This window comes from Ylistrum balloti, unplaced genomic scaffold (assembly GCF_031769215.1).
Source record: "Ylistrum balloti isolate Yb309-2 unplaced genomic scaffold, AGI_CSIRO_Ybal_v1 Utg370434, whole genome shotgun sequence".
Lineage (NCBI taxonomy): Eukaryota > Metazoa > Mollusca > Bivalvia > Pectinida > Pectinidae > Ylistrum > Ylistrum balloti.
Genome location: NW_026782291.1, coordinates 127,498 through 199,586, shown reverse-complemented (window position 1 = coordinate 199,586; position 72,089 = coordinate 127,498). Strand labels below are relative to the sequence as shown.

At 36.0% G+C, this 72,089-nt stretch overlaps 2 protein-coding genes across 2 annotated transcripts in view; one reads left to right on the top strand and one right to left on the bottom strand.

Moving 5' to 3' along the window:
- The first annotated feature begins 16,422 nt into the window (after positions 1-16,422).
- On the top strand, positions 16,423-64,267 carry LOC132554721 (mucin-5AC-like). Its single transcript, XM_060219033.1, has 17 exons — positions 16,423-17,073; positions 23,838-24,042; positions 24,317-24,337; positions 28,398-28,501; positions 32,437-32,510; positions 32,940-34,843; positions 39,936-40,322; positions 40,662-40,988; positions 41,179-41,514; positions 42,219-42,557; positions 42,849-43,199; positions 43,622-43,810; positions 44,015-44,065; positions 46,052-46,351; positions 61,689-62,027; positions 63,656-63,844; positions 64,180-64,267. Exons 1-17 carry the CDS (start codon positions 16,423-16,425, stop codon positions 64,197-64,199), a joined length of 5,787 nt encoding a protein of 1,928 aa, XP_060075016.1. The 3' UTR covers positions 64,200-64,267.
- Positions 64,268-69,571: 5,304 nt separating this feature from the next.
- LOC132554720 (solute carrier family 23 member 1-like) overlaps positions 69,572-72,089 on the bottom strand; it is a 22,090-nt gene continuing 19,572 nt past the window's right edge. The window contains exons 12-15 of the mRNA XM_060219032.1: positions 71,223-71,352; positions 70,729-70,872; positions 70,139-70,234; positions 69,572-69,789 (exon numbers count right to left, since the gene is read on the bottom strand). Coding sequence (XP_060075015.1) covers positions 69,572-69,789; positions 70,139-70,234; positions 70,729-70,872; positions 71,223-71,352 — 588 coding nt within the window. The remainder of the gene's footprint in view (positions 69,790-70,138; positions 70,235-70,728; positions 70,873-71,222; positions 71,353-72,089) is intronic.

Sequence of the window (72,089 nt, the reverse complement as noted above, 5' to 3'; positions counted from 1 at the left end):
GAATGTCGACGGACATTTTGTTTTGTTTGTTTTTTTTAGCATTCTCTTACAGCATTTGTCAGGCGAACATAATTGGATGCTATCTATGCGTCAGATGAGATATGCAATTTGCGTGTCTATACAACCGAAGTCCGTTCTGTGTCTGATTTTAATCTAGATAATTGGACACGTATAGTTGTTCTGAAATAACATAGTCATACATGTATATAACTTCCTGGTTCACAATAACTGCACGACACAAACACGAAATGTAGGGAAATCCTAACGTCTCCTGTGTGTAAAAATCTTAATTATGTTTACAATCATTTATGATCTAATTTTCCAGTTTTCAGAATTGGTACAGTGGATGGAAAACAAACAAATTTCGTTTTTTAATCGCGCAATGTATACACATTTGAACGAAAATTCTCAATATTCGTTTCAATTAATGATGCTAACATAGTAAAGGATACGTAATATACGGTTGATTTTATAATAGAAAATATCTAAAGACATTTTTCAGTGTGTGAAAGTAAAGTATGAAGTCCGATAGACAATAGGTCAACGGAAATTAAAGATTGTTTATAGCTCACTAAGTTTTCACAGACCACAACATTTCTAAGATACTTAACAAACTAGGATTTTCAAGGTTTTGAATTATTATTAATTTGTTCTTTTTATAACTGTTTTGTTCTGTTATTTACTCAAATTCAACTTAACTCTCTCAAGGGAGAGGATGTAGTATACATTCTGGTCCTTCATTTTCCGGTTGACTGCTTCCTAGACCAAGACATAAGTTGTTACATCATACATGTAAAACAATCGTAAATTTATGATTTTTGAAAACAAAGTTTGACACAAAAATTAACGATTCTTTCGAACTAGTACAATACGCCTGTTTATTTTTATTATTCATTTGAAATTCACGGATCTGCTATCATTGATGAAAACCAATTATAAATATCATATATTGATAATTAATACTAATGCAAGGGAGAGGCTGAATATCATCTTTTTCACTCTTAACTACGACACTTTTGGATTGAACGACAGCTTATTGTTACGAGATTTTATGATCATCAAGTTGGCAACATTGGTACACTAGAGTCTGTAACGTTCTCTAATGTGAAATTAAGTTGACATATTCATAAAAGCGCCCTGAAAAATGACGGTGAAGATATTTCCCCTCCTCGTCCTCATAGCTTGGAACGTAAAATTCACGTATATACATACACATTTAAGAAACAAAAAAAAAAAATGATATTTAGCTAATAAAGAAATGTTATGAGTACTGCTTTGTTAAAGAAGAAATGTTATGTGTAAAGTTTTGTTAAAAATGAAATGTTATGAGTACTGTTTTGTTAAAGAAATGTTATGTGTAAAGTTTTGTTAAAAATGAAATGTTATGAGTACTGTTTTGTTAAAGAAGAAATGTTGGCCAAACAACAAAGTTTACTTTCTTTGTAGATTTGTCAGCTCATTCCCAGCTATATTCCCGTTCCTTTATGTTATTATGAATTCTCTGTGCTTGGTCAAATCTCATAGATCTTTTTTAAAATCTCGCACTAATCGATAGAAGTTGATGCGATGAAATGATATTTTCAGTTTTTCTGTAATATTTACCGTTACGCGTGTTATTAATTAACTGTTTTTTTCCAATGTCTTAGAAGAATGTATGATTTTAAACATAATGCTAACTTTCCCCAAAAAACCACCTTCCGGTTTTCTTATTTGTCAAAGTTCATAAATGCTACTTTTGAATCAATCTTCCGAAGGAGTTCTACAAGGTCTAGAGTCTCAATATTTGGTAAATAATATGCTGATGATCCACTTTCACGGTAAGACCAAGAGACACAGAAGTGAATTTTGATCAGCTGCAAACTGAAAATAATTGCTATCGATTCGTTAGGAATCAAAGTACAAAAGTTCTATTTTGGGTAACAACTTTTTTTCTTCTAAAGTTCCATAACGCCTAAGGTCTTGATATACGTTAAAATGTTTAGATGTTAGGGTATCACATTTGTGAAATAACATGATTTTGTTGTCTCCCTTTTAAGGCCTTAAAAAACTCCCAGCAGTGATATTCATCCAACAGCATAGTGCCAATATTTTTACTGTCAAACTGATTGTTCATTACCTGTAGACCTCTGAGTACTCCAAAACACTTTGAATGACCATATACTATATACATAGATATTGTATTATATTCTTTACCATGTTTTCACTGAAGAGAGATATATCCCTTTGTGCACCTAATGCAGAATCCTCAGGTACAACATGCTGCTGTTGAATATATTTTAGTAAATTGTATTATACATGGCTTATTGTGCAGTTCTACATGCACGATTCAGGAGGTTTTAAATGTATATAAATGTGTGATAAATTGGACTATGTTTCTTTTATCTCAAAACCTATTCACTTGATATTTAATTCCGTCATTTTGAAAAGTTAAAAGATAAAAGAAAATATCTAAATTCGGTGCCTAAATAATGGCAAAGACATTTAAAATATACAATGAATGTATGGTTTTAGAAAGTCCCACACTGTGAAGAGCAAATACATTTGGCGAATTGCACAATACCTAGTATTTGTATCGATTTAAATCTATCAATAAAATGAGGACTCATATGTATTAGAATCCTCAATCACCACAAAGTAACAGGTACACCATGTTTTTTTGCTTTTTTTTTTTTTTTTTTTTTTTTTTTTTTTTTTTTTTTTTTACAACACAAACAAATACATGCAAGGTAAATACATACCACGTGAACAAATAAATATAAAACAAAAATACATACACAACAAAACAGAAACCTACAACACAAACGGATACATACACCACAAAAATACATATAACACAAAAATACATACAACACAAATAAATACACATAACATAAACAATTACAACACAAAAACACATTCACCACAAACATACATACACCACAAACATTATCTCCTTGTCAATATTTCAGTATCACTTCACGTATTTGCAACTGTACAGAACATATAATGCTACAAGGTAGTTTACGGCATCGTTAACTTGTTTCTTTAATAAAAACTCTGAAATAGTTCAGGTTTTTGTTGATTAAGTACGTTGGCCATCATAAGACAACACAGATACATTTCCGGTTTATCACGAAAGACTAATATACCAATGTTTACATCAAATGTTTTCAGAAACCAATATGTGTGTAAGATGCATTTTGTATTTGATTTGAATTTAGAGTATCATTATTAAGGACATAAAAGCAAATAAAACACAGGTTCAATAAATACAAATGTATTGACAATAAACCAGCATTTAATTGAGTATTGTCTTAGTACATATACAAATATCGTGAACAGCTCCATTGCCATATGCTTCGTGGCAAATTGCGAAATATATACAGTCACACATTTCAGCTGTAGTGGTCTGGAGTAGACAGTGAATTTGGTAGCATTCAGTAGCATTAGCAGCGAGTTTAGATACAAGGCCAAATCTAAGAAGAATTATCCGATATGGACATACCTAGTTAAATGTGGATTGTTTCAAATGCAAACTGTATTTTTTGGTAGTTTAATTTAACAATAATTCCTGTTATCATGTATAGCTTCTAAAGAAAAGTTCGGAGAGACACATTCGATCCCTAGGCTTAAGAAGAAGATAACCAATACAAATCAGGGCATTGTGAAAACGAAAATTGGACAGATATACAAACAGTATCAGAGAGAGAAAACCATTGGCTTGTTTCTTCACCTGTTCGGAGCACTTTAAGAGATACGCTCTACAAAGGAAATACTGAATTTTGCCATTCATACGAGAAACAAACAGCCAAACACAATATGTCACCGACTTTGGAGTCTGAAATATACCACGATGTTGGAGTCAAACCTAGAGTTGCCGATAAACCAACAAGTTGGAAGAGAAGAAAAAACCTCGTTTGGAGCTAATGATGAATATGGAAGAAACAAGCATAGTGACAGCAACGACAAATATGGATCGTGGAATTCAGTCGACAGTGGAGACAGTTATATGTACAGTCTGCCTCCCGTTAACTGGAAAAGTCAAGAATTGTCTCCTGCAACTAGAGAATTCTTCTCGAATGTTCCGCATAAGGTAAAACCTTTTTACATTCTTTTAATCTAGGTACATGTATGCCATTATACATAGAAATCAAGTACTTCGTTTTCACTTATAGTTTTATCAATGACGTCTTATCTTAAATATCCAGAAATTTATCCACCACATCATTCTTATATACCCATCAGTAAATCAAGACAAAACATGCTTTCCCTACAACGAAATAAATATAGACTGCCTTTCACAAAACTGCATTATTAAATTTCTATTTTTATAGTGAATTTAACAGTTCTGGATAACAGCATCACTGCATCCCAAACAAATGGTGTTTTCCTCTTGCAGTTGATCCGATATTCAAATGCCTGTTCCATATATTATGGACGCTCGTAACACAGGGTGTAAGAAAACTCAGATGGATGAAGGTTGTGATGAAGTTTTATGGTCGCCATTGTGATGTCATTAAGGAAAATTCTGTTTCGTTGTTTCGTCGATATCATGCTGGATGTGTTGGATGCCTGTTACTTTGCCAATTAGTTCAGTAGTTGTTTACCTTGCTTTTATTTGAGAAAGTGACATTACTTACTTGGGTTTGCCAATATTTACATTGCATGTGCTGTCGATGAAAGAGAAGATGGTTACCCTTACGGAACACCTGGCCTCATTAGCAATCTCCATGTAACTCTTATTTTTTAATATTTTGACATTTGAGATAGGATTGTAATAATCATCCCATGTTGTTATTTTTTCAACATGGCCAGTTCTATTGTGTTATGAATACCAAATGGTTATGGTAGTCATTAACTGTATTTAGACATCAGTGTGAGTTATATGGCAGTCATTAACTGTATTTAGACATCAGTGTGAGTTATATGGTAGTCATTAACTGTATTTAGACATCAGTGTGAGTTATATGGTAGTCATTAACTGTATCTAGACATCAGTGTGAGTTATATGGTAGTCATTAACTGTATCTAGACATCAGTGTGAGTTATATGGCAGTCATTAACTGTATCTAGACATCAGTGTGAGTTATATGGTAGTCATTAACTGTATTTAGACATCAGTGTGAGTTATATGGCAGTCATTAACTGTATTTAGACATCAGTGTGAGTTATATGGCAGTCATTAACTGTATTTAGACATCAGTGTGAGTTATATTGCAGTCATTAACTGTATCTAGATATCAGTGTGAGTTATATGGCAGTCATTAACTGTATCTAGACATCAGTGTGAGTTATATGGCAGTCATTAACTGTATTTAGACATCAGTGTGAGTTATATGGCAGTCATTAACTGTATTTAGACATCAGTGTGAGTTATATGGCAGTCATTAACTGTATCTAGACATCAGTGTGAGTTATATGGCAGTCATTAACTGTATTTAGACATCAGTGTGAGTTATATGGCAGTCATTAACTGTATCTAGATATCAGTGTGAGTTATATGGCAGTCATTAACTGTATCTAGATATCAGTGTGAGTTATATGGCAGTCATTAACTGTAGATATGGCAGTCATTAACTGTGTGTGAGTTATATGGCAGTCATTAACTGTATCTAGGTGTGAGTTATATGGCAGTCATTAACTGTATTTAGACATCAGTGTGAGTTATATGGCAGTCATTAACTGTATCTAGATATCAGTGTGAGTTATATGGCAGTCATTAACTGTATCTAGACATCAGTGTGAGTTATATGGCAGTCATTAACTGTATCTAGACATCAGTGTGAGTTATATGGCAGTCATTAACTGTATTTAGACATCAGTGTGTGTTACATGGTAGTAATTAACTGTATTTAGATATCAGTGTGAGTTATATGGTAGTAATTAACAGTATTAAGATATAAATGTGATTCAGACAGCAAAATGTGATGTTGATATTCGCACGATTGGATGCCTGCTGTATCTCACTGTTTGTCCTTATTATAGACAACCCTTTCAGGTCTTCGGAAATTTCTTCGCTTAAAAAAATATGGTTCGGTGCTATTGCACTTCATGACCGAGGGTTCCTGAATAATCTGATGTCATCTACCGTGTTGGCTACCGAGGTGGCAATAAATAAACAGAAATATATATACCTCATAACAACAGTCGGGATCGTTCCTTTCCTTCCCTCTATTACTAAGAATAGAGAGCAGTGCTTAACGTTATGTAAGTGTAATACTAAGACAAGCAGAAGTTATTTATCATCTAATCGTCTACATCATTGATCGTTACTTAAACTGCTCTCGAAAGTACATTGTATGTAAGGATTGCAGTCTAACCGCTCGAGCTTCAACGTCACAGAAAAATGAAACAGTTGATATATATAGCAAATCTAAATAAAGTTGTAGTCGTCACAATAACATTGCGCCATACCTTATTTCGTCTTACTATTAAGTGAGATAAATAGATGACTTCTAGAAAGGCAACACAATATGCTTACAAGGACCACTTTGTTGGCCGACCTGCTCTCAGATCATTTAACTAACTACTGCGCCGTTTTAATTTGATATTATTAATCAATAATCTATCAAATAATCAATAAAACACAGAAAAGGTGTTTGATCCAAAACCACTCCCATGTTTAAGATATTTACCAGTAGGTTGTTTCTTTTTTTCGGGCCTTACTTCCTGAACATGTATAAGGACACGAAACATAATATGTTGAGTGACCGAATTAGGCGTCATGGTCATGCCTAAAAATGAATTATTTGAAAAGGACGTTATATACATAACAAGTTGCACACTAGATACAATGTAATAAGACAAGGCAATATATTTGTAAATTAGGTACACAGTGTTTACCTTGGATATTCATATAATGTATAAGGTGACATTGTTGTATATTTTGTCAACAACAGGGGAGGGGGGATGGAGGAGGGGGGGGGGTTAAATTTGTTACACAATGAGATTCACCCAAACCATTCTCTTACTGTTTCCTTTACAATCTAGTCTAGGAATAATGAAATACTGTTCTTGTACTCTTCTTGATCAGAAAACCCAAATACAAATGTTTTCCCGTATTACTTATTGGGGTTAATTAATCTATTGTCGTCTGAAGCACCGATTGTTTAATAAATGACATTTCTTTAGGAACAGTAACAACAAACTAGTAATGCAGCTTGGAGCTTGTTATTTGGTGTTGTGACTTTGTCAACACTTAACTGTACAGCGTCCGTTGAGTTAATCCTATTGATAGAGCGTGAACATTGCATCACGTGATGAAGAATCGCCAGAAGTGACTGTGTTTGGCATATTTTTTCCGGTTCTCGTTTTCCTAAATAACATTTTCGTTTCCGACTGATTACCAGGAAACATACCTTATTTTTAATAATAATAATAATAAAAAGTTATAGCGACCACCGAAGTCGGAAAGGTCTTGGTATTGATTTTCTTACTTAGGTAAACCATATACAATGCATATTCGGTATAAAAAAACTACAAGGTAGGGTGTTGTCAGTTCTGCTTAACCCATTCTAAGGCTAATTGAAGGGCAGAAGTGCTATCCTGCCCAGGTAACAAAACTTTAGTGCGACAGATTAAATAACTTAAATGCAGCGAGGTAGCACGACAACAATAAAACGTAATTCAGGATGTGATGTTTATCATTGTTTACTTAACTCTGTCAACCTTTCACGGAACGAAAATTCATACTGATATTTAAATAAGAAAATCTTGAATATGTTTTGCTTTGAAAATAGGAAGAGTATTTGGAGTACTACCTTCAAGTGAAGTACAATGCACATATAGTATGTTAATATTGGGGAACATATCTGGTTTATATTTATGATATAATGTTTTCATGAAGTTATAAGTATTTGCATTTACTAATTAGAGGTGATGGTATGTACGATACATATCGCAATAATTCCTTGAATTATTCAATAATGATAACAATAATATACTGTACACATGCTTATTAAGTCTATATATCCAGATAAGAGTTAAAACGAATTAGTATCCCGAATAAGGATCAATGTGTTATGGTATAGTTCATGATTATGAACACATTCAGTTTGCATCCAATATTTATTCAATCGGGATTCGAAAGTTTTGATTGTTGGTGACGTTACAACGGCATTAGGAAGTGAATTCCAGTGGTTTACCACCCGTTCACAGAAATAATTCTTCCTCAGATTTAGTTTTGCTCCTTCTATATAATAGTGGAAAGCTGTGCCATCTTGTTATCTTGTATTGTTTTATATCAGGAAATCCTCCTCCATTATAGAAACACAAATATTTGTGACGTTGTTTGAAACAGGACTTTTTTATATTTAAAGATTGAATTTATTTGTTTCTAAAACATTTAAATATTTACCATCTTGTGTGGAAAAAAGATGAAAAATTTCGGAATGTTCAACCTTTAGAATAGAATAGTGTCTAGTTGATAAAACAACAAGGACCACATCTTAAGAAATCGTTCCAAATATATATAACATATTTAAATCGGAAATTTGTAGTTGTCTTATGACAGCACCATTTTGTGTCATTCTGTGTACGTAAATGTTCTTTCAGTAAGTCATGCGATATGCAATCAATGCTTGTATAAATAAAGTGCCAGGAGGTATGTTTAAGTGTCAAATTGTCATCACGTATATAAACAGACTGGGATTTTAATTATCGCTAAGCTATTATTACATTACGTCAAGACGATTGCAATTTCTTGTAACATAAATACTCTTATATACCTTCACTTGTTTGGGTGGTCGTGGCGAACATATCTGTAACATAAATATGACATTAGGGAGATATTGGGGATACAGAAACTATATGTGTAATTGTAATTTGTATGATATTTCAGTATCTCATCTTGTATGTAGCTACAGATTCTCTTTTGTATGCAACTACAGCTGCTCTTTTGAGTGAAGTTACATTTTCTTCACTCTCGTTTATATGAAGGAGCAGCTTCTGTTATAATGAAGCGGCAGAGTTTCTCTTTTGAATGAAGAGCGATACATTGTACCATTGTGTTGACATTATGTTACGTTGTCCCTGGGTAAACCATGTTGTATGTTGCAACTTTGTGTTGTTAAGCTATGTTGTTTTTGTATTGACGATGTGATATGCCGTCCCTGTATTGACGATCTGATATATTGTCCTGTATTGTCTTTGTATTGACGATGTGATATGCTGTCCCTGTATTGACGATGTGGTGTGTTGTCTTTGTATTGACAATGTAATATGCTGTCCCTGTATTGACGATGTGGTTTTATTGTCCCGGTGTTGACGATGTGGTGTGTTGTCCCGGTGTTGACGATGTGGTGTGTTGTCTCTGTATTGACGATGTGGTGTACTGCCCCGGTGTTGACGATGTGTTGTGTTGTCTTTGTATTGACGATGTGATATGCTGTCCCTGTATTGACAATGTGGTGTGTTGTTTTTGTATTGACGATGTGATATGCCGACCCTATGTTGATGATGTGAAGTGTTGTCCTGGCGTTGACGATGTGGTGTGTTGTCCAGGTGTTGACGATGTGGTGTGTTGTCCCAGTGTTGACGATATGGTTTGTTGTCCCGGTGTTGACGATGTGGTGTGTTGTCTTTGTATTGACGATGTGATATGCTGTCCCTGTAGTGACGATGTGGTGTGTTTTCCTGGCGTTGACGATGTGGTGTGTTGTCCAGGTGTTAACGATGTGGTGTGTTGTCCCAGTGTTGACGATGTGGTGTGTTGTCTTTGTATTGACGATGTGATATGTTGTCTCTGTATTGACGATGTGGTGTGTTGTCTCTGTATTGACAATGTGGTGTGTTGTCCCGGTGTTGACGATGTGGTGTGTTGTCCCGGGTGTTGATGATGTAGTGTGTTGTCCCAGTGTTGATGATATGGTGTATTGTCATCGTATTGATGATGTGATATGCTGTCCCTGTATTGACGATGTGGTGTGTTGTCTATGTATTGACGATGCAATATGCTGTCCCTGTATTGACGATGTGGTTTTATTGTCCCGGTGTTGACGATGTGGTGTGTTGTCCCGGTGTTGACGATTTGGTGTGTTGTCCCAGTGTTGACGATGTGGTGTGTTGTCTCTGTATTGACGATGTGGTGTGTTGCCCCAATGTTGATGATGTGAAGTGTTGTCCCGGCGTTGATGATGTGGTGTGTTGTCCCCGGTGTTGACGATTTGGTGTGTTGTCCCAGTGTTGACGATGTGGTGTGTTGTCTCTGTATTGACGATGTGGTGTGTTGCCCCTATGTTGATGATGTGAAGTGTTGTCCCGGCGTTGATGATGTGTTGTGTTGTCCCCGGTGTTGACGATGTGGTGTGTTGTCCCGGTGTTGACGATGTGGTGTGTTGTCTCTGTATTGACGATGTGGTGTGTTTCCCCTGTGTTGATGATGTGAAGTGTTGTTCCGGCGTTGACGATGTGGTGTGTTGTCGCAGTGTTGACGATGTGGTTTTATTGTTCCGGTGTTGACGATGTGATGTGTTGTCCCGGTGTTGACGATGTGGTGTGTTGTCCCTTTGTTGACGATGTAATATGTTTTCTCTGTATTGACGATGTGGTGTGTTGTCCCAGGGTTGACGATGTGGTGTGTTGTCCCAGCGTTGACGGTGTGGTGTGTTGTCCCTGTATTGACGATGTGGTTTTATTGTCCCGGTGTTGATGATGTGGTGTGTTGTCCCTGTAATGACGATGTGGTGTGTTGTCCTGGTGTTGACGATGTGGGTTGGTGCCCCTGTGTTGACGATGTGGTGTGCTGTCCCCGTGTTGACGATTTGGTGTGTTGTCCCATTGTTATCGATGTGGTGTGTTGTCCGGGTGTTGATCATGTGGTGTGTTGTCCAGGTGTTGACGATGTGGTGTGTTTTCCCTGTATTGACGATGTTGTGTATTGTCCCGATATTGACGATGTGATATGTTGTCTCTGTATTGATGATGTGGTGTGTTGTCTCTGTATTGACTATGTGATATGTTGCCTCTGTATTGACAATGTGGCGTGTTGTCCCTGTATTGACGATGTGGGTTGGTGCCCCTGTGTTGACGATGTGGTGTGTTGTCCCGGTGTTGACGATGTGGTGTGTTGCCCCTGTGTTGACGATGTGGTGTGTTGTCCCAGTGTTGACGATGTTGTTTTATTGTCCCGGTGTTGACGATGTGGTGTGTTGTCCCACTGTTGACGTTGTGGTTTTATTGTACCGGTGTTGACGATGTGGTGTGTTGTCCCTGTATTGACGATGTGGTGTGTTGTCCCGGTGTTGACGATGTGGTGTGTTGTCCCGTTGTTATCGATGTGGTGTGTTGTCCGGGTGTTGATCTTGTGGTGTGTTGTCCAGGTGTTGACGATGTGGTGTGTTTTTCCTGTATTGACGATGTGGTGTGTTGTCCCGATATTGACGATGTGATATGTTGTCTCTGTATTGATGATGTGGTGTGTTGTCTCTGTATTGACTATGTGATATGTTGCCTCTGTATTGACAATGTGGCGTGTTGTCCCTGTATTGACGATGTGGGTTGGTGCCCCTGTGTTGACGATGTGGTGTGTTGTCCCGGTGTTGACGATGTGGTGTGTTGCCCCTGTGTTGACGATGTGGTGTGTTGTCCCAGTGTTGACGATGTTGTTTTATTGTCCCGGTGTTGACGATGTGGTGTGTTGTCCCACTGTTGACGTTGTGGTTTTATTGTACCGGTGTTGACGATGTGGTGTGTTGTCCCTGTATTGACGATGTGGTGTGTTGTCCCGGTGTTGACGATGTGGTGTGTTGTCCCGTTGTTATCGATGTGGTGTGTTGTCCGGGTGTTGATCTTGTGGTGTGTTGTCCAGGTGTTGACGATGTGGTGTGTTTTTCCTGTATTGACGATGTGGTGTGTTGTCCCGATATTGACGATGTGATATGTTGTCTCTGTATTGATGATGTGGTGTGTTGTCTCTGTATTGACTATGTGATATGTTGCCTCTGTATTGACAATGTGTCGTGTTGTCCCTGTATTGACGATGTGGTGTGTTGTCCCGATATTGACGATGTGATATGTTGTCTCTGTATTGATGATGTGGTGTGTTGTCTCTGTATTGACTATGTGATATGTTGTCTCTGTATTGACAATGTGGTGTGTTGTCCCTGTATTGACGATGTGATATGTTGTCCCATTGTTGACGATGTGGTGTGTTGTCTCTGTATTGACGATGTGGTGTGTTTTCCGGGTGTTGACAATGTGGTGTGTTGTCCAGGTGTTGATCATTTGGTGTGTTGTCCCGGTGTTGACGATGTGGTGTGTTGTCCCGGTGTTGACGATGTGGTGTGTTTTCCTGGTGTTGACGATGTGGTGTGTTGTCTCTGTATTGACGATGTGGTTTTATTGTCCCGGTGTTGACGATGTAGTTTTCTTGTCCTGGTGTTGACGATGTGATATGTTTTTTCTGTATTGACGATGTGGTGTGTTGTCCCGTTGTTGACGATGTGGTGTGTTGTCCCTGTATTGACGATGTGGTTTTATTGTCCCGGTGTTGACGATGCGGTGTGTTGTTCTTGTATTGAAGATGTGGTTTTATTGTTCCGGTGTTGACGATGTGGTGTTTTGTCCAGGTGTTGATCATATGGTGTGTTGTCCCGGTGTTGACGATGTAGTATGTTGTCCCAGCGTTGATGGTGTGGTGTGTTGTACCTGTATTGACGATGTGGTTTTATTGTCCCGGTGTTGACGATGTGGTGTGTTGTCCCTTTGTTGACGATTAGGTGTGTTGTCCCTTTGTTAACGATGTGGTGTGTTGTTCCTGTATTGACGATGTGGTGTGTTGTCCCAGTGTTGACGATGTTGTTTTATTGTCCCGGTGTTGACGATGTGGTGTGTTGTCCCAGTATTGACGATGTGGTGTGTTGTCCCGGTGCTGACGATGTGGTGTGTTGTCCCTTTGCTGACGATGTGGTGTGTTGTCCCTTTGTTGACGATGTGATATGTTTTCTCTGTATTGACGATGTGGTGTGTTGTCCCAGTGTTGACGATGTGGTTTTATTGTCCCGGTGTTGACAATGTGGTGTGTTGTCCCAGTGTTGACGATGTTGTGTGTTGTCCCAGTGTTGACGATGTGATATGTTGTCCCAGTGTTGACGATGTGGTTTTATTGTTCCGGTGTTGACGATGTGGTGTTTTGTCCAGGTGTTGATCATATGGTGTGTTGTCCCGGTGTTGACGATGTAGTATGTTGTCCCAGCGTTGACGGTGTGGTGTGTTGTACCTGTATTGACGATGTGGTTTTATTGTCCCGGTGTTGACGATGTGGTGTGTTGTCCCTTTGTTGACGATGTGGTGTGTTGTTCCTGTATTGACGATGTGGTGTGTTGTCCCAGTGTTGACGATGTTGTTTTATTGTCCCGGTGTTGACGATGTGGTGTGTTGTCCCAGTGTTGACGTTGTGGTTTTATTGCACCGGTGTTGACGATGTGGTGTGTTGTCCCAATATTGACGATGTGGTGTGTTGTCCCTTTGTTGACGATGTGATATGTTTTCTCTGTATTGACGATGTGGTGTGTTGTCCCAGTGTTGACGATGTGGTTTTATTGTCCCGGTGTTAACAATGTGGTGTGTTGTCCCAGTGTTGACGATGTTGTGTGTTGTCCCAGTGTTGACGATGTGATATGTTGTCCCAGTGTTGACGATGTGGTTTTATTGTCCCGGTGTTGACGATGTGGTGTGTTGTCCCTGTATTGACGTTGTGGTGTGTTGTCCCGGTGTTGACGATGTGGTGTGTTGTCCCTTTGTTGACGATGTGGTGTGTTGTCCCTTTGTTGACGATGTGATATGTTTTCTCTGTATTGACGATGTGGTGTGTTGTCCCTGTATTGACGATGTGGTGTGTTGTCCCAGTGTTGACGATGTGGTTTTATTGTCCCGGTGTTGACGATGTGGTGTGTTGTCCCAGTGTTGACGATGTTGTGTGTTGTCGCAGTGTTGACGATGTGATGTGTTGTCCCGGTGTTGACGATGTGGTGTGTTGTCCCAGTGTTGACGATGTGGTGTGTTGTCCCGTTTTGTACATGATATAACACCATGTATGTCTGGGCGTTGTTGTCATTATTCATTCCTTTGGTAGTTAAGGCTATATTTATCCTTGCATGTTGACGTTATGGTGGAGTTTGTCTTGTCCCTGGGTACTTACAGTTAATGGTTTTCAAGACAAACTTTTCTGCTATATTGACAGACTATAAACACTGTCTATACATATCTCTAAATATTTGCATAAACAAATCTTCTTCATAGCAAAGAGGATAAGTGAAAATTGACCCCACTGCACTTGTAGTTTTACTTTAAGTTTAAATGCACGCAATGTTTTACCCCTCTGATCCTGATTTTGTATTGACATGGATGTGTCTGTAAAACCATCAAGTCCGACCACAACTGTATCAATATAATCTACAGTGTCTTGTGATACACAGGTGTTGGAAACCCTCTGAGAGACTGAAATTCATATCTACAGGAAGTGGTATATGATATTTCAGAGTTGTTTAGGAAATATTGCAACAGTAGATGTCTTTTCATGACCCCACACCCTCGACTGCCCACAACGATCCTTCATCAACATCTGTCATAGTATTACCTGCCAAATATAGGAAAGCTATTTTATTTTTCATTTGAGGTTTACATTACATAAAGACCAGACAACATACACACCCGCTTTCACACACAAAATAATATCTACATACATAAGGATGTGTAGCATGTTTTATAATGACGGTGATGATTATTAAATGACTTCAAAAATATTCCACCCATAAGCAAGTCATCCAGATCATTATCATCAATCCACTCACCATACTGGTATGTAATTACCATACTGTCAATATGTCATATTACACACACATCTCACATTTACACAGCTTCAAACAAATACAAACACACATCATACAAACATGTCCTCACATTTCAGAAAAAGGAGATATGTGTAGCAAAGGCCGGAAGGGGAGGAGAAAGAAGAGACAAGATCAGAGAAGCACGGTTCCATGGTATATAGATATAAAAGTGTGCAAAACAGTGAGCTGATCGGGAGAAACCTGGGTCAAAATGATCATGAAAAAGTATTTAATGTTGTCAATTAGAGCCAAAATCATAAATGAGAAGTATTTATATAAGGATTATTAATAATGTTTATATTGATAATTATAAAAACATCGAAAATCAAACAAAAATAAACTTTTGGGATTTTATCATTATAATTCCAAAAGAGGTTTCAATTTTCTTAAAACTTTTTCAATATATCCTTTAATCAGCTCACTTTTACTATTATTAACAAAAAAATTTTAACCAGGAAATGATCTATTATAACATTGATGAGTTGTGAAATCAACGATGATTTAATCAGGTGTACTTTGCCTTTTGGAGTCAGATTCCGTAGTTTTGGCAGGTAATAGTGGCCATTATGGTTTCTACTGCCTATCCAAATAAGTTATGTTTTGCTATGGCGATGTTGATGTTTAAACCCGAAATGTTCGCATAATTATTTAATTCTATAACTGACTCCCTGAGATATATTTCTGACCAATAAATTGTTATGACGAATAGATGTAAATATCAAAACATGCGTATCTTATATTTTCTATATCTTAATGTTGAAAGACAATATGACATGTTATTGCACATGACTCTATATTTACACTGACTCAATTCTTCAATTACACATGGCTAAACTTACTGAAATACATTACGTTTATGCAAATAGTAAAGTCTCGTGTGGCTTAAATCAACATGTGCAAAGGTTGATTCTGTGTCATGCTTCCTGTCTTGTAAATTGTAATACAAAGCCGTTCGTAAATACACCATTTTAAGCAGTGTCTCAATGCCAACTCACGGTATGGGTAGCTTAATAAGTTAAGCTTAATAAAGTTGTTCACATCGAGATCGATTAATATCAATGCTAAGCTGATGTTAAGATTTATTTTGGTAAGATCTGATTTTTATGTTCATTATACTATTTCATAGGTTTTTCATTAGGAAACTATATCAATATTAGTGTATAGAGTCTCAAAGTACACACAATTAGAGACGGCTTTAACACAAGTGAGTGACAGGTGTTGTCAATGCAAGTGTATATGCATGGACTAACTAATTTAAAAAAAATCTTTGTGGCACCTTCCCAATGATATACTGACGTACCCGGTAGTAAAAATACACAGCCGAGTCCTTAGTCATTTTTAACAGGTCTTGCTACGTTACGACATGCTCACCATGGTCCAAGCATTGGTTTTAATTTAGTTTGAGTGTGTAGCAATATGTAGTATTTTTAAAGGCTCTGGATTTAAATTCATGAAGATTATTCAAATAATATAAACACATGTTCTTCAAGTTGGATATCTCTCGATACGTGTAAAAACTTTCTGTGATACCGTACGACAATTGGTTTGGTAGAAGTCTTCCTTTTCCGTGCACACTGATAAACAGTATTTACAGAAAACTGTTTTATATGCAGTCATGTCTAGATTTGACAAAAGGAATCTGAAGGACACATACTACTTTCGGGAAAAATCCAAAAAAATTGACAAATCGGGAAAATTCGAAAACGATGACTGGTCAGAAGCAGACAAATATTTCGATGATATAGGACAATCACGAACGCCAAATCGTAACCAAGATGATGATGATGATGATTTCGGCTTTGAGTGGGTGAAAGATGAAAACATCGGGCGATCGAAAGCAAAGGGAGATGACCTTCGAGGTACACGAACGGTATACACCGGTAAAGAGGAGGTAAACCCATACGGAGTTTCTTCATCTTACAGTCGTACGATTCCAGCAACCGTTGACAGATACGAAAGCAACTACGGAAGCCCTTCTGATCGCCGAACAACAAAGCGCGAACTTTCAACCATAGCGGAGTCTGGAATTTACGACGGTCTCGACGGTAAATTTAGACTAGATGATATCGGAGCAAGTCGACCAGGTGGGACTTCATCATTCGGTGCCAGTATGGATTACGGACGAAGCAAACGTGATTACTACGACAAATATGATACGTTCGATTCACGCAGAAGTGACGACACTATTTCATTACCTCCCGATAACTGGAGGAGTAAAGTGCTGTCATCTGATACTAAGGATTTCTTCTCGAATCAGTGGAGAAAGGTAAAACTGAGGCGTCGGGTGTCAAACGTAAACATGATCATGTTGTTTGTTTGCTTTCACTGTTATATGCATTTCTATATAACTTACGACAGTATATTATAAGTTTGTGGTAGTTAGATACTGATCTAATAGTAAACATAATCATTATTCCAGTCATATGCAATACAAAACTGGTATATAGTGACGATGTAGACGGAATCGGAAACGACAGAGTTGATTGCATATATATACATTTGTGTATCAAAATCTTTGAATTTAAGAAACTTATAGTAAATGTATCAAAATATTGAAATTTCATATAAAATTGTTTAAAATGATGTATGAATTTAGTATAACTTGATTGAACTGGTAACTAGGCGGTACTATTAAATACAGTTATACATAATTCAGTTAAACTCTGTTATATACCGATATTGATACTGGGACACCTAGGATAAATATTCAACCTCCCCAAGCATCAGGAATTGTCCTACAAGTAAGGGTGACCTTTTTTATATAAACTGATATAAACCACTACACAACATTTGTTCAATATGACAATATGACTGATTCTGTATTAATAAACTGAACAGAGCACAATCATTGATTCCACAGTCATAGCATATAGGTATAGGAATCGGGTATTCCTGGAAACGCAACACTGAATCCTGTTATACAGGATGTGTGTGTATGTTGTTTCAATGGACTGCTAGCAATGTATTATTTATAACCTAAAAACTAACACGTTCATTGTACTATATAGGTATCTGTAGAGACGTGACACACGTGTATCAATAATGCGCCTGACAATGATGGGATATATTAGATACAATTAATTATTTCTCGGCCCTAAAATAGTTTAAACCCCATCAACACAACCCTGATAAAATGTACTCTCTTTATGTCTACGTACTCGTATTGTGATGTCTAATTATTCTATGAAATTCTTGCTTCTGATATGATTATCAAAGTAATCTCTTATCTTCTTCATTGATTCGGTTAACTAGTCCTAACAATACCGTTCGGAGCCTATTAATCATTATCAATTTGTTTTAAAATACCTGTGTTATTACAGCAAATAATCCATTTTTCAGGTAAACACTCCTGCTGTGTGACTATTGCTGTTACATAATGTGCACTAATTCTACCGTTTAATATCCACGCCACTTCCAAAAAAAAGTGTGGAAGAAATAACGAGTTATAAGAAAGAAAACGAATGAAGGAGAGACTAAATAAACATATTATACTTACACAGAACTCTTAACATTTTAAAATCATTTAATAATCAATACTGGAAACTCTCCTTGTTTAAGATATTTACAATAATAAAATTATATAGTACACTTTGATATAAATGGATTATATCAAGTAGATAAAATAATAACGTAGGAGAAACACCTTCATCAGGTAGTAATCCAATAAAATTACGGGATATATCGTTATATCAGAACACAAGTAAATGTAAAGTATATACCTAATATATGCATATAATATATACATATTTTTATAATATAAAATTATCATAGGCCTAATATATTTTTTTCGAAAAATATATGACAGATGAAATAGTGAGTGCATCTATAAGACCAATAGTTGTGCTCTAAGTCCATGTAATGTTCTATTCGCTGGGGACGTTTGTTGTACCTATTAAGACCACGTAAGGCGGCCTATTGCGAAGGTCATGTTTAAATGTTTTCAAAGTTAGTGTCATTAAACACACGAATGCTTCCTATTTTTGTATTCCTTGTCAGCTTTTAGCTACAATACCGTCTGCTGACTCCACTGGCATAAAATGCTGTTTGATGCTATGCTATTAGACATGTTAAAGGGTGCCACATACAGTAATTGGCAGGTAACTAGACAATGTCAATAGAATATATAATGAGCGTTGATGAGCCCTGAACAATACACCGATCCGTACATACTTCCTGGTTGATTTGCATTGGTTCGCGTCAACAATGGTCGACAAGAGTGTTTACTCAATGTAAGCAGCGATTACATACACGCGAGCAGAAAACGTGTTCCCTTTTATATGGACTTATTTATTGCTTGTTTTATGGTTCAGTGACGGTTACACAAATTCACGAGAAAATATATACATGATACCTACACCAATATGTCTTCCTCAGTATTAACACCTGTACATTTTTCGATTTCTTAAATCAAATTAAACAATCCAGTCCAATATAACACCAATGATAGTTGTACTGTCCAATGTAACAGTAATGGTAGTTGTACTGTCCAATGTAACACCAATGATAGTTGTACTGTCCGATCTAACACTAGTGATAGTTGTACTGTCCAATGTAACACCAATGATAGTTGTACTGTCCAATCTAACACTAGTGATAGTTGTACTGTCCAATCTAACACCAATGATAGTTGTACTGTCCAATGTAACAGTAATGATAGGTGTACAGTCCAATCTAACACAAGTGATAGTTGTACTGTCCAATATAACACAAATTATAGTTGTACAGTCCAATGTAACAGTAATGATAGTTGTGCAGTCCAATGTTACACCAATGATAGTTGTACTGTCCAATGTTACACCAATGATAGTTGTACTGTCCAATGTAACAGTAATGATAGTTGTGCAGTCCAATGTTACACCAATGATAGTTGTACTGTCCAATGTTACACCAATGATAGTTGTACAGTCCAATATAACAGTAATGATAGTTGTACTGTCCAATGTAACAGTAATGATAGTTGTACAGTTCAATGTAACACTAATGATAGTTGTACTGTCCAATGTAACAGTAATGATAGTTGTACAGTCCAATATAACACCAATGATAGTTGTACTGTCCAATATAACACAAATTATAGTTGTACAGTCCAATGTAACAGTAATGATAGTTGTGCAGTCCAATGTTACACCAATGATAGTTGTACTGTCCAATGTTACACCAATGATAGTTGTACTGTCCAATGTAACAGTAATGATAGTTGTGCAGTCCAATGTTACACCAATGATAGTTGTACTGTCCAATGTTACACCAATGATAGTTGTACAGTCCAATATAACAGTAATGATAGTTGTACTGTCCAATATAACACCAATGATAGTTGTACAGTCCAATGTAACAGTAATGGTAGTTGTACTGTCCAATGTAACACCAATGATAGTTGTACTGTCCGATCTAACACTAGTGATAGTTGTACTGTCCAATGTAACACCAATGATAGTTGTACTGTCCAATCTAACACTAGTGATAGTTGTACTGTCCAATCTAACACCAATGCTAGTTGTACTGTCCAATGTAACAGTAATGATAGTTGTACAGTCCAATCTAACACAAGTGATAGTTGTACTGTCCAATATAACACAAATTATAGTTGTACAGTCCAATGTAACAGTAATGATAGTTGTGCAGTCCAATGTTACACCAATGATAGTTGTACTGTCCAATGTTACACCAATGATAGTTGTACAGTCCAATATAACAGTAATGATAGTTGTGCAGTCCAAATTTTACACCAATGATAGTTGTACTGTCCAATGTTACACCAATGATAGTTGTACAGTCCAATATAACAGTAATGATAGTTGTACTGTCCAATGTAACAGTAATGATAGTTGTACAGTTCAATGTAACACTAATGATAGTTGTACTGTCCAATGTAACAGTAATGATAGTTGTACAGTCCAATATAACACCAATGATAGTTGTACTGTCCAATATAACACAAATTATAGTTGTACAGTCCAATGTAACAGTAATGATAGTTGTGCAGTCCAATGTTACACCAATGATAGTTGTACTGTCCAATGTTACACCAATGATAGTTGTACTGTCCAATGTAACAGTAATGATAGTTGTGCAGTCCAATGTTACACCAATGATAGTTGTACTGTCCAATGTTACACCAATGATAGTTGTACAGTCCAATATAACAGTAATGATAGTTGTACTGTCCAATGTAACAGTAATGATAGTTGTACAGTCCAATGTAACACTAATGATAGTTGTACTGTCCAATGTAACAGTAATGATAGTTGTACAGTCCAATATAACACCAATGATAGTTGTACTGTCCAATATAACACCAATGATAGTTGTACAGTCCAGTATAACACCAATGATAGGTGTACAGTCCAATATAACACCAATGATAGTTGAACAGTCCAATATAACACTAATGATAGTTGAACAGTCCAATATAACACCAATGATAGTTGTACTGTCCAATGTAACAGTAATGATAGTTGTACAGTCCAATGTAACACTAATGATAGTTGAACAGTCCAAAATAACACCAATGATAGTTGTACTGTCCAATCTAACAGTAATGGTAGTTGTACAGTCCAATCTAACACAAGTGATAGTTGTGCAGTCAAATGTAACACTTATGGTAGTTAAACTGTTCAATGATACTGAGGTAGACATATTGTGCAGGTGTCTATACTGAGGTAGACATATTGTACAGGTGTTGATACTGAGGTACAAATATCATACAGCTGTTGATACTGAGGTAGACATATAGTACAGGTGTTGATACGGAGGTAGACATATTGTACAGGTGTTGATACTGAGGTAGACATATTGTACAGGTGTTGATACTGAGGTAGACATATTGTACAGGTGTTGATACTGAGGTAGACATATTATACAGGTGTAGATACTTAGGTAGACATATTGTACAGGTGTTGATACTGAAGTACAAATATCATACAGCTGTTGTACTGAGGTAGACATATAGTACAGGTGTTGATACGGAGGTAGACATATTGTACAGGTGTTGATACTGAGGTAGACATATTGTACAGGTGTTGATACTGAGGTAGACATATTGTACAGGTGTTGATACTGAGGAAGACATATCATGTTGGTGTAGATACGAAGGTAGACATATGGTACAGGTGTTGGTACGGAGGTAGACATATTGTACACGTGTTGATACTGAGGCAGTCATATTGTACAGTTGTACGGAGGTAGACATATTATACAGGTGTTGATACTGAGGCAGACATATTGTACAGGTGTTGATACTGAGGTAGACATATTGTACAGGTGTCGATACTGAGGTAGACATATTGTACAGGTGTAGATACTGAGGTAGACATATTGTACAGGTGTCGATACTGAGGTAGACATATTGTACAGGTGTCGATACTGAGGTAGACATATTGTACAGGTGTTGATACTGATGTAGACATATTGTACAGGTGTAGATACTGATACTATACAAATGTACAGTGAGCCCGGATATTCTAATGATGGACACATAATTTCTGGAACAGTGACGTTTTTATTAAAACATTATATGGTTACTTCGTGGTTCGCTCCTGTTTGGGACGTACGGATGAATTAGCTTTATCCTTTGTTCTGTAAAGTCTCACTCATAATGCAAGATGGCTTGGGAATTACTATCAGAGATAAAGTAAGACATTCTTTGGTTTTAAGTTATTGTGCGTTTTCTATTTATCCCGTGTATTGATTTACCTTAGGATTAGTCAGGAACGGATGAATGAAATCATTATAAATTCAAAAAAATAAATTTAGAAAAAATGAAAACACAAACCGATTTATTTCATGTTTAAGCGTTTTTATTTTCAGGTATGTTTATATATCTTATGGCACTGATTCAATCCGATACCATAAACAGATACACAACAATGCTTCAAAGCTGTTCATATGTCTTCAGGTGTTGTTTTATCTTACAGATCTGGCCCCAAGCCAAGCGTGTTCAGATTTAATTATTCCGGCTGGCATATACCGTAGTCTAGAAACTTAAGTTATTGACGCTTCAGTGACACATCGCTAACATTCTAATAGTAATGTTCATATAAGCTTTCATATAATCATCTATATACCATCGTTTCATATATATGTAATATTTCGTATTATGAAATAACTTTCTGATTGAAGTCAGACATCTTTCCCTTAATTTTTCAACAGGACATCGATTAACAAAGTGTAAGATATCTTGAAAGGCGATATCAATTTAACGATGTTAAACTGTTTTTTATAAGGCATAAGTTGCTCTTTTTTTCATAATTCGTAATGAAGATGTTATGCTCGTGTGTGTGCATATATCGGATAAAACTCAAGTTTAGTAAACTATGATTTCCTGGGTTTGATTTAAACAATGTTGTTACCAGGGAATCTGCGGGTATCAAATCAGTTCAACGATACGTCCTTTGATCTATACATATTAAGTATCTATTTAATGAGATTTGAGGATGTTGTAAAACCGCCTTTTTAAAAATTCTTCCATTGTTAACTTATTGTATTTTGTAAGGATATTTTTTTTCGGAAAATACGGATATCTAGATACGCTTTACCTTGTCCCAGAATCATGTACATGTTTTCCTAAATTTTTTTCCTCGTTATTTAAACATTTTGAAATTCATTAAGTTATGTAGTTAGTGTATCGTCCGATCTACATTTAGGTGTTCCGTTCGACTAATCTTAATTGTTTTCGTACTCGCCTCCTTGGTTTCCTTGGTGTCAGTAAAGAGTACTAAAAGTACGAAACAGCTGTATGACGAAGTGTCGACCTCTCTGTATTTAATTTTAGATTTGTATTAAGAGATGATCTTTGACACGTTTGGTTGTATTCCACTTATATCCAGAACTAATTATTTATATGATTCTAAAACTCCAAATTTATACGAGGTCCGTACTGTAAAATAAGGAAATAAACAATTGTGATATTCCGAACCAGTGATATTTAATGGCGCCAAAAGGTTACGTAACTTAACGACTATTTCCGGCTGATGTCATTTTGCTGTGGAGATATAAACCCTTTACGAATTGACGTTTTTAATGTTGCAGGTTGCTATGCGCTCAAGTTTTGGAAATGGGTCCTGTGCATTTAGTTACAAGAATCAAAATGATGGACCAAGTCCGAGGAAAAATGACAACCACCAAAGACGTCCCAACTCAAATCGACTACTTCTTATTCTGCTCGTCTTTAGCTTTCTGGCTTGTGTTGTTGTGGCTGTGGTTGTTGTCCTGGTCGTTCTCCGACCTGGTCCAGGTAATGTCATCCGCCATCTTCTGTCTTTTTTAAAAATTACTTATGACATAATAACATTAATTTCATTTCGTTTTTACATACAATTATCAGTGTTATCTCCCCTACATAGAAGCTGTAACCAGCATTCAATGGAATAAAGAAAATCACTTCGTTATGATTATTCTTATCTTGTTTTGCCTCGTTTCAATTTTCGAAGATATTTAGTTAGATCTACAAAGTTTAACATGCTTGCATTTTTGTGTCGTTTTTGATATGATGGCGTATTGTTTTCCAGAATCATCCAAACCTGTCGGTGGTAAGTAGATACATTGGACATTACATATCAAGTTAAAGAGATAACGCCATCCATGCACATTTTTCTAGACGTTGCTGAAATTTTCTTGATATTCTTGGGCGTCTCACGACAACATCATGAATTGATTAATATATATATATAGAAGGACAATTTGCAATTAAACCAATAACATTAATGATAAACTGATGTCATATCAAATTTTTATATAGAATTGAATTGTTTAGTGGGACAACGTAATTATATATTGGGAAGTAGACGCAACTTAAATAATATGTAAAGTTAAACAGGGTAGGGGGAGTGACGACCAAAGTTATATGTAAAGTGTATAAGGTAGGGGGAGTGACGACCAAAGTTATATGTAAAGTGTATAAGGTAGGGTTGGGGGAGTGACGACCAAAGTTATATGTAAAGTGTATAAGGTAGGGGGAGTGACGACCAAAGTTATATGTAAAGTGTATAAGGTAGGGGGAGTGACGACCAAAGTTATATGTAAAGTGTATAAGGTAGGGGGTTATATGTAAAGTGTAGTGACGACCAAAGTTATATGTAAAGTGTATAAGGTAGGGTAGGGGGAGTGACGACCAAAGTTATATGTAAAGTGTATAAGGTAGGGGGAGTGACGACCAAAGTTATATGTAAAGTGTATAAGGTAGGGGGAGTGGGAGTGACGACCAAAGTTATATGTAAAGTGTATAAGGTAGGGGGAGTGACGACCAAAGTTATATGTAAAGTGTATAAGGTAGGGGGAGTGACGACCAAAGTTATATGTAAAGTGTATAAGGTAGGGGGAGTGACGACCAAAGTTATATGTAAAGTGTATAAGGTAGGGGGAGTGACGACCAAAGTTATATGTAAAGTGTATAAGGTAGGGGGAGTGACGACCAAAGTTATATGTAAAGTGTATAAGGTAGGGGGAGTGACGACCAAAGTTATATGTAAAGTGTATAAGGTAGGGGGAGTGACGACCAAAGTTATATGTAAAGTGTATAAGGTAGGGTAGGGGGAGTGACGACCAAAGTTATATGTAAAGTGTATAAGGTAGGGGGAGTGACGACCAAAGTTATATGTAAAGTGTATAAGGTAGAGGGAGTGACGACCAAAGTTATATGTAAAGTGTATAAGGTAGGGGGAGTGACGACCAAAGTTATATGTAAAGTGTATAAGGTAGGGGGAGTGACGACCAAAGTTATATGTAAAGTGTATAAGGTAGGGGGGGAGTGACGACCAAAGTTATATGTAAAGTGTATAAGGTAGTGTAGGGGGAGTGACGACCAAAGTTATATGTAAAGTGTATAAGGTAGGGGGAGTGACGACCAAAGTTATATGTAAAGTGTAAAGTGTATAAAAGTGTATAAGGTAGGGGGAGTGACGACCAAAGTTATATGTAAAGTGTATAAGGTAGGGGGAGTGACGACCAAAGTTATATGTAAAGTGTATAAGGTAGGGGGAGTAACGACCAAAGTTATATGTAAAGTGTATAAGGTAGGGTAGGGGGAGTGACGACCAAAGTTATATGTAAAGTGTATAAGGTAGGGTAGGGGGAGTGACGACCAAAGTTATATGTAAAGTGTATAAGGTAGGGGGAGTGACGACCAAAGTTATATGTAAAGTGTATAAGGTAGGGGGAGTGACGACCAAAGTTATATGTAAAGTGTATAGGGTAGGGTAGGGGGAGTGACGACCAATGTTATATGTAAAGTGTATAGGATAGGGTAGGGGGAGTGACGACCAAAGTTATATGTAAAGTGTATAAGGTAGGGGGAGTGACGACCAAAGTTATATGTAAAGTGTATAAGGTAGGGTAGGGGGAGTGACGACCAAAGTTATATGTAAAGTGTATAAGGTAGGGTAGGGGGAGTGACGACCAAAGTTATATGTAAAGTGTATAAGGTAGGGGGAGTGACGACCAAAGTTATATGTAAAGTGTATAAGGTAGGGGGAGTGACGACCAAAGTTATATGTAAAGTGTATAAGGTAGGGTAGGGGGAGTGACGACCAAAGTTATATGTAAAGTGTATAAGGTAGGGTAGGGGGAGTGACGACCAAAGTTATATGTAAAGTGTATAAGGTAGGGTAGGGGGAGTGACGACCAAAGTTATATGTAAAGTGTATAAGGTAGGGTATAAGGTAGGGGGAGTGACGACCAAAGTTATATGTAAAGTGTATAAGGTAGGGGGAGTGACGACCAAAGTTATATGTAAAGTGTATAAGGTAGGGGGAGTGACGACCAAAGTTATATGTAAAGTGTATAAGGTAGGGGGAGTGACGACCAAAGTTATATGTAAAGTGTATAAGGTAGGGGGAGTGACGACCAAAGTTATATGTAAAGTGTAAAGTCTATAAGGTAGGGTAGGGGGAGTGACGACCAAAGTTATATGTAAAGTGTATAAGGTAGGGTAGGGGGAGTGACGACCAAAAGTGTATAAGTTATATGTAAAGTGTATAAGGTAGGGGGAGTGACGACCAAAGTTATATGTAAAGTGTATAAGGTAGGGGGAGTGACGACCAAAGTTATATGTAAAGTGTATTGGGTAGGGTCGGGGGAGTGACGACCAAAGTTATATGTAAAGTGTATAAGGTAGGGTAGGGGGAGTGACGACCAAAGTTATATGTAAAGTGTATAAGGTAGGGGGAGTGACGACCAAAGTTATATGTAAAGTGTATAAGGTAGGGTAGGGGGAGTGACGACCAAAGTTATATGTAAAGTGTATAAGGAGGGTAGGGGGAGTAGGGGGAGTGACGACCAAAGTTATATGTAAAGTGTATAAGGTAGGGGGAGTGACGAGGGGGGGGGAGTGACGACCAAAGTTATATGTAAAGTGTATAAGGTAGGGGGAGTGACGACCAAAGTTATATGTAAAGTGTATAAGGTAGGGGGAGTGACGACCAAAGTTATATGTAAAGTGTATAAGGTAGCGGGAGTGACGACCAAAGTTATATGTAAAGTGTATAAGGTAGGGTAGGGGGAGTGACGACCAAAGTTATATGTAAAGTGTATAAGGTAGGGGGAGTGACGACCAAAGTTATATGTAAAGTGTATAAGGTAGGGTGAGTGACGACCAAAGTTATATGTAAAGTGTATAAGGTAGGGGGAGTGACGACCAAAGTTATATGTAAAGTGTATAAGGTAGGGGGAGTGACGACCAAAGTTATATGTAAAGTGTATAAGGTAGGGTAGGGGGAGTGACGACCAAAGTTATATGTAAAGTGTATAAGGTAGGGTAGGGGGAGTGACGACCAAAGTTATATGTAAAGTGTATAAGGTGGGGGAGTGACGACCAAAGTTATATGTAAAGTGTATAAGGTAGAGTAGAGGTTACATATTGATATCTGTATATATATATGAGGTGATGTAAGATTGACATTGGTACATATCTATGAGGTGAGACAAGACTGACATTGGTTGTATCTATGAGGTGAGACAAGACTGACATTGGTTGTATCTATGAGGTGAGGCAAGACTGACAATGGTACATATGTACGAGGTGAGGCTAGATTGACAATGGTATACATCTATGCGGTGAGGAAAGATACATTTGTATATATCTATTAGGTGAGGAAAGACTGACATTGGTACATATCTATGAGGTGAAACAAGACTGACATTGGTTGTATCTATGAGGTGAGACAAGACTGTCATTGGTATACATCTTTGAGGTGAAGCAAGACTGACATTGGTATATGTCTATGAGGTGAAACAAGACTGACATTGGTACATATCTATGAGATGAGGAATTACTGACATTTGTACATATCTATGAGATGACGAAAGACTGACATTGGTATATCTATGAGGTAAGACAAGTCTGACACTGGTACATATCTATGAGGTGAAGCAAGACTGACATTGGTACGTATCTATGAGGTGAAGAAAGACTGACATTGGTACATATCTTTGAGGTGAGACCAGGGCCGAGCCGCCGCTGACACTTCACTGACATTGTGATATATATTGATGAGGTGAAGAGAGAGTCGAGCCGACATTGTTTTATATACTTAAGAGGCAAGGCCGGGTGAGTCGACATTGAACACTACATTTACATTGTGATATGTTTATGAGGTGAGGCCAAAATAGAGATGAGGTTGAATGGGACACTGACAGCAGCCGAGAAACAAAGTAATTCAACAGAGAGAAGAAACCTTGAAGAAAATATTTGCAATGAGGTAAGATCACATACTTTGTTAAAGTTAACGTAACGAATGAATAGAAATAAAGGTTTTCTTGATGCCACGCAAGGACAATACAATAATTCAAAAGTATACAAATGTCTTGTTATATGTGAAAATGTTGATATTTGGTTTGATAATTCTATATTTTGTTTTTCCTTTATTTGTGTTTGCCCTTGTCTGCGATTTTAAGTTTTTATTTTACACATTTATCAAAGCCACATCGTTTTTAAACGTTCACATTAATTGTACCAAAATGTCGTACTGTTGTGTTACTCAATTCAATAGCAACTGAATAACACAGCTGTTTCGTCCGTCTATGACTCAGTGATAATAAGTACCTAAATTTAAAAACCAAAGAAAATTGAAAGTAATTTCAAAATCTAGATGAGGAAGTGCAATAGCCCCAAGATTAGATAAATTTCGTAATTTTCATATATCAAAAACCAACAGGAAAATACTTACATGTCGACATAATTATAATCCAAGCTCATATTTAATAAAACTAGGGAAAACTATGGACAAGTATGAAAAAGTACAAGGATAATAAGATCGGGTGTTCCGGAAGAGTAAACATTCTCTGCTTCATCGACGAAACCCATCATCTCAGTAAATCCAAATTAGTAATGTCACGTTCTGAAATGAGAGCTATGTATACGTCAACGGAACCAACAGACAGACAAACTAACGAGTATCAACCGAATATCAATGATAACCTTATAACTTCCCAATGATTTTCATCAAGCTACATTGTGTTAGGAGATTGTCCGCCAGTTGACAACTTCTTGAACGTAATTCTTGATGATGTGAACAGGCCCTTGAATATCGAATCAACTGCGACATGTGAATACCATAGGTTCGGGATGCAGGAATGTTGCCATCCAAAAATGGAAATTCAGAATAAAGAAATTGTAATCATAACACTTATCATACAGCTTGGTGGAGATTTAAAATCTCATAAGCCCCAAATATTGAATTTAACTACTTCATGCCATGATTCTTGAATATTACAAGCAAAATGAAGGTTCAGCATGAAAAAAATGAAAACCGGTGAATTTGTCGTTTTACACATTTGCTTAAAAAAACCCAAGAAACACTTTTTTTCATATTCGTTAAATAGTGACAGCTTAATAAACAAAAGTATGTAGGTCTTGCTATTTGACAAGGTGGTTGTTCACGTCAATTTGTATCAGTTTGGATAACATTGTTGAACTTGACCTTTGTTCAAAATCACATAAGTGAAATTTATTAAAATAAAGACATTTTTGTGCAAGTTTCACAATTTGAAGATTTAGTTAGAAGCTTTATACAAATCTTTTGATGAAGGTCAATAAAGTGACCTTATTAGACAGATTATGTACAGTAATAGTAACGGGTTTTGCCTTTGTCAGTTCCGATCCATAATTTGTTGCACTTTGAGAAGCTAATAAGAGATAGAACAGTTCGCTTGCCCGCTGGACAGACACAGTAATAATCTTTGACATGGTCATCTTGATCATTTCTGTCAAACGCAAATCCAAATATTGCATTTTGACTGTCATTTGTGCCTTGAATGGATTTGACCTCGGAGAAGATTTTCATCATGCTGATAGACCCAAACTGCAAAGTCTCCAGCAGGAGTCAGATGCTCAGCAATATACCTGGGTGCCTATTTTAACTGGTATGATCCGCAGGCTACTATTTCTAACTTTATTGAACAGGCATCAGGTTTAACCAAGTTGGTCCATCTTGACTTAGTACACAGGCGGTTCTCGTTGGCAGTAAGTGTGTCATGCTGTGTCTGACCTGACAGAAGATAAGAAGGCATGTACACAGAAAACCCTGAACCTCGAAGCAGCTCCAACACCTCCAAAAACCCCTGGTCAACTGTTTCAAGAATTTTTGTCAAGATATTTGCATCATTTTCTTTGCCATAAAAAGGCCCAATATTGTCTAGTACATAACCATCTGGAAAGACAATGCTCATGAATTTAACATAGTTGCGCTTCTTTTGCTTACATCCTGAGGATCTTTGAAAGGGGGTGAACAGCACCTTTTTGGAAATAAATATAAGTACCATCTAAGATTACTGTTACTTTGTCCCCGTAGAAATATCTTGTAAAGGCAATGTTGTGGCACTTAGCGTCATCGCGGGAAATGTGTCTTGGACCAAGGAGACGGGGCACAATGGTCTGACTCAAGTTTTAAGACACTATGAAATGTGTGAAACACACACTGTTTTTTGTCTGACCACAAGACACCAAGTTGAGACCATGAAATATTGGTCTTCGGTTTAATCCAGAAAAGAAACAAAGCATGGAATGTAGAGGAACAAATGTGTGAGGAACAAATGCTATGGATTTGCTGCATTTGTTCAAGTGTGTCACCAGTCCATGCTTTGAATTCTTCATTTTGAAATGGTCTACATTTATGCCTGTGTTGGTTGGAGTTCCAACAGACAGGAAATGGAAAGTTGAAGAAGGTCATTGATAACCTGATTAGCTCTTTCTTGAAGATGAAGAGCGAACAGTTCCCTTGTTTGCAGATCTAATGGCAGAGAAAGATTCAGAAAGTCACCAAATACATGGTCATTGCAAACGCGAGCATCGGGGGACACCATAGAAAATGGAAAAAATATCAAGTTTGTCCTGGCACGCTGGGGTATAGTGCAAAGCCCAGTGTTCTCTTTTCCACATATGACACATCTTTTATGTAACTTGCCACCATAAAATAATATCTCAACATATATTAGTGGTAGGTGGTTGGATGACATGAATTCAGTGTGAACATCATCTGCATCATTCGCCAGGTCATCTGGAGTGCTACTACAAGAAGGTTAATAAAATTCAGACTGCAATGGCCTTTGCTTGATTTAGCGCTTTTAGCACTTTCCACATAATATGCTGTCTTCTGTTATGCTAATGACCTCAGCAGTCAGCAACTGTTGCAGCCAGTTATACTGGGGTAAAGATACATGATACTTAGTAAAAATGGTATGAATACTTCATAGTAATACATTTATATGTTTCAGGAAATTGACATACTTGCACATTAATGTGTCAGACGGTTATCATTTCTGGCATCATTTATTAATTATTAATAAGAATATATAATTAATTTAAATCCATTTATATTATCCAATATAATCAAATTATGTTAAATTATGAACGAAAAAAAGTGGAATGACGATAACATGTTATCAGTAATACTGGTTTTTATAATACAAACTAAACTGTCAGTTGTTCTTTAGAGGATAGATTTCTAGTGCAGAAAACATCATGTTAAGTTCTACTTACTGAATTTAATTTTAAAACAAATACAAAATACTTAATGTGCTTCGGTACTACACAAAACTGGAAAATATAGCAGTATTTAGCACCAAAAAAAAAAAAAAAAACGAAAATTAAATCGTCATAATTATGGCAAATTATGCAATAAGCCTGTTTAAATTGCTAAAAATGTATTTCGCCGGTTTCGAAATCACTTAAAATCTATTCAATAGACAGCATATATACGCAGAAAGATTTTAAAGAAGTATGAAATATTGACTGAGATTGCAACTATACAAAACTTGACAATCTTTGATATATTCTTTATGTTCTGAAAATTTTGCATTTTTGAAAAATCAAAGTTATCAATATGCTTACATTCTTTGTGCCAATATAACATATGTGGTATCAAAATAACGGACATTTTATGTACTTAAGGCTGGTATATTAATATTTTCATTCAAAATTCTCATGTACCAAGTATTTATCATTATGTTAGGATACCTTTGTCACTCAACCTGGTGTTATATAAGGAGGTCCAGTATGACTATAATGACTAATCATTTATGCGAAACAATAATAGAAATCTGTGACGGGGACAAATGCTGACCCCACCATTAAAGTAGCACTAATGTAAATAAATTTCTATCACACAGCAATTCATTATTCTGCTTTCTGTTACAGATGAAGAACATTTACAAAAACGATCAAAGTTCCCTTAAGGATAGGAATCCTGAATGTCGAGTAGAAAGTCTTAGGTAAGAAACGCTGTAAACTGCCGACAGGGACAATATTGTGCTAACGAGATGATCTGGTAATATGTGTGGTGCTTTATGTGATGTGATATATGGGTACCCGGTGTGGTGTATGCTGACGTATAGACGAATATTATATATGATAAAGACAGTATATATTAAGGTGTTGATATATCGACTTGTATTGTTTTAATTTGGTACAATGACGAATACTTTAACAAATGGTATTGCTTACGATATCATACGTTTAAGAAAACCTATTGGTTGATCACAGGATTTGTTGATAGACATTTTTAATGGTGCATAAGGATAATTTCTTCAGGGTAAGAAAACAGCCTACTTTTAAGAAATACTACCATAAGCGAGCGAAAATAATACACCATGTTTGCTTTCCAGCGCTGATCTAAATGTATTTTGATAATGTTCCGACAGGACTGGGAGCATTATCGCAGTGTTTGTGATCAGTGTGACAGGAGACACGTCAGGGATAACCGATGAGACGTTTAAACAGGTCATTTTTACAGTACTGGGAACTACATCAGGGCTGGCTTCGGCAGGCAATCTAACAATTGAGGTGGAAAGCATAAGTGTTCTTTCATATACACCGATTTTATCTACAACGACAACAACCACAACTGACCCGGTCACCACAACAACCACTACTGCCACGCAAACCACAACAACCACTACTGACCCGTCAACAACAACAACCACTACTGACCCGCCAACCAAAACCACTACTGACCCGCCAACCACAAAAACCACTACTGACTCGTCAATCACCACAACCACTACTGACTCGCCAACCACAACAACCACTACTGACCCGTCAACCACCACAACCACTACTGACTCGCCAACCACAACAACCACTACTGACCCGTCAACCACCAAAACCACTACTGACCCGCAAACCACAACAACCACAACTGAACCGGTCACCACAACAACCACAACTGACTCGGTCACCATAACAACCACTACTGCCACGCAAACCACAACAACCACTACTGACCCGTCAATTACCACAAACACTGCTGACCCGCCAACCACAACAACCACTACTGACCCGTCAACCACCACAACCATTACTGACCCGTCAACCACCACAACCATTACTGACCCGTCAACCACCAAAACCACTACTGATCCGCAAACCACAACAACCACTACTGACCCGTCAACCACAACAACCACTTCTGATCCAACCACAACAACCACTACATCTCCGCCAACCACAACAACTAGTATTGATCCACCAACAACAACAACCACTACTGTACCGCCAATTACAACAACCACTACTGGCCTGCCAACTAAAACAACCACTACTGATCCACCAACCACAACAACCACTACCGTTTCGCCAACAACAACAACAACCACTACTGATCCAACCACAACAACCACTACTTCTCCGCCAACCACAACAACCACTACCGTTTCGCCAACAACAACAACCACTACTGATCCAACCACAACAACCACTACTTCTCCGCCAACCACAACAACCACTACCGTTTCGCCAACAACAACAACCACTACTGATCCAACCACAACAACCACTACTTCTCCGCCAACCACAACAACTAGTGTTGATCCACCACCAACAACAACCACTACTGTCCCGCAAATTACAACAACCACTACTGACCCGCCAACCACAACAACCACTACCGTTTCGCCAACAACAACAACCATTACTGATCCAACCACAACAACCACTACTTCTCCGTCAACCACAACAACCACTACCGTTTCGCCAACAACAACAACCACTACTGATCCAACCACAACAACCACTACTTCTCCGCCAACCACAACAACTAGTGTTGATCCACCACCAACAACAACCACTACTGTCCCGCAAATTACAACAACCACTACTGACCCGCCAACCACAACAACCACTACCGTTTCGCCAACAACAACAACCATTACTGATCCAACCACAACAACCACTTTTGATCCAACCACAACAACCACTACTTCTCCGTCAACCACACCAACCACTACCGTTCCGCCAACAACAACCACTGCTGATCCAACCACAACAGCCACTACTGCCCCTCCAACCACATCAACCACTACCGTTCCGCCAAATACAACAACCACTTCTGCCCCACAAACCACAACAACCACTACTGCACCGCCAACCACATCAACCACTGCTGCCCCTTCAACCACATCAACCACTGCTGCCCCGCCAACCACAACAACCGCTGCCGTTCCGCCAACCACACCAACCACTACTGACCCGCCTACCACGACAACCACTACTGCCCAGCCAAACACATCAACCACTTCTGCCCCGCCAACCATGACAACCACAACAGGTAACCTTCTTTGATACTACATACCCTTGTATTTAAACGATAAGATTTCGCATGGTAACAGAAAGATGACGGCAAGAAATGTTCAAAGAATGAATATGTGTACCAATTCACAGTTTACTCCAAATGTCTCAAATGGGATATTTTGTAGTAGAAATAAGAATATGGAGTCGTTTCTGGCTATTTAACGATAGTAAAAATAAAATAAAATGATTTCTGTTCTGTATTCGTGGGTCTTTTTTATCGTCCAAGTAGTGTACCCACTTTTTGTAATATTAAGAGATATAAAAGAAATAGTATATATCGTGGACTCGTGCCGTCTATGATGACGAAGGGTTGTAGCTAGAACATCCTTGAGGATGTCAGAATATACCAAACAACCCTATTTTCAATTATTTTATTAACTTTCTAAAGAAATGCAATTCTTACAAATGTATGTATGTTTTGATTGTAAATATGGAAGAGGGAATGAGATTTTTTTTATTTTTATCTCTATTAGGTGAGGCAAAGCTTCAAGTTTCGTTGAATCAAACATTTGATTCCGCGCTACAACAACAGAATTCTACTGAGTTTCAGACATTCCAGAGAGACTTCTGTGCTTCGGTGAGACTTTTAAACATTTGGCTTTATTTTTATTTTCAGATTTTACTGGGTTTTATTCATTCTTTTTATTATTCAAGTTGTCCTACTGACAAGAATATTTATTCTTTAATTTTCTTTAATTTTTTCAACCATGTCTCCCCGAATGTCTTCATTCTGATAAAATGTTATATTGTTCTGATTTGAGACGTTTAAAAGTTCCTCATAGAATATCACTTTTGTGCATTTTACCACTAAAAATACACAAGACTGTACTTATGAGAAAACGGCTATTATGATAATGACATGTCACAATGTGGAAATCTATATGATGGATTTGACATAATAAACATGGGCCAAAATATCTTCATCAGGATACAATTCTAAGATATTGTCATTTAAGATTAAAACAAAGAAAAAGATTCAGAGTGAACTGAAGAAAACAGTTCGCTTTACTGACATAGTGGTTATCAACAACAGTGACGGACATCGCCACCAACTACGAGCGTGTAAAATACAATTTCATTTAGCCTTTTAAAGGGAGATAACTGGAGACTTTTTGTAGTCTTTTAAAGGGAGATAGCAGGTGAGCGTTCTTGTTTTATTTGAGAATCTAAGGCTTAATGTCCCTTATATGTTCCGTGCATACTTAAGGTCTGACTTTTTTTTTTTTTTTTTTTTTTGGGGGGGGGGGGGGGGAGTTCACATTATGGATCATTAACTCGAGGCAATATATACGTAGAAAGGTATCTGTCTTACATTATTATTATTAGTACTGAAGAGAACCCCAACACTAACAAATTAATGCAAATCTTTACAAGCAAACTACTTACTAAGTATTATGCTATAGAAATTCCTATCCGCAATTTAGGTAAGAAACTGACGAAACACATTTAAAAACTTATTGTAGGAGGCACAACAATGAATTAAGTACCAATATACGTTAAGATGGGGTACAACATGATACTGAGCATACAGTACGTACTTGATTAAGCGTCTTTCTCACATCTCTCACAAAATAAATATCTGATATAAAGTATGTTTACTTTAATATAATTTCAAATAGAAAAAAATGTTATCACTGCATTGAAAAGTGTTGATAGAACAAAATACTTGTTATGGTATCATACGTCAGGTTATACTGAACATCCAATTCCGAGTATAACATATCACTCATTCTGGCCCAAACCCCTTTTATATGGGAGAGAAAGTACATGTTATACTCATTTAATATCATTAATATCATAAGATATAGTAAACTGAAAAGCTGGTGCATTGTTAATTATCTTATAATCATTAGATTAAAGTATAAAAAATAACAGAATTGTCTCCCATGATTTAAAATTAATCAGTCTGTCAATATTAAATTCCTGATTGTACGTATTTTATGTAAGGTTTGTATGTGTGTAATGTACGTATGTTATTTAAGGTTTGTATGTGTGTAATGTACGTACGTTGTGTAAGGTTTGTATGTGTGTAATGTACGTATGTTGTGTAAGGTTTGTATGTGTGTAATGTACGTATGTTATGTAAGGTTTGTATGTGTGTAATGTACGTATGTTATGTAAGGTTTGTATATGTGTAATGTATGTATGTTATGTAAGGTTTGTATGTGTGTAATGTATGTATGTTATGTAAAGTTTGTATGTGTGTAATGTATGTATGTTATGTAAGGTTTGTATGTGTGTAATGTACGTATGTTATGTAAGGTTTGTATGTGTGTAATGTACGTATGTTATGTAAGGTTTGTATGTGTGTAATGTACGTATGTTATGTAAGGTTTGTATGTGTGTAATGTACGTATGTTATGTACGGTTTGTATGTGTGTAATGTGCGTATGTTATGTAAGGTTTGTATGTGTGTAATGTACTTATGTAAGGTTTGTATGTGTGTAATGTACGTATGTTATGTAAGGTTTGTATGTGTGTAATGTACTTATGTTATGTAAGGTTTGTATGTGTGTAATTTATGGTATTATGTGTGTATGTGTGTAATGTATGCATGTTATGTAAGGTTTGTATGTGTGTAATGTATGTATGTATGTATGTATGTATGTATGTATGTATGTGTGTGTGTGTGTGTGTGTGTGTGTGTGTGTGTGTGTGTGTGTGTGTATGTATGTATGTATGTATGTATGTATGTATGTATGTTATGTATGTTATGTACGGCATGTATGTATGTATGTATGTATGTATGTATGTATGTATGTATGTATGTATGTATGTATGTATGTATGTATGTATGTATGTATGTATGTATGTTATGTAAGGTTTGTATGTGTGTAATGTATGTATGTATGTATGTATGTATGTATGTATGTATGTATGTGGTGTATTTTGTATTATGTTTATGTCTGATCACCGTATTGTCTTGGTAGCAGACTTATATAGGCTCTAGCCTGCTGTCTAATCCTATTATTATTTTGTTATTATCAATAAAATATTCTGAAATGAAATTAAATACATCACCCAAAAAGAGAAAGTAGTTTAAAGCTTGGACGTCTGTACCAACTGTTTGTTGTCTTCTGAATCGTCATCGATATGTTGTGTGCCAATTGAGAGAACATTTCGATTGAGAGTAAACAGAATACTATTTAATCGATATAATTGAGTATATTTTCCTGTTAGGATATCATATCAGTTTTCGTATCATGATTACCATGCCTGTAAATTATAAAAATATTGATAACGTTGTGTCGGATGAGTACTGATCCAAAAATCTTATATTGCCTACCTCTGACTTTACTTACCACATAATATTATTTTTCCTGGTTTATGTATTGTGAAATTCTCCTGTCACTGCGTAAAGATTTCAGCGTCCTTCATCCATGAATGTTATAAATCCTGATTGATTATTCAAAAGATAATTCCGAACATAATAGATTGTTTGAGGTATGTAAATTGTAATACATAATTAAAACCACATGCGTGCGTCAACTTCTTATCTTCTTGAAGCATGTTTTGTGCTTTTTGTGACATAAAACTTGACGTTCGTGCTCATTAATTGGATATGTAAGAAAGTGGGGCGACGCTTCAAGTATATGGTTGAGAATATTTACTGTACTAGAAACTATTACGTGATAAAAATATAGATAAAATATACTGAGGATTAAATTTCGAGATCATATGCAGTAATCACATCGGTCAGATGTCATTATTTCGCATGAAAATCCTAATATTCAGAACATGTCTTGGAACGCTTAATCATTCGCGATAGCTATAACTGGGTTGCTACTGTTTAGAAAATAAAATCAAGAATATACCAACATGACAACATAATCATAATTCAAACTGAAATTCTATAAAACTAGGGCAAAATATGAAAAAAAGAAAGATTTACACAGAAACACATGAAAAAGTACAAGGAGAATAAAGACCAGGTATTCCGGAAGAGTAAGCGTCTTCTGTTTCATCGACGACACCCGTCATTGAAAGTCTTGTTCAAAACGAGTAAGTAATGTCACGTCCTCAAATGAAAACAAGGCATACACCAACGGACAAAAAAAAATGATTTTAAGAAGGAGGTGTTGAAAATTGGTTAAAAGTTCCACATACTATTAATTCCACTTCTTGAGTAGCCCAATAAGATCTGAAAGTATATAGCATGGTAGTTAGTAGTTTAGACAAAGACTTGGTTGAACAGTTGGACTAGCAGGCTATAAACCGTTGTTTATATGGACTCTTGTAAAATCTAGGGATCCAGTATAAACGAAGGAGGGTCGTATCCTTATCGTTAATAGGCAATCGTTAGCTAGCATTTTGTCTTTTGAAAGATTTGATTATGTATAGGCGGGTTTCCTTGTTATCAAGCAAGCACAGTTTTTATATAGAGGAAATATAATAATGTTTGCAGACAAGAATCATGATATTGGTCGCCTTATTGACACGATCATGCTTTCTTTGTAACATTGTTGCATGGTGTTAGTTACTCACAATCTGAACTTTTTTCGTGCTATAATAACAACCCAACACACGTGACCAATTTCGACACTGTACGGTACATTTGAATTTGTTTCCTATGCTATCATTTCTCTGTTGTAGATGGAAAACATTTACAAGAGCAACCGGAGTGCTCTTCGTGAAATGGATCCTACCTGTATAGTGGAAAGTGTCAGGTGATTATAAAGAGCAATAAATATTACCAAATAGAGAAATATATACCCTCGGCTTGTCATTCAAACCAGCAAGTTAATCATATACACTTATGATCTTGATGATTATATGAGTTCGGTAGGAATGAGGTTGCGTAATATCTATTCAAAACATATTTTTTTGAATATCTTATTCTTATTTTAATACGTATACTATTGGTACTATATTTGGTTGATAATGTGTTCATAGTGAGGGGAGCATCATTGTCGTCTTTACAATAAGAGTGACGGGAAATTCGAATCAGATAACCATGGAGGTTTTTACACAAACCATCATGGATGTTCTGGGATCAGCAACAGGTGTAGTGCAGAAGGATGGCTTCGCAATTCAAGTCGATGTCTTAGTTGCTTTGTCTTATACACCAGTTTTATCTACAACAACTCAAAACACAACTACTACAACGACCTCAACAACAACTCCATCCACAACTACCACACCCATCACAACAACTACATCGTCTACAACTACCCCTCCGATCACAACCACACCTCCATTTACAACCATCACACCGACAACAACCTCAATTGTATCTACAACTACTACGCCAACCACAACCACTACACAATCCACAAATACCACAGCTTCGTCCACAACTACGACTTCCAGCATATCTTCTACTCAAACCGCATCCACAACAACTCCTATTACCTCGACAACAACATCGTCGACTACTGTCACGACAACTCTCATTCCGTCAACAAACACAACTGCAGTGATGACTTCAACCTCTACTGTCACCTTTACTCCACCAGGTGAGATTATCAAAGTATTTAAAATTATTGGCTAAGTTGTATTTTGCAAGTAATATCATTAAACACGTTAATGACAATAAATAACATCTTATGATGATCATTTTTAGATTCAATCTTAAATGTGAAAATGCTAAAAAATTATATGTACAAATTTAATAGAAATGATGACATTTTCGTTTCTGAATTGAAATTTTCTTTGTTTTGAAATAAAGAAATACCTGCTAGACAATTTTCAGAATCGAACATCGGAAAAAAGTAACACTTGTCAGTTGATGTTAATATTTTTCAATTTTCTTTTGTCCTTATGGTTAATAATCATTTTTTGTTGTTGTGTTTAAGTCATCGTGATGAACAACGTCACAGTAGTCATATACCAGCCTTTGGAGATGATATGTGTAGTCAGCAACATGCCAGACGACTGGACTGCATTGGAAATTTCCTCTGTCGTCAGAGGTCCGATCGCAACACTTAAAGTAACAGGAGATGTAGTAGAACATGTGCCTAGTGCTTTTATGGTCAGTGTATCCAAAGCTGATACTATTGCCACAGTGAACGTATCCATGGATGACAAGGAATCACACTGCTTAGACAAGGGTGTGTTTACCTGTATCCTAACAACAACAAGCCAAGGAAACTTCACTGGCACCGCGTCTCTCGGTATCACAGGTAATAACATCATGTACAGCAGATAAGTCTGTAACATTGGAGAAGAAAATGTTTATGATTTTATTATACATGTTATGATATCAATGATTTTAAATAATGTCATCAGAAAAATGATGCTTATTTAAAACTGGCAATAATGCAAATTGTTTTTAACCTGTTTCTGAGTTTTATTTTGATATTTGCTTTAAAGCACACCCTACCAGTGAAATCAATACAACATCCCCATACATCGAAGGAGCGGAGGGCACCATCACATGCAGCGGCGAAATATCAACCGGAACAGGAAGCCTATTCCTTTACACAAAGTCCCCCGGCGGGTCAGAGTTCAAAATGTACGATGTCGTGACTCCAACAGTAACAGATGGAGCTGAGACGTCAAATTGTACAGTTGCAAGAACTGTAAAATATACGTTTACTCCTAGCATACAGTTCAATGGGACCATGGCTAAATGTGTTGCCAATAATTCAGCACTGAGTGGGTCGTCTGCTAGTTCTTCTACGGCATTGATACGCGTGGATGAAGCAAGTAAGTCGAGTCATCTTACGGAATCGATGATCTTAGCAGAAAGTGTATCAAGTGCTAATTCTAAAACAGAGTTTCATCTGATGTGTCATTGTGTCGATCAACAACTTATGCCATTCTATTTTATTGGGACCTCATGTTTTATCACTGCTTCGTCTAAACAAGACGTACCAGTTTTAGTCACAAAACCATTAAGATATAAGATACGAACAAGCAATGCACGTGCTACAAATAAACGCATGCAATTATAATTAATGAAAATTGCTGTTTAGATTTTTGACACCCGTTCTCGTTCATATGTTTTGTAATATTACGTTAATATTCGTTTAATCAAAGATAACCTCGCATTTCCATTTTGATTTGTTTCGTTATATCCTAGTAATACCCTTACTTTGTAATGAAAGACGAAAATATATTTCAAAATATGTTGTCGCCGAAATAACAGAATATTTTAGTAATTCAGGAAATAAAAGAATTATATATGGAATTGAATTATTTCCTTTTGCACATATTCTGACTCCTGTGCCTAAAAAAGTAGTGCAGCAACATGCTTTTAATCTTCTTTCTAAAATCACACCTTTCAAAACTCAGAAAAACTTAAATAATTGATTTCTTTAATGCGCAGATGAGTACATCCTTAGTGGGAAAAAGTGACCAAAACTATATCAACATCATTACTTCTGAAACATAGTATTGATACATTTCAGACATATCATTCAACGAGTATAACCGGCGAGAGGAGGTCGGGAGTTCTGGAATAAAAATTGGCTGTAATGTACGAAATGCGCCTGGCTGGACAAATGTTCAGGTGGTGAGGATGACAACAGGCTCAGCTAATGTGACATCGATATTTAGCAAAGATAAAGGTGGAACCCCGACTCAGCCCTTGGCCCCTCGCGTGACATACGAACACAATGAAGATGACACGTCGGTTTCCGTCACCATGACGCTAGGAACATTGAATTGTGAGGATCGTGGATTATACACATGTAGAGCTATTGGAACCACGAATACACTCGCCACTAACATGACCTTTGAGATATTCAGTAGGTTGACATTTAAATAGATTAAAAATATTGAATACAAATCCTAAAGATAACAGATCACCGTCTTAAAAACAGCAAAAATCTGAAATTGTTTCAATGCGCAACGTAACGTTTGTGTGCTATATTCTGACAAAAACAACATACCAATGCTCACTATTAGGCAACATATTAATCTTATGTTTTATGAAGACATAACCACTTATATTAATTTATATACAGTTGTATGTATATATGAAGGAGTGCACTATAATTATCATTTTAATCAATACTTTAATGTCGTCTGTGTTTCAGGAAATCCTGGAATACCTTCACTGACACTAAATGCTGATCAAATTCAGGATTTGATGTTTCATAGGGGCGGGTTTGAACACGAGTGTCGGGGAGAAACTGGATTCCCTTCAGGAAACATTTCTGTTCTTTACAAAATGAAAGGACAGTCATCATTTGTACCATTCGCGAGCAACCGTATCATACAATATGCTACAAACACTAACGAAACCAGTTGTGGAACAACCAAATTTTTCAAGTTTGGCCTTAACTTCACGTCACAAGACGAAGATGGACAGGTAAAATGTGTCATTACCAACCAGGAATTAGGGATAAATACGGAGTCGGCAGTGGGTACCATAGAACTTATTCCACGTACGTACCTATATAATGCTTAATCTCCCTTATTTCTGTCCATAACACAGTTACAAGTATGATAAACGTACAACTGTGATTCCAACTTTTCCATTTTGTCATGAATTTAGTATTGAATAAGAGATTAAAGAGGTTTTGTATTTTTTGTTTAAATTATAACTCAGTAATGCTATTTATTTCTGAGTGATTGAACGTTAACTTTCTTTTAGTATCAATATGCATTATGATGCTCTAAAGATCAATGTATCATGACTTAACCTACAAGTCTTTGGTTAGATTTGATTGATTAGATTTCGAATGGTTATATTTGTTAAAATAATGAATGAAATAAACAAAGCACATTAGTCTATACTAGTGTATAACGTAGTTGATGCTTAGCCTTTTAGTATTTGTTGATTAAAGAATCACTGGTTTAAATGTAGGGTATTATTGTAACACAACGAGCGCCCCGAAGTACCTACATCACCCGACAAACTGTAACAAGTATGTACAATGTGATTCCAAATACCCATACGGCAGCCAATGTGCTACTGCCGAGTGTGCCAATGTAAATACCAACAACGTTCAGTGTGGTGGTTGTGAGGGAGTTATCTGTCCTTGGAACATTACAAGTAAGAACAATGTGACAAAACGATGATCAAATGTGTTTCATTATAGAACATCTGTCAAGTAAAAACAAATACCTTAATGTAATATTGATAGAAATCAACAAAAAACAAATATATTAAGTCTAATGCGGTTTGTCTCCCGCGACAGCAATAACTTACCATTTGTAGAAATATGTTTGACGTTATTTAGCATATTCTTATTCACAGCTACGACAGCAGGGCCAACTACAACTACGCCGCCACCGCCGTCTTCTCGGTGTATGTATACTTACCACTACTACTACTACTACAACTTGAACTACCACTCCTACTTCAACTTGAACTACCACTACTACTACTGCTACTACCTGAACTACCACTCCTACTACAACTTGAACTACCACTACTACTACCACTACTGCAACTACCTGAACTACCACTCCTACTACAACTTGAATTACCACTACTACTGCTACTACTTCTACCATCACCACTACTACTTCCAGTGCTGTTGCTGCTGCTGCTACTGCTTATAATAATGATATCAATGATAATAATATGACTACTATTACTACAACTCCTACTATTACCACCACCACTACTACTTCAACTACAACAACTACAACTACTACTATTTTAACAACATCTTCTCTAATTACTGTTGCTACTACCACTACCACTATTACTATTACCAACGACTATTACTACTACTATTTATGATAATAATGATATTAATGATAATAATACGACTGCTACCACTACTACTGCTACCATGCTCACTTGTTTATATGTTTATTTATATTGTTTATTTCCGAGAGAAGTTGTATACATGACCTGAATCGAATAGGATGTCATTCGTTACTGATATTCTAAGTCTCCAAAAACGAATCCGCTCCTTACCTCTGTCCCCTCGTTCTTTCACATTTCCCCTAAACTTGGTTTCCATGTTATATAGAGTATTTCGTAGTTGTTTCCAGTTAAAAGGAATAAAACCATCACAAGTGTTTTTTTTAGAAAATATCGCATGAATCTGAATCAAAAGATCCTGTTTATCACATAACATATGAAGTTTGATAAATTCGTGAAAACAATATTTCTTTAGAATTATATCCGGTATAAATTGGTGATTTGTGCACCCCATTTCTCCTTCTGTGTTGACAGTACAATGCATTAAAATTGAAAAAGGAAACTTTTAGCTTATCACTGCTGCCAATGTGCTATTGCACTCTAATCATAACACAATTCTTGCAATGGTTTTTATTCTCCTCATTCACTAACCTTTATACTTTTAACAAGTCTGCCGTGCGAAAACTTTTGACATTTCAAACTTCTTCTCAAATTCAATCCGTGGGATTGAGCTCAAGCTTACATGAATTTATCCTTAGATGGTCCTGACCAAGTGTTGTTATTTTTGGGTATGTCTGAAATCCAAGATGTTCGCCATGGCCGCCATCTTGAAAACGTATTTTAAACTTCTGTTCCATTTCAACTGGTTCCATTAAGTTAAAAACTGGTTGAAATGTTAAGGAAAGACAGCGAACAAAGTGTTGTTATTTTTCAACCTTGTCAAAACTTCGATGCGGCAGCCAGGGAGGCCATTTTGTAACATGATTGCGCAATCAATGTTTTCCTTTGCAACGCTTATTTGAAACTTCTTCAGAAGTTTTACTAGTAGGATTAAGCTCAAACTCGCATGAAATGATCCTGAGATGGTCGTGACCAAGTGTTGTTGTTTGTCGGATATGTCCGAAATCCAAAGTGGCCGCAATCTTAAAAAAACATATTTTAAATTTCTGCAGTTCCACTGGTGTTATTGAGCTAAAATTTGGTGGGAATGTTAAGGGAAAGTAGCAAACTCAGTGTTGTTATTTTCCGACCTTGTTAAAATTTTATTATGACCGCCAGAGGCCATTTTGTAAGATGGTTGAGCAATCCTGGTTTTCCTGTTGAACGCCTATTTCAAACTTCACTTCAAGATTTACCAGTTGGACTGAGCTCCATCTTTACTATGAAAAAAACCCCTCTTTTTACAGTTACCTACTCTTCGCTAAAACTACCATCTGCATCATGGAAAAAAGCTTCTTAATAAGATTTCATTTAAATAAGAAAAAGAACCCTTCGTCCTGCTAAAAGTTTTTGTGGTCTGATGACCGTTAACACCCATGGGCCTCTTGTTGTTTGTTTTTGTTTCGTTTTGTTTGCGTTTACAAAGTTGAAAATGCATGTGCAATATGTATTACATAGACAAACTTATGTCTTCAACAGACATCAACTGCACCGATGAAACGGCTTTCATAGGGACGCCTGTAACCCTTACTTGCAATATGTCAGTGAGTTTTAACTATATCAACGTAACGAAGGCGACAAGATACGTAGCAGACGTCATTTCCAATGGAACGGTGATAAATAGGAATCTGAAGGCTGGGGAACACGTGACCTTCACTCAATCGTCCCTGAAGATATCCTACGATAGTACAGAATGTGAGGATGCCGGACAACTTACTATTTATATCCAAGAAACTGGAGGAAGCAATGAATCACAGGCAGTATCACTTGTTTTATGGGGTAAGCTTAGGTGTCAATATTTGCGGTTAAAATACCAAACAATCATTTTGTTCAACGCTTGAAAAAGGCAAATTAAGAAAAGCGTTTATAATCAATTAATAAGAAAATAACAGCATGTCAACATAATCCTGATCCAAACAAAATCAATTACAAAATTTGACCAAAAGAATGATTTACATGAAAATCCTGCAAAAGTACAAGGATTTACAAGCGTTTTCTGTGTCAACAACGACAAGTTACGTGTATACAACAAGAAAACCGACAGGCAGACTAACGAGTATCAAGCAAGTCCAGATTTATATCGCACTTTGAAATATGGTATTTCTAAATCAGTCATTATGATGATTGTAAAGCTTCCCCAAAAATGAGAAGATTTAGGCAATCGCTTTGGCAAAGGTGTGTTTACCTGTACCCTAACAACAAGCTAAGGAAACTTCACTGGCACCGCGTCTCTCGGTATCACAGGTAATAACATCATGTACAGCAGATAAGTCTGTAACATTGGAGAAAAAAATGTTTATGATTTTATTACACTTGTTATGATATTAATGATTTTAAATAGTGTCATGAGAAAAGTAATGCTTATTCAAAACTGGCAATAATGCTAATCGTTTTAACCTGTTTTTGAGTTTTATTTTGATATTTACTTTTAAAGCACACCCTACCAGTAAAATCAATACAACATCCCCATACATCGAAGGAGCGGAGGCCACCATTACATGCAGCGGCGAAATATCAACTGGAACAGGAAGCCTATTCCTTTACACAAAGTCCCCCGGCGGGTCAGAGTTCAAAATGTACGATGTCGTGACTCCAACAGTAACAGATGAAGCTGGGACGTCAAATTGTACAGTTGCAAGAACTGTAAAATATACGTTTACTCCTAGCTTACAGTTTAATGGGACCATGGCTAAATGTGTTGCCAATAATTCAGCATTGAACGGGTCGTCTGCTAGTTCTTCTACGGCATTGATACGCGTGGATGAAGCAAGTAAGTCGAGTCATATTGGTAAATGAAGAATTATTATCTTACTGAATCGATGATCTCAGCAGTGAGTGTATCAATTGCTAATTCTAAAACAGAATTTCATCTAATGTGTGATTGTGTCGATCAACAACTTATGCCATTCTATTTTATTGAGAGCTCATGTTTTATCACTGCTCCGTCTAAACAAGATGTACCAGTTTTAGTCACAAAACCATTAAGATATAAGTTACGAACAAGCAATGCACGTGCTACAAATAAACGCATGCATCTATAATTAATGACAATTGCTGCTTAGATTTTTGATATCCGTTCTCGTTCATACGTTTTGTAATATTACGTTAATATTTGTTTAATAAAGCGTAACCTCGCATTTCCATTTTGATTTGTTTCGTTATATCCTAGTAATACCCTTACTTTGTAATGAAAGGCGAAAATGTATTTCAAAATATGTTACGCCGAAATAACAGAATATTTTAGTAATTCAGGAAATAAAAGAATTATATATGGAATTGAATTATTTCCTGTTGCACATATTCTGACTCCTGTTCCTGAAAAAGTAGTGCAACAATATGTTTTTAATTTTCTTCCTAAAATCACACCTTTCAAAACTCAGAAAAACTTAAATAATAGATTTCTTTAATGCGCAGATGAGTACATCCTTAGTGGGAAAAAGTGACCAAAACTATATCAAAATCATTACTTCTGAAACATAGTATTAATACATTTCAGACATTGCATTCAACGAGTATAATAGGCGAGAGGAGGTCGGGAGTTCTGGAATAAAAATTGGCTGTAATGTACGAAATGCGCCTGGCTGGACAAATGTTCAGGTGGTGAGAATGACAACAGGCTCAGCTAATGTGACATCGATATTTAGCAAAGATAAAGGTGGAACCCCGACTCAGCCCTTGGCCCCTCGCGTGACATACGAACACAATGAAGATGACACGTCGGTTTCCGTCACCATGACGCTAGGAACATTGAATTGTGAGGATCGTGGATTATACACATGTACAGCTATTGGGACCACGAATACACTCGCCACTAACATGACCTTTGAGATATTCAGTAGGTTGACATTTAAATAGATTAAAAATATTGAATACAAATCCTAAAGATAACAGATCACCGTCTTCAAAACAGCAAAAATCTGAAATTGTTTCAATGCGCAACGTAACGTTTGTGTGTTATATTCTGACAAAAACAACACACCAATGCTCACTATTAGACAACATATTAATCTTATGTTTTAAAAAGACATAACCACTTATATTAATTTATATACAGTTGTATGTATATATGAAGGAGTGCACTATAATTATCATTTTAATCAATACTTTAATGTCGTTTGTGTTTCAGGGAATCCTGGAATACCATCACTGACACTAAATGCTGATCAAATTCAGGATTTGATGTTTCATAGGGGCGGGTTTGAACACGAGTGTCGGGGAGAAACTGGATTCCCTTCAGGAGACATTTCTGTTCTTTACAAAATGAAAGGACAGTCATCATTTGTACCATTCGTGAGCAACCGTATCATACAATATGCTACAAACACTAACGAAACCAGTTGTGGAACAACCAAATTTTTCAAGTTTGGCCTTAACTTCACGTCACAAGACGAAGACGGACAGGTAAAATGTGTCATTACCAACCAGGAATTAGGGATAAATACGGAGTCGGCAGTGGGTACCATAGAACTTATTCCACGTACGTACCTATCTGATGCTTAATCTCCCTTATTTCTGTCCATAACACAGTTACAAGTATGATAAACGTACAACTGTGATTCCAACTTTTCCATTTTGTCATGAATTTAGTATTGAATAAGAGATTAAAGAGGTTTTGTATTTTTTGTTTAAATTATAACTCAGTAATGCTATTTATTTCTGAGTGATTGAACGTTAACTTTCTTTTAGTATCAATTTGCATTATGATGCTCAAAAGATCAATGTATCATGACTTAACCTACAAGTCTTTGGTTAGATTTGATTGATTAGATTTCGAATGGTTATATTTGTTAAAATAATGAATGAAATAAACAAAGCACATTAGTCTATACTAGTGTATAACGTAATTGATGCTTAGCATATTAGTATTTGTTGATTAAAGAATTACTGGTTTAAATGTAGGGCATTATTGTAACACAACGAGCGCCCCGAAGTACCTACATCACCCGACAAACTGTAACAAGTATGTACAATGTGATTCCAAATACCCATTCGGCAGCCAATGTCCTACTGCCGAGTGTGCCAATGTAAATACCAACAACGTTCAGTGTGGTGGTTGTGAGGGAGTTATCTGTCCTTGGAACATTACAAGTAAGAACAATGTGACAAAACGATGATCAAATGTGTTTCATTATAGAACATCTGTCAAGTAAAAACAAATACCTTAATGTAATATTGATAGAAATCAACAAAAAACAAATATATTAAGTCTAATGCGGTTTGTCTCCCGCGACAGCAATAACTTACCATTTGTAGAAATATGTTTGACGTTATTTAGCATATTCTTATTCACAGCTACGACAGCAGGGCCAACTACAACTACGCCGCCACCGCCGTCTTCTCGGTGTATGTATACTTACCACTACTACTACTACTACAACTTGAACTACCACTCCTACTTCAACTTGAACTACCACTACTACTACTGCTACTACCTGAACTACCACTCCTACTACAACTTGAACTACCACTACTACTACCACTACTGCAACTACCTGAACTACCACTCCTACTACAACTTGAATTACCACTACTACTGCTACTACTTCTACCATCACCACTACTACTTCCAGTGCTGTTGCTGCTGCTGCTACTGCTTATAATAATGATATCAATGATAATAATATGACTACTATTACTACAACTCCTACTATTACCACCACCACTACTACTTCAACTACAACAACTACAACTACTACTATTTTAACAACATCTTCTCTAATTACTGTTGCTACTACCACTACCACTATTACTATTACCAACGACTATTACTACTACTATTTATGATAATAATAATGATATTAATGATAATAATACGACTGCTACCACTACTACTGCTACCATGCTCACTTGTTTATATGTTTATTTATATTGTTTATTTCCGAGAGAAGTTGTATACATGACCTGAATCGAATAGGATGTCATTCGTTACTGATATTCTAAGTCTCCAAAAACGAATCCGCTCCTTACCTCTGTCCCCTCGTTCTTTCACATTTCCCCTAAACTTGGTTTCCATGTTATATAGAGTATTTCGTAGTTGTTTCCAGTTAAAAGGAATAAAACCATCACAAGTTTTTTTTTAGAAAATATCGCATGAATCTGAATCAAAAGATCCTGTTTATCACATAACATATGAAGTTTGATAAATTCGTGAAAACAATATTTCTTTAGAATTATATCCGGTATAAATTGGTGATTTGTGCACCCCATTTCTCCTTCTGTGTTGACAGTACAATGCATTAAAATTGAAAAAGGAAACTTTTAGCTTATCACTGCTGCCAATGTGCTATTACACTCTAATCATAACACAATTCTTGCAATGGTTTTTATTCTCCTCATTCACTGACCTTTATACTTTTAACAAGTCTGCCGTGCGGAAACTTTTGACATTTCAAACTTCTTCTCAAATTCAATCCGTGGGATTGAGCTCAAGCTTACATGAATTTATCCTTAGATGGTCCTGACCAAGTGTTGTTATTTTTGGGTATGTCTGAAATCCAAGATGTTCGCCATGGCCGCCATCTTGAAAACGTATTTTAAACTTCTGTTCCATTTCAACTGGTTCCATTAAATTAAAAACTGGTTGAAATGTTAAGGAAAGACAGCGAACAAAGTGTTGTTATTTTTCAACCTTGTCAAAACTTCGATGCGGCAGCCAGGGAGGCCATTTTGTAACATGATTGCGCAATCAATGTTTTCCTTTGCAACGCTTATTTGAAACTTCTTCAGAAGTTTTACTAGTAGGATTAAGCTCAAACTCGCATGAAATGATCCTGAGATGGTCGTGACCAAGTGTTGTTGTTTGTCGGATATGTCCGAAATCCAAAGTGGCCGCCATCTTAAAAAAACATATTTTAAATTTCTGCAGTTCCACTGGTGTTATTGAGCTAAAATTTGGTGGGAATGTTAAGGGAAAGTAGCAAACTCAGTGTTGTTATTTTCCGACCTTGTTAAAATTTTATTATGACCGCCAGAGGCCATTTTGTAAGATGGTTGAGCAATCCTGGTTTTCCTGTTGAACGCCTATTTCAAACTTCACTTCAAGATTTACCAGTTGGACTGAGCTCCATCTTTACTATGAAAAAAACCCCTCTTTTTACAGTTACCTCCTCTTCGCTAAAACTACCATCTGCATCATGGAAAAAAGATTCTTTATAAGATTTCATTTAAATAAGAAAAAGAACCCTTCGTCCTGCTAAAAGTTTTTGTGGTCTGATGACCGTTAACACCCATGGGCCTCTTGTTGTTTGTTTTTGTTTCGTTTTGTTTGCGTTTACAAAGTTGAAAATGCATGTGCAATATGTATTACATAGACAAACTTATGTCTTCAACAGACATCAACTGCACCGATGAAACGGCTTTCATAGGGACGCCTGTAACCCTTACTTGCAATATGTCAGTGAGTTTTAACTATATCAACGTAACGAAGGCGACAAGATACGTAGCAGACGTCATTTCCAATGGAACGGTGATAAATAGGAATCTGAAGGCTGGGGAACACGTGACCTTCACTCAATCGTCCCTGAAGATATCCTACGATAGTACAGAATGTGAGGATGCCGGACAACTTACTATTTATATCCAAGAAACTGGAGGAAGCAATGAATCACAGGCAGTATCACTTGTTTTATGGGGTAAGCTTAGGTGTCAATATTTGCGGTTAAAATACCAAACAATCATTTTGTTCAACGCTTGAAAAAGGCAAATTAAGAAAAGCGTTTATAATCAATTAATAAGAAAATAACAGCATGTCAACATAATCCTGATCCAAACAAAATCAATTACAAAATTTGACCAAAAGAATGATTTACATGAAAATCCTGCAAAAGTACAAGGATTTACAAGCGTTTTCTGTGTCAACAACGACAAGTTACGTGTATACAACAAGAAAACCGACAGGCAGACTAACGAGTATCAAGCAAGTCCAGATTTATATCGCACTTTGAAATATGGTATTTCTAAATCAGTCATTATGATGATTGTAAAGCTTCCCCAAAAATGAGAAGATTTAGGCAATCGCTTTGGCAAAGGTGTGTTTACCTGTACCCTAACAACAAGCTAAGGAAACTTCACTGGCACCGCGTCTCTCGGTATCACAGGTAATAACATCATGTACAGCAGATAAGTCTGTAACATTGGAGAAGAAAATGTTTATGATTTTATTACACTTGTTATGATATTAATGATTTTAAATAGTGTCATGAGAAAAGTAATGCTTATTCAAAACTGGCAATAATGCTAATCGTTTTAACCTGTTTTTGAGTTTTATTTTGATATTTACTTTTAAAGCACACCCTACCAGTAAAATCAATACAACATCCCCATACATCGAAGGAGCGGAGGCCACCATTACATGCAGCGGCGAAATATCAACTGGAACAGGAAGCCTATTCCTTTACACAAAGTCCCCCGGCGGGTCAGAGTTCAAAATGTACGATGTCGTGACTCCAACAGTAACAGATGAAGCTGGGACGTCAAATTGTACAGTTGCAAGAACTGTAAAATATACGTTTACTCCTAGCTTACAGTTTAATGGGACCATGGCTAAATGTGTTGCCAATAATTCAGCATTGAACGGGTCGTCTGCTAGTTCTTCTACGGCATTGATACGCGTGGATGAAGCAAGTAAGTCGAGTCATATTGGTAAATGAAGAATTATTATCTTACTGAATCGATGATCTCAGCAGTGAGTGTATCAATTGCTAATTCTAAAACAGAATTTTATCTAATGTGTGATTGTGTCGATCAACAACTTATGCCATTATATTTTATTGAGAGCTCATGTTTTATCACTGCTCCGTCTAAACAAGATGTACCAGTTTTAGTCACAAAACCATTAAGATATAAGTTACGAACAAGCAATGCACGTGCTACAAATAAACGCATGCAGCTGTAATTAATGACAATTGCTGCTTAGATTTTTGATATCCGTTCTCGTTCATACGTTTTGTAATATTACGTTAATATTTGTTTAATAAAGCGTAACCTCGCATTTCCATTTTGATTTGTTTCGTTATATCCTAGTAATACCCTTACTTTGTAATGAAAGGCGAAAATGTATTTCAAAATATGTTACGCCGAAATAACAGAATATTTTAGTAATTCAGGAAATAAAAGAATTATATATGGAATTGAATTATTTCCTGTTGCACATATTCTGACTCCTGTTCCTGAAAAAGTAGTGCAACAATATGTTTTTAATTTTCTTCCTAAAATCACACCTTTCAAAACTCAGAAAAACTTAAATAATAGATTTCTTTAATGCGCAGATGAGTACATCCTTAGTGGGAAAAAGTGACCAAAACTATATCAAAATCATTACTTCTGAAACATAGTATTAATACATTTCAGACATTGCATTCAACGAGTATAATAGGCGAGAGGAGGTCGGGAGTTCTGGAATAAAAATTGGCTGTAATGTACGAAATGCGCCTGGCTGGACAAATGTTCAGGTGGTGAGAATGACAACAGGCTCAGCTAATGTGACATCGATATTTAGCAAAGATAAAGGTGGAACCCCGACTCAGCCCTTGGCCCCTCGCGTGACATACGAACACAATGAAGATGACACGTCGGTTTCCGTCACCATGACGCTAGGAACATTGAATTGTGAGGATCGTGGATTATACACATGTACAGCTATTGGGACCACGAATACACTCGCCACTAACATGACCTTTGAGATATTCAGTAGGTTGACATTTAAATAGATTAAAAATATTGAATACAAATCCTAAAGATAACAGATCACCGTCTTCAAAACAGCAAAAATCTGAAATTGTTTCAATGCGCAACGTAACGTTTGTGTGTTATATTCTGACAAAAACAACACACCAATGCTCACTATTAGACAACATATTAATCTTATGTTTTAAAAAGACATAACCACTTATATTAATTTATATACAGTTGTATGTATATATGAAGGAGTGCACTATAATTATCATTTTAATCAATACTTTAATGTCGTTTGTGTTTCAGGGAATCCTGGAATACCATCACTGACACTAAATGCTGATCAAATTCAGGATTTGATGTTTCATAGGGGCGGGTTTGAACACGAGTGTCGGGGAGAAACTGGATTCCCTTCAGGAGACATTTCTGTTCTTTACAAAATGAAAGGACAGTCATCATTTGTACCATTCGTGAGCAACCGTATCATACAATATGCTACAAACACTAACGAAACCAGTTGTGGAACAACCAAATTTTTCAAGTTTGGCCTTAACTTCACGTCACAAGACGAAGACGGACAGGTAAAATGTGTCATTACCAACCAGGAATTAGGGATAAATACGGAGTCGGCAGTGGGTACCATAGAACTTATTCCACGTGCGTACCTATCTAATGCTTAATCTCCCTTATTTCTGTCCATAACACAGTTACAAGTATGATAAACGTACAACTGTGATTCCAACTTTTCCATTTTGTCATGAATTTAGTATTGAATAAGAGATTAAAGAGGTTTTGTATTTTTGTTTAAATTATAACTCAGTAATGCTATTTATTTCTGAGTGATTGAACGTTAACTTTCTTTTAGTATCAATTTGCATTATGATGCTCAAAAGATCAATGTATCATGACTTAACCTACAAGTCTTTGGTTAGATTAGATTGATTAGATTTCGAATGGTTATATTTGTTAAAATAATGAATGAAATAAACAAAGCACATTAGTCTATACTAGTGTATAACGTAATTGATGCTTAGCATATTAGTATTTGTTGATTAAAGAATCACTGGTTTAAATGTAGGGCATTATTGTAACACAACGAGCGCCCCGAAGTACCTACATCACCCGACAAACTGTAACAAGTATGTACAATGTGATTCCAAATACCCATTCGGCAGCCAATGTCCTACTGCCGAGTGTGCCAATGTAAATACCAACAACGTTCAGTGTGGTGGTTGTGAGGGAGTTATCTGTCCTTGGAACATTACAAGTAAGAACAATGTGACAAAACGATGATCAAATGTGTTTCATTATAGAACATCTATCAAGTACAAATAGATACCTTAATGTAATATTGATAGAAATCAACAAAAACAAATATATTAAGTCTAATGCGGTTTGTCTCCCGCGACAGCAATAACTTATCATTTGTAGAAATATGTTTGACGTTATTTAGCATATTCTTATTCACAGCTACGACAGCAGGGCCAACTACAACCACGCCGCCACCGCCGTCTTCTCGGTGTATGTATACTTACCACTACTACTACTACTACTACTACTACTACTTGAACTACTATTACAACTTGAACTACCACTACTACTACAATTGCTGCTGTTGCTACTACATCTACCACCACCACTACTACTTCCATTGCTGTTGCTGCTGCTACTGCTTATAATAATGATATCAATGATAATAATATGACTACTATTACTACAACTCCTATTATTACCACCACTACTACTACTTCAACTACAACTAGTTTAACTACTACTACTACTACTACTACTACTACTACTACTACTACTACTACTACTATTTTAACAACATCTTCTCTAATTACTATTGCTATTACCACTACCACTATTACTATTACCAACGACTATTACTACTACTACTACTATTTATGATAATAATAATGATATTAATAATAATAATACGACTGCTACCACTACTACTGCTACCATGCTCACTTGTTTATATGTTTATTTATATTGTTTATTTCCGAGAGAAGTTGTATACATGACCTGAATCGAATAGGATGTCATTCGTTACTGATATTCTAAGTCTCCAAAAACGAATCCGCTCCTTACTTCAGCTCCCTCGTTCCTACACGTTTCCCTTTAAACTTGGTTTCCATGTTATATAGAGTATTTCGTAGGTGTTTCCAGTTACTACATACAAGGAATAAAACCATCACACGTTTAAGACAATATAGCATGAATCTGAAACAAAAGATCCTGTTCATCACATGACATATGACGTTTTGATAAATTCGTGAAAGCAACATTTCTTTAGAATTATATAAGGTATCAATTGGTGATCTTTTCATTTCTCTTTCTGTGGTGACCCTACAATGCATTAAAATTGAAAAAGGAAACTTTTAGCTAATCACTGTTGCCATTGTGCTATTACACTCTAATCATAACACAATTCTTGCAATGGTTGTTATTTTACTAATTCACTAACCTTGATACTTTTAACAAGTCTATCTTGAAATTAAGTTTCTAGTTATTTTAGGTCATCTGACCCGAATAGTCTGCCTATTGCCGTGCGAAAACTTTTGACATTTCAAACTTCTTCTCAAATTCAATCCGTGGGATTGAGCTCAAGCTTACATGAAATTATCCTTAAATGGTCCTGACCATTTTTGGGTATGTCTGAAATCCAAGATGGTCGTCATGGCCGCCATCTTGAAAACAGTTCAACTGGTGCCATTGAACTAAAAACTTGTTGAAATGTTAAGGAAAGAAAGCAGACAAAGTGTTGTTATTTTTCAACCTTGTCTAAACTTCGATACGGCAGCCAGGGAGGCCATTTTGTAACACGATTGTGCAATCAAAGTTTTCCTTTGCAACGCTTATTTGAAACCTCTTCAGAAGTTTCACTTGTGGGATTGAGCTCAAACTTGCATGAAATGATCCTGAGATGGTCTATACCAAGTGTTGTTGTTTGTCGGATATGTCTAAAATCCAAGGTGGCCGCCATCTTGAAAAAACATATTTTAAATTTCTGCAGTTCCACTGGTGTGATTGAGCTAAAATTTGGTGGGAATGTGAAGGAAAAGTAGCCAACTCAGTGTTGTTATTTTCTGACCTTGTCAAAATTTCAATATGACAGCCAGGGAGGCCATAACATGATTGAGCAATCGTGGTTTTCCTGTGGAACGACTATTTCAAACTTCTCCAGATTCACCAGTGGGACTGAGCTCCAACTTAACTGTAAAAAATGCCACTTTTTCGGTTACCTACTCCTCACCAAAACTACCATTTGCATAATGGTAAAGGGCTTCTTAATAAGATTTCATTTAAATAAGAAAAAGAACCTTTCGTCCAGCTAAAACTTTTTGTGGTCTGATGACCGTTAACGCCCATGGCCTCTTGAATTTTTCTTTTGTTTCGTTTCGTTTGCTTTTACATATTTGAAACTGCATGTGCAATATGTATTACATAGATAAACTTATGTCTTCAACAGACATCAACTGCACCGATGAAACGGCTTTCATAGGGAAGCCTGTAACCCTTACTTGCAATATGTCAGTGAGTTTTGACTATATCAACGTAACGAAGGCGACAAGATACATAGCAGACGTCATTTCCGATGGAACGGTGATAAATAGGAATCTGAAGGCTGGGGAACACGTGACCTTCACTCAATCGTCCCTGAAGATATCCTACGATAGTACAGAATGTGAGGATGCCGGACAACTTACTGTTTATATCCACGAAACTGGAGGAAGCAATGAATCACAGGCAGTATCACTTGTTTTAAGGGGTAAGCTTAGGTGTCAATTTTTGCGGTTAAAATACCAAACAATCATTTTGTTCAACTCTGGAAAAAGGCAAATTTCAAAGAAGCGTATATAATCAATTAATAAAAAAATTACAACATGATCCTGATCCAAACAAAATCAATCACAAAATGTGACCAAAAGAATGATTTACATAAAGAACAAGCGTTTTCTGTTTCAACAACGAAAAGGTACGTGAATACAACAACAGAACCAACAGGCAGACTAACGGGTATCAAACAAGTCCAGATTTATATCGCACTTCGAATTATAGTATTTCTAAATCAGGCACTGTGATGATCGTAAAGCTTCCTCATAAATTATACGATTTGGGTAATGGCTCTTCATCCATTTAAACAGAAAAAAATAAACTCCTCGTGAATTCTTTTTCAAATGAATACATAACAGTGGTGAAATAACTAAGGAAATGATAGAGAAAATTCAAGTGTTTTGTCGTATCGCTGTCTTCCTATATCGCCACCTTCAAAGGCTTCATTTTAGATATCACGTGACATTACATACAAAGCATATCGTGGGGAAACCCTACCCATCACGCACTTGTGTTAATGTTAACAGATGACAAAACAGTTTCAATTTAGTTCTAAGATAATAAAGACGCACATAAAGGCTATATTTTTTGGGGTAAATTTAGATTTTATTTCTGAATGGTTCTATGGCGGCTTTCTAAATGTTGATTCGACATTTCGATTTAGATAACCTGTTTAGTTTGTTCTTCGTTTCTGCGGTGGTCAATATTTTAGCCCTCCTAAGGTTAACTCTTCCCAAGTATCGTTGAACAGCCTATATCAGCTCTTGTTCCTGATCATATACTACATCAATTTATCTATGCTTTCTCATATTTCAGCTTGATGATGGGCTAAATCTTCAAAGTAAAGAGTTTCAATTTATTTTGTAATTATAAACCTATGGGATTTCTTTGGACTACATAATAGTGTAATGGTTATACTAATAGAAAGTAATACTGCATTATCTGCATAAACATAGTTCTACCAATGTAAAACTGTCATGTGTGATCGTCTCGGAAGTAAAATGATGATGGTAATTGAGGCACTTTGATATTTTTCAGCAAAGCCACATTCTGTGTCAATGATGATGCATCCAGATTTCATTGAAAATTTCGACCGTTCGGGATCAGAGCACGTGTGTGAGGGATACTTGGGTTTCCCTCTCGGTGATGACGCTCGACTAGAAGTCACAATGGTGAAGCGTGGAGATAGCAATGTGTACTCAGTACCATTAGCAAATTATGATGGATCCAGAGGAGATACGAAAACCCTAGAAAACTGTAACTACAAAGCCAGACTAGAATTTGGATTAAAAGTCGGACTCGAATGGCAAAATGGTACTATCACATGCAAGGCAATTAATAGCAAAGTTCTTGAACAGGGTGATACGGAACAAAATGATACTGCAGCTCTAGAAATAATTCCATGTGAGTATACGATCAACATGTAATCTAGACGAATTATCGGACGAAATATTGTCTATATGTTAATGTAAGGTCATATATCACAACAAATTATGAGAAATCATATCAATAAAACGCTTTCATTAACTATGTACAATATGATTGTATTTTTATGAACATATCTGTTTTCCTTCAGCTGATTATTGCAACGGTGAATCGGACAACACCTTCAAAGTAAGTCCGTTTAACTGTCACAATTATGTTCAGTGCCACAACAACATCTCGTACGGCAAAGGGTGTGGTGATGACTGTTTTACAGGTTTACAGGTGGCGCCCTTGTGTGGTGACTGTCAGACCTACCCCTGTAGTTTAACACCTACAACAAGTGAGTAAAACCACATTTAATGTCAACAGTGACCGTATAAATCATGTGATGTATCTTATTTAAAACGATATTTATTTCACGAATGAATTTCAATGATTTCATAAGTCATATCGGTTGATATATTATGTCAAGGATAAGATAGATATATATCTTTCTTAAGATTCTAAAATCGATTTACTCTTAACGCCATTGTCATCTACTTCTTGTTTTTTCCCTTCTAATTTTGTCATGCCTGCCACATAACAAAATGCAACGATTAATATCCCCCCTCTTTACATTAGATATGTATTTCTGCACCAATTTACCCAGATCATGCCGTGAAGCAATATTTTATGATTTCATGTAAAGCACACATTTCTTTTTTCTGACACTTATGCAAAATTCTTTCAGCTACCACAACTACTCAAGCTACGACAACACCACCACCTGACGTATGTAAGTAAAGTGTGTTGATGAAAAATGATTGTTACCTGATATTTCCTTACGACCATTGAAGGAAAAATGTATGATGAAGATGCGTTGTCTATCCGTTTATACAAATTTTACTATTTTCATTATGGTTTGACCGAGAGGAATCAAACTTTGTTCACATTAGAAACTTGTGATTTACGAATCCTTAGATCAATAATCTTTCTACCATAACCATAATACTACAAATGCATGAATATAAGAGTTAGTTGATTGAAGATATTACAAATTTTGGGGTAATCCTATTTCTGCCAAATATTGTTTACATGCAGACGGATTCTATTTGACGGTGCTTAATTTGCTGTTTCTCTTATTTGTTTTTAATGGCTTGGATAAAACTTCACAAGTAGATATTCAGTCATGAACAAACTATACATAGAAAAAGTTACAATCATACGGTAAGTGTTTACTTCTTTAGCGTCTTAGTATCGCATTTCTAGGAATAATCTATGAATGATGAACATTTTCAGTTGCATCATGCACTGGTGTGAACAGTGTAGTCGGTACGTCGGCAACCGTAACATGTTCGGTAAACAAGGATTCCTACACATTTATCAATGTGACGTTCACTCCAGCCAATTCACAGACATCAGTCCACATGGTGGACGTTCTTCCGACTCCCGGGGTAGTCAATGACAACAGTGGCCCAAACAGGATTGTGACAGTGTCTAACAATGGAAAAACCATAGATATCGAGTTCACATCACTTTCCTGCGCTGATGAGGGAGGGTTCCTATTAAGGGTGATTGCAGAGTCAGGAAATTCCTCAACTACTGTGGCTGTCAGTGTTAGAGGTAACGGAAATAATGAAAACAAAATTAATAAATTGGTTTGACTGCTGTTTTTAAAACGTGTACCATTGTGACTATATGCGTCGTTTAACAAAATAAAAAGGATTGTGTGTATGTAGGTTAATATTTCACTTTTAGCTATGATCAACAATCTCAGGCACGTCAGAGATAATCAGATATTAAGAAAATTGTTACAGCAAACCAGATAAAAAAGAAAGGAACACAAGAAAATAGTTATCAATATAGACATTGTACAGTTAGCAATATCTACGTGAAATGATTATACTTTAATGAAGAACTATCGTTTGAAAAACAACTACTTTTGATTAAGTTTTCTCCAGAGATGTTACATGTACTCGTGACCTTATTTCCATTCCTTTTTTGGGTTTTGACAGCGTAAGCCGTCGCTCTTTTATTCGACAAATTATATCATTATTTCTTTGAACAAGTCTCATTTTGACATCTTTTTTTTGTCGTACATTTTCATCATTTTATCGATTTCGTGTTTAGCTACAATTTCTGCTGACATGTTGGAAACCAGTACATTCTGGACACATACTTTTTAACCTGCTCTTTACAGCTACACCCAAAACGAATCCAACGTTAACCTTACCGATTCGAATTGCTACCGGACTTCCTCTTTCACCTGGGGGTTCGTGTTCTGGCGAAGTGGGGTACCCACATGGAGAGATCGGTCTACAGATAAAATTAGTCGGATCAAGTTCTTATGTCGATTTTACGGGATTCACATTATCAGAAAAAACATCTGAGGGCAACTGTACAGTAACAAAAAAAGAAATGTCCTTCAGCGGAACGCCTACTTCAGCAATCAACGGGTCATACATAAGATGTGCCACAAGTCACCCCGATACAAATGATATTCTATTTTCCTCGGAAGGGATGGTTTTTGTTATTGATGGTGAGTATAGACTGTTTAAGGGTTGTTGTTTTAGGGTAAAGTGTCTTGCTGAAGGAGACCACCAGGCCAGCACAGACCCCTCCTTTCGGCTTCATGCGTCCTGGACAATCACCTGACGTTATGTAGTCCAACTCACTTATCGACTGAGCTGTCGCGGCCATAATTATAATGCGATTTTGTAACGTGATCTATTGTATAGAGATTGACATGCATTTTAACAGAGAAAATTTTGATAATTGAAAATGAAAACATCCAGAGTACATTACTATATATGTAGGATATCCTCATTGTGACAGAGGTCATTATTTCTTTCAAGCTTACTAATCTGACGCTGAACCGATCGAGCTAAAGAGAAGTTCTCTCTAGCCGAGCGGTATTTTACCACAGTTACATACTACCCTTCCAGGATATAACTCGTCCTCTAGTTTACAGAGGTGGCAGCAATTCATGTGAAGGTAACGCTAAGTATTATACCAGAGTCCCTACATGAGTACCAATGTAACAGGGGTCAGTACTTATTTCGATACCTTCGCTAGGATTCGAACCCGGGACCTCTGGCTTACTTATCTGACGCTGAAACAACCGAGTTTAAAAGACTAGGTTACATCATATCATCGTTATTGGCTTTTATTTAATTCATTTTTAGTAGTGCGATATGTATAATATATATATTTATTACATAGCTATCCGGTTACCAATGCAATAAGTCCCATTACGTAAATGTATGTTATTACAAGTGTGATATGATCCTTACCATCTCGTCACACAAATTTCGACCTTTGTGTACATTGGATTAGAGTGCAGCCGAAAATGTTGGACGACTCCGTACCGTCCCGAAAACTACATACGTCAATGCTACTGCGCTTCACACCAGTCACTTGTCTGATGAAGATGACTGTGTAGTCATCGAAACGTCACACTGTTTATATTTACTAGTTGTGTTATAAGAACCTTTATTCTATTATGTATATTATCTCTGCTGGAACTTTCCTTTATAATTTGGGAAATAGTTTTGTGTTTTCTTAAATTATATTACTGACAATCAAGAACTCCTGAGACGAAATATTGATTGTCAGCAAGAAGTTTTTTTTTAAATATCAATAGGATATCAGTCATGATATAAACCACTATAACAGGATACCATAACTGTATCATATTGATACAGAGAGGAAGTATGGTAAATTACATCCCAGACAAGATAAGTTTAAGAAACACTTTGCTCCCGGTTGCAAGAAAACTATGAAGTAAGATAAATATGAAAGCCATACTTCTTCAGATGCAAAAGTTATGGCAATGTTATTTTTTCAAATGTAGGTCAAAGGTCACAGTCACATGTTACAAGGAACACCTATGCCTAATATAAAAGCCCTACCACTTAAGGTGCAATAGTTTCACAGTCACATGTTACAAGGAACACCTATGCCTAATATAAAAGCCCTACCACTTAAGGTGCAATAGTTTTGGACAGCAAACAAACAGAACTAAAAACAATATGTCCCGATCTTTTGATCCGGGGGCATTAAAAGCCAAACGATGCTTATGTTTATCATTTAGAATGTCAATTTTATACACATGATATTTACACTGTGGATTATCTACGTTTCTATTTAACCTTTTACTACTTTCAGGGAATATGTGCAATGGGCTTGCCGATGGTACATTTCTCTATCATCCATACAGCTGTGGTTTTTACATAATTTGTTCTGCTAACACGATATTTGTCAGTCAATGTGGTAGCAGTGCACCGTGCATAAAAGTTGGGGAAAATTCTGCTCACTGCGATACGACATGTGACCACTGTCCAAGTTATCAGACTAGTGAGTATTAATGCTTAAATTTGGTTGTTGTACACATGCATATTCTAAACTTAATTATAACTATATTCAATTAGTTGATTTTGATTGCTTCATAATGTGATTATGCAAATTTGAAATATCTATTCCATAATTTGTATCAATATTTCATACGAAAATTAATAATTGACAGTTATGTGTTATAATCAATATATAAGCTATACTGTTTCAATGGGTTTTTTTTTAATTCTGTCGTTTGCTTTATATTCCTATATAAATGTAGGTATGTTGTGATCCTTTTACTATAGTTTTGTATTACTTCCTTAGCACTGACCCTTATACTATTTTTATCGTTTTAGTTATACCTAATGTACCATAGATCATGTGACACAACATGGCACAACGATGAATCTAAGCCCTGAGAGCGATCAAAGGTCTGCATCGAATATGATAGAGTTTTGAAAAGGGACACGTTGAAAGGATGCATATTTATAAAAAAAAAAGTGTTGTCGTATGGATCGCTTATTTAAAAAACAATGTTCGTAGGAGCGTCCGATCAGAATACATCAGTGTGTGACTTTTCCATCGTTCCATTAAATTACACCCGCGAGTTGTACTCCGTCAAAACTCACCACTTTGCAGTCTATCGAATGGGATTGAGTTACCGCCTTTAATAGAACAGAATCAATATCCTATCAGAGTAAATGTCATCTTATTGGAGTAAATATCAAATATCTTTATCTCCCGGTAAAATATAATTTTAGCATGTAAACATATTGAAGCATATATTTTTTTTTATTCTGAGAAAGAAAGCAGTATATGAATGAAGATTGTTACCCCTTTTCTATTTTTCTTCCTTAAAATCACATCTCGAATTGTCCATCTGTATTTCATCTTGATTAGATGGCACCTATATATAGTAATTAGTAAGAAGTGGTCATATAATGATAATCGTGTATGTACATATATGATAAATGTGACTTATTAAGTTGAAATGAGTACATATATGATAAATTTATCTCATTTACTTGAAATGAGTTTATATATGATAAATGTAACTTAATGAGTTGAAATGAGTACATATATGATAATTTTATCTCATTGAGTTGAAATGAGTTTATATATGATAAATGTAACTTAATGAGTTGAAATGAGTACATACGTCATAAATGTAACTTTGTTAAAATTTTCACATAATAGCACAAATATGTATTCATGTTTATTAAAAACAACTAATGAAATGTTATTGTTGATTGAAATACTTCAGTGCTAATTACTTATTTTCTGAAACTAGTGATCAATTAAACACTTAAATGTTAACCATTGGCAAATTCTTATATAATAATTCAATAAGATAGATAGGTTTTATTAAAATTTTGTACAAAATGAAATCACAATTGAATTTCTACAGAAATGCACAGAATGTATGAGTAAAAAAAATACATAACGTCTTTTAAAATACGGAAATGGCACATCAATTCGCTAAGAGGTAATTTTCGAGTGGCAATGTATATTTAAGAAATGTGCTTTCTTTAAACAATTTATTTTTCATGCTCCTTCCGTTGTTATTTATGTCTTTTATTACTGCTGTGGTTTGAAGAGAATATATTATTATGTAGCTCTATTTATTCGCTTAAAATCAAAGTTTATTTTTTGTTGTAGTTGAATAAGCACTGTATATACTCATTTCGTTCATCAATGCAGATTCGTTGTGACAACAATGGAAATATAACATGACCAAATAAAATGTTCTATTTTTATCAATCGTATTTTACAGATTACAACTTTTTATTTAGATATTTTAAGGGATATATGTATTTTACCACAAATAAATGAAACACACCAATGTTGTTAATAAAAGCATTTTACATCAGACATTTTTTCTGTGTTATTGAATACTTATATTCTGTTTTCGTACTGTATAATAGTGATGTTTATATCTTTGTACTTTTAAAATTAGCTTATCTAATTTTGAAAATCGTCGCATTTTAAAAGAAATATATACCAACAGATACCATGATTTTAACTCGATATTAAATTATGATGGAGAGGATTAGTGATTTTCTGGAAAAAAAACTAATTACTATGTTTATGCAATGTCCTTCGTAGTTTTAAAAGGCAGATGTACCCAGGCATTGAGAACGAAAACGAACTTATCTATGAGGGACGCTTTGTTACTGAAATTTGCTCAGAATTCAAACATTAATTTATTAATCCATGCAGTGGAATATAAACAATTTATGTTGAATGCACAAGGTAGTTTTAATGATGTTTGACATTCTTTGATGTAATTAGAAACAAGTGTATCAGAACTTATTGCTTGTCTAGCTGTTGAAAGCAAGGCAAGCTAAAATGAAAAAGTCACGTAAAAGGGATCTATAAAATTCTCATTACACAAGACAAAAGCAAATCAACATACACCAAAGAATTAAGGAAACAATCTTGCAGACATTTATAAATCCTGACGTGATAATTGCTAGTGCTAATAAGTCGACTTAAGACATAGAAAACTTACAAATGTTTAGTTTCCATGCATATCAGGAATGGAATGTTGATAGGAAATATTACCTCAAATTGTGTTAAGACTGTTATTTCATGTCTAGATAAGAACATCTGTAGGATATGATTCGACAAAAACACATCCAGATTATTGTCAGTTTTGCCCATACAGGTAGAAATTCGTCTTTTAAAGACCTGTCATTGAGCAAATTAAGAAAAGATAACACAACTTTAAAGACATGTCACCGAGTCAAGGTTATAAAATTTAACACAACTTTAAAGACATGTACCTGAGTAAAGGTTATAAAAAATAGTACAACTTTAAAGAGATATACCTGAGTCAAATTTAGAAAAGATAGCACAACTTTAACTAATAATACACTTTTAACAACTTATCGTTAACCTCGCTAGTTTAATTATTAACAACCCTTCTACCAGAGCAAATACCCCAACTTCACTACACTAAACATTTCTTATGATGCCTTTGTTTATTATAATGTAGGTAGGAACGACAACTCTAGCAGAGCTTGGAAAATATAGCTGTATATAAAAAGAGATGTAACTGTACTATATTGTAGCGATTCTGCACTAGTTTATTCAAGTTGTGCATCCTTTATTTTATTTTGGATCTTTTGAATGCTTGATTCCTCCATGGTAAACCACTACATATTATCAAACGAAATAATGAAAACTAAATACGCACATAAACAGCAGCTGATTCATACTGGTATCACTTGCAAGTGAGAAAAATATAAAGTCCTTGTTTCTGGATAAATAACAAATACATTTCATCTCGTTTGATGGAAACTTCGTGTTTTTCATTTGTAAGCAAATATCAAACTGTTACTCACCAAGAAACAAAAGATGAATATACACCTTATATTTATCTATTTATTTTCTATTTTATCTATTAGCATTTTTAGTTACGTTATAAAACAGTTTTGATTTGAGAGAATGATAAGAAAATGATATTGCAAGTCGGTTTTGTTTCTTGATAAATCAAACATATTTCATGCAAGGAATACATAAACTTATATCAAATTTCTACTATGTGTACATGCAGCATTAACCGGGCGAATTAGAAAAATACATAAAACTGCAGTGCCTTAATTAGCCATAGTGGTGAGTTATTTTAGAAATGTTAAAGGTGGATCAACAAGGTACTATGTGGAGCACTCTTTCCGACCTCAGCATAAATAAGTAATCAAGTTGTGAGCTATAGAAAAACTTTAAGATGGCGTGTTTTGCTGATACAAGCATTTTGTGAGGTACTAATATCTGTGATTGCGAGAACATGAAGTTGTAACCCCTTATAACTTGTTCACTTCTGTTTAAACATCAAAGCATTTTGTTTTCATTGATTTTGAGTGTGAAAACATATTTCAATTGACACACACATAATAAACCCGAAAGTAAATATCAGCTATTAACCTGTGTTGAACATGCTTTACATATTGAGGATATATTAAGGTGTAATTTACACTTTCGAACTATTTCCTATCTAATCCTTGAATATATGAAAACTAAAATATCCCCCCCCCCTTTCAAATTGTTCGTTTTTAGGGTTTATCGCCCCTTGAACAGCCAGGGCCATTTTGAGGCGGTGTTTCCTTAACAGGAATACACATCAAGTCTGCAAGTGTCTTTCCCTGGGATAAGATCATGACTGTGGTAACAGGTTTGTTTCTCAGCTTGATAAAAAATAAATCTGAACAGGTATGGATTTCGCATTGATAGCTGCTATTAATTGGTCTACTAGCTCATTCTCGCGATGATAACAATCGATTTAAGATGTGTATACGATTACGTGTTTTCACACTGTTTTCATCTCCTTATGTTTTTTTTTTTTTTTTTTTTTGCAATAAGTGACACGCACTTTTAACACAAACAAATGTAGAGGTCATGAACTTCAGGTCACGAGACATCACAGAAACATTCATATATATATATATATATTATATATATATATGTATCTGCACACTACGACAAGAAACAACACAACAACGAATATGAATGAAAAAGGCCACCCTTACAGAGAGGGTGACTTTGTATTTATTTATGAAATTCAAAACATATCTTACAGTTACAAAAAGCATAAAATGAACAAAAGATTATTTTTTAAGTAATTATAATAAAAAGCCAATGAGGAGTTAACAAAAAAACCTCCACAAAGACATGACAAAATGTCTTCCCCACAAATATATATTCATATTCAATAATTTAGTCTTTATCCTATATTTGGTAAAGTTGTTTTTGTTTTTGTTTGTTTGTTTGTTTTTTTCATAATGTGTTGTTTTGATGAGATACGGGTTTCTCCATTTATATTTCTATAATTCAGTGTTACACATTCATCATTCAGGAAGCATGACTATATAGTTCTTTATTATCTCACAAGTTTCATGTTGCCGTGAAAAGTAATTCAAGATACCAATAGTTAGGTATTGTTCAGTCACGCTCTGGAAGACGGCAGTGTAAATATCGTGGTAACAAACACTGTAATAGTTAAAGTATACCTGTTCCGATAGCTGCATATATAAAGACGACATAGCCTACTCGTTCCACAGGTGACATAGTTACGTTAAGTGTTTTTTTAATATTTGTTGAAACTTTACTCAGCTGTGAATCTTTTTTGTCATCCTCGATATTCAGCCTAGAGTACGATTAATATCACCTGATTTATTGATGTGAAAACATGCAACACAAAATAAAGATTGTCCAAAACATAACACAAGAGTAACATTATCCAATTCAGATTTATATACATCAGAATCAATAAATCCATTTAATAACATTATACAACTATTTCGTCTTTTAAGGACTCTCTGCGATTTTGAGGTGAAACCCAACAAGACTTTCGCATTTATATATATATTTGTTAGCATTATATCAATGAATCGAAACTTAGTACGATGTGTTTCTTGTTTATATAGATCCGCTATGAAATTATCTGGAAACTTGAATCCATATGTAATTGATAGTAAAATACATATATTTAGAAAGTATAACACACATACAATCCCTTTCATAGTTAGTTAGTGCATGATAAAACAAAGCGGTATTTCTAATGTACCTGTCTACTTCTATCATCATGTAGTTTAAAAAAGGACTTTCTAAATCTCAATAATGTACATTATCCCAAATGGTGAACGTCAATGTGATTCTGGCTAAAGTGTTGAGTCGGTATGTTTTCCTTTTTGATAAATTCAACTATCTCTCGAGGTCTTGCTCAATGTTAATGAAAACAGGTATTCCCTAACTATTATCGTTCGGGCAACACGCGTCCATTCCGAGAAAGGTCGGTGAGAAAGGGAGGTAATAAGTCCATTTCCACTTTCGTATGTAATTCATACCAATCGGCAGGTCATAGGTCCTCAAGGTCATTGTATTATTATTATCATCGCCAGCAGCATCTTCTCCACCGTCTTCAAACACTTCCCGCCAGGCAAATATCCCTCGTTCCTCCGCAGTACCTGATTTCATGAAGAAACATAGCTATTTTGTCAATATGCATCATGTATTTTTTGGTATGTAAATGTCACCATATCACATGAATACTCAAGGTATTGATACTCTTATACCAACGACATTTAGCTTTAAAATAATCTGAATATGATACTGCAATATGATAGGTTGTTTACGTACGAGAGGCTGTCCTTTGAATCTTTTGTTAGCCTGAATAAATTTACCACTAAATTTCTATAGAAATAAAAATAGTTTTAATTATTACATAACATTTCTTTTTTAAAAATCGTCCTCCGGATTTGGCGTTATCATGATTTGAGCCACTACGCAAGATACTGATAAACAATTTTTGCCTACCGGGCATAAGGTTATCCAGAATAACCGCTGTAAAACAGGCCATGAAAATGTTGTTTCCTAGTAAGGCTGTGATGACCTGTCGAGGTCCGGATGCAACTACAGGTACACATCAGACAACTTTTAATTTCAAAACACATTTAATATCAAGCTATATATATATATGTATATATAGTTTATAAATATGTAAATACACGATTATTTTAGGTCACAAAGTATGTTTTGACTAAATGTCTTTCGTGACAAACAGCATAAGCATAGTGTTTTAAAGTGTTTCGAATACATCATACATTGCAAGCGACATTCGTATTAATCCACTAGTAGGCAAATCGACAAACATTATTAGAATGATAAATCTAGATATTAATTATACACATTCTATGTATTCAATGAGTAACAAACTAGATTAATTCATGCATATGATAGAAAATGTAGTACAATTACATAGCACCCGCAAAGCCAACCACAAATGTCAAATAATTATGCATTAGCAAGGTGATATTCTTTTTATGGGGCTGTAAGAAGAGAGTCGGTCATTAATGTATTACTAGGGTTCGGAGGTTTATAAATGTATATCCGGTTGAGTAACTTACGTTGTAGAAATAAATCCTGATTGTCTGTTAACCACTGTGGTAAGGCCAATCCAACAAATAAGGACATGCCTAACACTATCATGTTTCTTGGAGAGTTAAGGTCGACGTATTGTAGATTGGACCCTCCAACAGCAGTTAATACAGCTAAGAAGTAAACGAGAATAACATATTAATCTTCTGAATTGTTTCTTCTATATATCTAGTAGTAAAAAATAGAAGTAAAATAGTATTTCATCGAATAGTCAGCTCTTTACATTTATTTATGTAGATTGTACAAAAGACACACAAGTGAATGGCACCTTTTCATAATTTAGAGTGAGATACAGTAGAGTCAATATGGTGTTGCAACTAAGACATCGCTGTGAATGGAAACATTTTGGAACATGATCTTACTTCAATGTAAATGGATGTATTTAACCCCTGTATTATTAATTAGGTTTCGTGTATCTAACTTAACTCATGCCTAAAAGTAAAAGTCTCTTGTGATACATTACCAAACAGGACAATGAAAGCAGCTCCGATTATCGGGTCTGGCACAGTAACAACAAACGCACTCATCTTACTGAAGCAGCCAAAAAACATGAGCATTAGTCCAGCGACGAGCACTACCCGACGGCTTCCAACCTACAAGTGTACACACTGCTATAAGTTCACAACGTCAATCATTACAAAGCTTTATGAGTCTTTTTTGTAATCTATTGTTCTCAATTAAGATGTATTTCACAAGTTTCAGACTAATTATAAAAGAAAAAACCTTAGCTATTATCAGATAGTGTGTTATTTTATATTATCATAGTTGGAGGTTTGTTCTGAGTGACAAAATGATGCCACAAACTGTGTGAGCAGCTAAATTGTTCTAAATTTATTATTTTCTTTATGGAAAGTCATTCGGTCACTACCGGTAGGTCTAAACGCCAGGTAAATATGCGCATAACAACAAATCACTTTATTTCCGACTGTCAAAATATCAACAGAAGCTCGCTAGAAATCAGTTTTCTTAAAAGACATGGTAATTGCATCCAATTTTCTCATTAACATCCTTAATCAAAGGAAATCAAGCTTATATTGTACAGTCGCTGTCAATGTTTATAATCTGTCTACTGAGTACCAGTGAACTAGTTGGCATTATTTCAGCCGACGGTTGTGTGTAATCCAATTTAATGTAAAGCAAGACATCAGCACCCCCAACAAGTGTCATTAACCATTTTTAATTTTTAATATTGGCTCATCCCTAGTTATTTTTAAGTCAAATACACACCGGATATATGCTTATCTAAATGGCCAACGTCATGATACATTAACATTGAAGAATGTGGGATTATGACATAAACAAGAAACATAAGTCAGCATATACGGACAAA

Coding starts and splice junctions, on each gene's coding strand:
- LOC132554721 (XM_060219033.1), top strand. CDS start 16,423: ATGTCTAGATTTGACAAAAGGAATCTGAAGGACACATACTACTTTCGG. Junction 40,323..40,661: donor TGTCACCTTTACTCCACCAG/GTGAGATTATCA, acceptor GTTGTGTTTAAG/TCATCGTGATGAACAACGTC. Junction 44,066..46,051: donor GCCACCGCCGTCTTCTCGGT/GTATGTATACTT, acceptor TGTCTTCAACAG/ACATCAACTGCACCGATGAA.